This window comes from Camelus dromedarius, chromosome 12 (assembly GCF_036321535.1).
Source record: "Camelus dromedarius isolate mCamDro1 chromosome 12, mCamDro1.pat, whole genome shotgun sequence".
NCBI classification, from domain to species: Eukaryota; Metazoa; Chordata; class Mammalia; order Artiodactyla; family Camelidae; genus Camelus; species Camelus dromedarius.
This window is the reverse complement of record NC_087447.1, coordinates 48,877,241-48,936,792: the sequence shown is the minus strand read 5'-3', so window position 1 is coordinate 48,936,792 and position 59,552 is coordinate 48,877,241. Positions and strand designations below refer to the sequence as shown.

The following is a 59,552-nucleotide window of genomic DNA, read 5'->3' as shown; positions in this document are numbered from 1 at the left end:
TAAGCCTGAAGGGCACCCAGGGGCAGATCATGTTTGTCTCTGATTCTGAGAGCCCTGGGGATGCTCTGTTTCTGGAATCACTGGTTCCTCCCAGTGCTCTCTGCTCTGGAGGGGATGGACTGGAAGCACAGTGGAGGGGAAACCCAGCCTTAGCCCAGAAGTTATCTTTACACATAGCCAGTCAGAAGTGTTTGAATCTGGAAATGTGACTCCCTACCAGAGTGGGATGTAATTCAACATCCATCTTGTCTCTTACTCCTCCGAGTCTTCTCCTCTCCAACATTCACTGGAGTTTCCAGCAGCTCTACAAGAGAAGCTGGGCAGGAAGTTGAGGTCCAAAGTGGGGATGGATGAACCTAGCCAAGATGTCTAAACAAGCTAGGGAGAGAGCCAGGCCAAGGGCCCTATACTTTTAAGTTCAGTCTGAGTGTTTCTTGTCTGGATAGAGCTTTTGTTCTCTTCTTAGGTCCTACTGATTCACACACTCATTCAGTACAAGGTATGGAACACCAACCACAGGCTGGGGTGGGGAGCTTCAGGGCCCTGCCCTCGAGGAGCTCACCTTCTGGTAAGAAAGACAACACTGACAAAAAGCTCTTACTGAAGAGGACTGAATAGGACCAACAATCCCAGAGAGATGCAGGCCTCACCTGCAGCAGAGGCAAAGGAGAGATTGTGGTCTGCTTCAGGAGTGGGAGGGGGAAGCAGGGGAAGACCTCCAGAGGAAGGGCCAAGGATCCAGCTGGGCTGGATTTCAGCTTAGGCATGGTGCCTGTGGGTTCGGGGGGGTAACTGATAAGAGCATTCCAGGCGCCTGGAGTTATGAACCCTTCTTTTCGAGATCTGAGTGCTTTGACGTTCATTGTCTCATTTCATGTTCGAAACAATTGTGGGAAGACATTACAAATATTAGAAGATACTGAAAATAGTAAGATCCCAATTTTAGAGACGGGAAACAGACTCTAAAGTGGAGTGGCCAAGACTACAAACAGAATTAAGAAGAGCAAGTGTCCCGATTCCAACCAGAGGTGGGGCTTTGTGCACTCACCTCCTGGCTCCCTAACCTGAGCCCCTCTCGGTTCCGCAGCCCGCTTCTCCTCTCTCTCCCTGACATCTCATCCTTCCCCACCCGAAAGTTCCCCCTAAAGCCTAACTGGGTCCGTCCTCCTGCACTCTGGGCGCCGCGGGGAGTCAGGGGTTAAAACCCGTGGCCCGGGTGGCTCCTTCCCCCTCCCCAGCCCCCTCGCCTCCTCTCGGCGCCGCGCCTGGAGCGTCCGTCCCAGAGACCCGCACGAGAGAGGAGGGGGGAAAGTGGGCCTGTTTCTCGGGTGGCCAATCCACCGAGCCCGTGGTGCCCCAGAGGAGGCGCCAGCGCTAGGCCAGCGCCAGGCCGGGGCTGCCTGCTTCCCGCGGCAAAGTACAAATGCGCCCGAGCGCGGCGCCTGGCGCCCTTGGCGTGCACAGCCGGCCTGCGCGCAGCCTCCCCCCGCGGCCGCCGCGCCGCCGCCGCCGGTACCGCCGCCCCGCCGGGCCCCAGGACCCCACGGCCCGACCCAGAGCCCACCGAGCAGGGGGCGCCGGTGACTTCTAGCCCGCGCGCCCGGAACAGCTCGCCGGTCCCTCGCGCCTCGCCCAGCGCTGCGCGCTGGGCAGACTCCTGTGCTCTCCCGTCTTTCTTCTCCACCCTTCCCACTCACCTTCTCCCTTGCTTTAATCGCTTTTCCCTCCTGCATACCTTCCTCAATCTCTCCATCTCTTTCCCTCGTTCTCTTTCCACCTTTCTCTTATTCCCACCTTGGACCTCCTCTATCCTCACCATCTGCTTGACCCTTCTCAGACTCTCCACCGGAGCAGCCACCCTCCCTGGGTCTGTGGATTGCTTTGTGCCCCTGTGCCTCAGTGTCCCCCGCTCATTTCACTTTCTCCCGACTCCCTTCCCGGCTCAATGCCTGGCGGCCTGGCCCTGGGGGAAGGAAGGATGGTTCCCGAGGTAAGGGTTCTCTCCTCCTTGCTGGGACTCGCGCTGCTCTGGTTCCCCTTGGACTCCCAAGCTCGAGCCCGTAAGTAGCAGGGTGGGTGTGCTGGGTGGGCAGAAGAGGGATGCCATCCCTGGGATGTGCGGGAAGGTTCCAGGACCTGGTACCCCAGCCTGTTCTGACAGTCATCCAGGGAGCACCTGTGCTGGGAGGGTGGAGATTCCTCTGCAGACCAGTGTCGGCTGATGAGTCTGGGAGACTGAGGGGAACTTGGCAAGACTCAGAGCCAAGGAGGCTGCTGCCATGGACCTGAGGATGAGGGAACCCAGGGCAGTGGAAAAGGTGGAAGAGAATACAGGGCACTGTGCTTTTTTTTTTTTTTTTTTGGAGGGCACATGCTTATTCCTAGTAGAGAGCTGGGTATGTTTGGCTGCAAGGGTGTGATGCAGATGAAGAGGCTATTGCATTTAAAGAGAGCCAGTGGAAAGAAAGAAGAGCCAACTAGGATAACCTTCCCATTCCTTTTCTCTTTTGATCCTCACAGCACTCCCAGGAGGTGGGTTTTATCATTTGCATTTCACAGATGAGAAAACTTAGACTGAGAGAAGAAACTTGCTCAAGTTTAGAGAGCTAGCGAGCCGTCCAAAGCCAGAACTCTCCAATTCCAAATCCTATGCTTTCTTTCCCTCCCCACAGCACCTGGAGGGAACCCTGATTTGGAGTTGTGAGACTCTGGGAGGCAGCAGGGCACAGTGAAATAGATGAGGGTCTTCACTATCCCAGATCTGCTGAGTATCAGCCAGTAGGAGGCAGGCATGGAGGGCATTTCTCTGAGCCTAATCTATAAAATAGGAGTGAAAATCCCAAGACTGTTGGGAGGATTAGATTCAAGAAAACATGTAAAGCAGCTAGCACCAGCAACTGGCTGGTGCATGGTAGGTTCTTGAAAAATATCAATTCCCTAATTCATGCTTTTCCACTTGGACATAGTGTAACCTCAAACAGTTTATACAACCTCCCTGAACCTCAGTTTCCTCAGTGTTTCCACGATAGGCTGGTGAACCTCCGCTCTACCCTCTGCCAATCTCTTGGAACGCTTTGAGCATGGAAAACAAAACCAAAGAGTGTCTTAAAAAGAAGGAAGGAGCTTAGTTCAAACCTTGACTTATACTCAAAGAAGAAACTGAAGCCCAGGAGGGGCAGTGACTCACTCCAGGCTGCTGAGGGCAAAACCTGGGATGAAGACCCCAGTTTCCCAGCCTAGAGCTCTTCCCACCCCACAGCTCAGCTCCCCCATCTGCCTTCTTTTGCACGTGACTTTCTGGAGCCAGCAGTGCTGGATTTTGTTTTATTCTTGTCTCTGCTCATGAGGGCAGGCTGTATGTCTGGTCATCTCTGGGCTGCCAGCAGTGTGAGACTCACAGAAGTCCTTAGTAACAAGTCCTGAAGAGAGACCAGTGTTGGGTTCAAATCCTGGCTCTGCCCCTTAGTAGCTGTGTGACTCATAAGTGACAACTTCTCTGAGCCTCAGTTTCTGCATCTGTCTGCCACATATTCACCTGGAACCCAAAGGCTTCTTGGATTAAAGAAGGTGACTGCGTGAATGTGCCCAGCACAATGCCTCCTACTCAGTAAAAGTCTCCTTCCCCTCCTTGAGCCCGGGAGGTTTCCTCCTAACAGCTTCCTGTTGTTTCTTAAAAGAGACTTAGCACAGGATGCCCTCCATGCCAGCCTCCCTTCCACTTGGCACATCACTCTTAACCCCCAAGGCTTTTCTCCATATACCATTGCCCTGGATGCATCTTAGAAAGATGTCCTGGAATCAGATCTTTATGCAGATTGCTCATGACCCACTCATACCCCTCCTCCTTGCCTCCCATAGCCTGTCAGCCCTCTGCAGCTCTGCTCAGGTCATACCTTTGCAAGCAAACTCTCCCTGTCACCTGACCCACTCTGATCTCCCCTCCTCTGCCCTCCACTGGCCTTTGGACCCATATTTCTCAGAAGGTGCTGCCTGTATTCCATCTCCCCTTGTCTGGAGCCTAGCTCCTGACATGCAAGAAAAACCTCAGAGCAGAATTGTTGAGTTAAGGTGAGGTGGACTAGTAGTCAGAGGGGTGTGTTAAGATCCTGGAGTGTCAGAGCTGGAAGAACCTTTGAAAATCATCTGCTTCTACCCTTCAATGTACCAATCCTTATAGTTAAACTGAAGCCCAGAAAGGGGGAGTAACTTGCCCAAAGTCACACATCAAATTTATTAAAGAAAAGAACAGAGGCCTGGATCCTAATCTCTAATTTGTCGCTTGTTGGTTGTGTGAATTAGGACAAATCACTTCCCTTCTCTGAGCCTCACTTTGTATAATGCTAACAATCTATGAATCTAGAAACAATCCTATAGTCATTTTCCAAGGTCCTATTTGAAGATCTCTTATAAAGGTCCTCATCTTAGTTTAGTCAGTTTAGTTAGTAAGATGTCAGGCCTGTTGTAGGTAAGGAGTCTCCTGGTGACATCTTAGGTGCTTTCAGAAATGTAGCCAACAGATGGAAATTCTCAAGCCCTCCTGGTGTCTGACTCTTGAGGTGGCCCAGTCGTGCAAAATGCCAAGGGCCTGTGAACATGTGTGGCAGCCTGTTCCTCAGTTAAAGTACAAGGTTATTCAAACAAAGGTTGTTCTATCCTTGGCTCTATTTCCAGCCACAGATTGAGCCCTGATCTCAGCCCAGACTGAGTCTCAACTCCAGCCACAGGTCAAGCCCTAATCCTCAAATGCTACCATAGATCAAACCCAATTCCACTCTTGGCTAGAGCCCTTACCCAGGGCGGGTCCCTGACCAGTGCTGATCTCAGTCCCAGGCTGCGATGCATGCAAGCATGATGTCGACTGCTTTGGACACTCATCCCCCAATGCCTCTGTGGAATGAGAATCTGCCTAGAATCTCAGATCCCTCTCCAGTGATTGATTTGTCCAATGTCAGCTCCTCTTCCTTGTGCTCTTCCCTTACTGATTGCCCCTTGCCCCTTTTAAGGTGCCCAGCATGCTTCTGCTTTCTCTTCTTTCCCTACATCCAATTCTGATTGCAGGAGAGAGTCAGTTACTAGGTAAAAACATCGGCCCCTCTATTCTATCTCCAAGGGTTGTGTATACTATGGGAATCTAAGTTTTTTTTTTTTTCTCCAGGTGACAAAATCCCACACCCCAGAAGCAGAGATGGGGTGGGAAGGGAGCTCCTGTAATATGATGTGGTACAGAGGGTAAACTTGGAATCAGAAGTTCAGGGTTCTAGCCCTGGCTCTCCCACCAATTCCAACCATGACCCAGGCCAGTTGCCCTTCTTTGCCCCTGAGTTTTCTCAGCTGTAAGGCATGAGATGGTTGGGAGTCTAATAGATTATCATTGAGAACCATTTCAGCTTTAACATCCCGTGATTCTAAGACTCTAAAATCCAAAGATTCTGTTGCCTTGATTATGAGTCCACTCTGACTTTTGGAAAAGGGAGTTGGGGGAGTGTGGGTATGCAGCCTGGTACTCCTGCCCTGCCAGGGAGGAGTGAACAGACAGACCCTCAGACACCAACAGAAAATGCCTAGAGGGCCTGGGACAGTGGATATAGAGGAAGATATGCCAGTGGGGACCCTTCCCTGCTGTTCAGCTTAGTCATATACCCATCCACCTGTCCAGATGTACATGAAGGTGTAGGGGGGCACCTGAGGGAAAGCTGGACATCTGGCTCCAGTCAGGCCCCTCTTCAGGTCTATCTGGAAGGTTCTGCACTTCCTCTCTCCCACCAGTAGAGGTCTCTGTCTCACTCACTCGCTTGCAGGCTGCTGAGCTGGAGCCGGGCAGCAGCTGTGCAGTTGCTCCAGCTGTTGCACCTGTTCCAGGACTGGCCTCTCAAGTTCCCCCAGCCGCCGGCCACGGCGCCAGGCTCTGGGAGAGAGACCTTGAATCCCTTGGACTCCCAAAGAAAAGGACTGGCATGTAAGCAGTGCCCCTGGGAGCTGCACTGCAAAGATCACTGCAGGCATTCCCCTGCCTCTGGGCAGGATCCCACCCCAGAGAAGCCTGTTCCATACTCTTCTTCTGTTACCCATTTTTGTAGTCAAGATTTTTTGTGTGTGTCTCACCTGAATCCTTTTGTTTGCAATCTAAAGTCATTTCTTCTGGTCCTGTCCCTTTGGGGATGGGTGTTTCTATAAGCAGCCCTCACCTACCCAGATCCGAAGACTGGCATTGGAGTTTGTGCTGGCAAAAATCAATGACCTTAGACAAGTTCCAGTCCTCTCTGGGACTCAGTGTCCACTTCTGTAAAATAGAGGATTGGATATCATCTCTCGGTCCCTAACTTCTAAGATTCTGTGAATCTAAGTGCGTATGTCTAATCGACATCAAGGCAGAATAGAACGTAAACAGTCTCTTCTCTGCCCTCTGACCCTTGCCAGGCAACAGAGCAACTTTTCCTGGTTTGATGACTCTCTCCTTTGAGGTCCTTCTAGGCTCCCAAACATCTGTCATGTGCCAGATAAGAATTCAGGTTCAGAGAAGTGAGGGCCTTTTCCCTAGATTGCACAGCTCCGCCACTGAAGAGCCGAGGTTTGCTTCTGATTCCCTTAGGAGGCCTCTGCCTTCGGGTGCCAGTGCCCAGAGCACAGCTTATGTCTTAGAGGGGAGCAAGTTTGTTTGTGTGAAAAGGGGACTATAAATGAATAAAGTATGGCTGTGTGGGCATGAGGGAAAAAATGTAAACATTCTCACATTCCCACGCAGCCTGGCTCGCTCAGGTTTCCTGAGTTCCTGCAGGCTGGGGACAGGCCAGCCACAGTTCCAGTCCCAGCTCCACCTGGGGCCATTTCCAGAGGTATCCAGCCTCTCCTGCAGCCCAGAAGCTTTTTTCTGGTTGTCTTTTCTGCTTCCTATTGGAAGAATTCCCAGTCCTGACTGGCCCCCTAAGAGTCCTTTATCATAACACGGGAGTTTTAAGGCAGACTGTGGGATGACCTTGGATGAGACAGTTCAGGAATTTTGACTTACATGTGAAGATCATGGAATCGCTCATCCTCATACCTGCCCAGGCTCCTGACCTTTCTGTACACAGTGTTTGGTTTGGTGGGTAGTTTGGGAGTTCAGATGACAGGAGCTAGAAAAGGGAGCTCAAACTAATTCCTGTTAGGTGGCAAGGTCAAAGTGCTGAGAGGGATTTCATTTTCCTATTGCAGAATGAAGTTCTCTTTTTGTTAAAGCAGGAGGTTTCCAGGATTAAGGACCATCAATCACTTCCTCTTCTGGATCCTCCCCTCTCTGTTAACTCCATTCTTTCACCGTACATTCATTCATCAAGCACTAACTCTGCGTAGGCTCTTCGTAGACCACTGGAGATACAAAAATGAATGAGATCTGGTCCTTGCTCTCAAGAAGCTCACAGTTTAGTAAGGAAGAAGAACCCATTCAATAAGTACTTCTAATCCAGCCTGATGAGAGTTGTGATGGAGGGCTGAACTCACTTCTGTGGGAGCCTCGAGGAAGGACTGACCAATGGCCTAGAAGGTTGGGGCAGCTTCACAGGGTGGCACCTAAACAGGCTTTGGAAGAACATGGAGTTGGTCAAACATTGGAGATGGGGAATCACATTTCCAGGCAGAGGAAACAGCATGTGCAAAGGCACAGAAGCATGAAGGAGCATGGGTGGGGGTGGGGGAGAGAGAGAAATTTAGCAAGAAGAGGTAAGACTGAAAAGAGGGCTACTGCAGAGAGTTATGCTGGGAAAGCTGGTGGGAGCCTGCTCATGACAGGCTGGGGTGACTTGATAACACTGTAACAGACACCAGAGTCTGTCTAGTAAATATCGCTGCCCTGAATTCAGATTACATCAACTAAATCCAGTCACGTTAAGTCAGTGTCAAGCAAGGTAAAGAGCTTCAGCTGTGGTCTATCCAAGTGGATGCTTCCTGCGGAAAGAAGGGCTAGCACCTAGCAGGCCCAGCCAACTTCTGTGGCCTGTGTGAACCACGGTCAGCCCCATTCCTGTGCCTTTGCATGCAGCTTCTGCTCTGCACATCTCTACTTTGTTAACTCCTTCACAGGCATCTTTTCAGGGAAGCCGTCCCTGAGGACCTTTTGCTTCCACTATTACAGCATTTGTCAAACTGTTTGTATTATATCTGTCTTCTCCATTAGACTATGAGCTCCTTGTAGGTGAGGACTGGTGTCTTATTTAATCAGGTACCAGGCCCATGGACATGTATGACCTGATATACAAAATGCTCAATAAATGAATAGCAGGAACAAATGGTACCATTACTAATGATAATAAGATATCAAAACTAATAATAACATTTACTGCCTACTGTGCGAAAAGCCCCACATTCACCTGGTTATGCAGGCCTGAAACCTGAATCGCATCCTTGACTGCTCCTTCACCCTGTCCGCCCATATCTAGTCTGTCTGAAAGCCTACCCACTGTACCTACCAAAAGTTCCTCAGATCTGTACTCCTACCCATCAGCACTGCTTCCACCTTGGGCCAGGCCAGCATTATCTCAAAACAGATGACTGTCGCAGCCTCCCCTCTCCTCTCTCTGCCTCTAGTCTTGCCCTCCAATCCATTCTCCATTCCTGCAGCCACAGTGATGATTCTAAAATGCAAACCTGACCAGGGGCATACAGATGAATGCCTTTCTGTGGCTTTCCTTTGCCCTTGGGGCACTCAAGGCCCTTTGTGAACCTCTGCCTCTTTCTCTAGCCTGACCTCTGGCCTCTCACCCCTGCCCTCCCATTCTCTCCTTCAACCTTTCTGATCACTGTCATCTCTGTATGCCAGCCCGAGATCTGTGTAGACAGAGGTGGTGTTGAGGGAATCTAGCTTGTGAATGAGGCTCGAAAAGTGCAGGGAACCAGAGGAAACAGGGTTGGTGAGGCTGAAACCTGGGAGATTTGACCTTAGTGGCAGGTACCATGATATCTGTGCCCTAATAGGTACCTGGGGGCTTCCTATAGAATTCTGGGAGTAAAAGGAAGACTATGAGAAACAGAGTGTTAGGGAAGTTTGGGGTCAGCACCCAGATCTGCTTTTTGTCTGTTTGTTTTTAACTTACACTTAATTGAACATCTAATATGTGGAAGGCATTAGGCATATTACATATATTATTTGATTTAATTCTGCAATAACCCCCCAAAGGTAGACATTATTTCTAATCCCACTTAACAGATATGGAAACTGAGGCTTGGAATGTTTAAATAGCTTATCTGAAAGCAGGCTGCAGATAAAAGCCAAATCCAATTTGAACCCCAGCATATCTGATTCCAAAGCCAGGGATTTTGGACTATTTACACATGTGCACTGAGTGAGGGGTTTTGAGGGGCATGAAACCTGTCCCACTTTAATTCTTCTCTGTCTAAAACCTGGAACAGGGCCAACTGTCCTCCTCAAACAAAAACTTCCTGCACTAATGTCTTTTTCCTGGGTTAGACATCACTGCCAGGGGCCATTGACTCCTAAAGTCCCAAGAGAGGGTGAAGCTGGCCCCCGAGTTAGAGACAGAGAGAGACGATGGGTGGGGTGAGATATGGTGGGGCGAGGGGAGAGAGGAAGCAGGGCAGGCCTAGGGCCAGGGCTGGGGTGGGAATGACCCAGAGGACCAGAGGCAGTGGATGGGAAGGGAGGGGGTGTGAGAGACAAACCCTGTCTCCTTCTCCCTGTCACTCAGGATCGGCCCCGCTGGCTGCCTGAACCTCATCCTAGCCCACCTTGGAGACCCTGAGAACCTAGGCATATGGCACCATCAACATGCCCTGAATCATGGAAGCTTAAAATGAACAACTCTTAGAACTACAACATCATACAACTCTAGAAGCTTCATTTTATAATGCAGTATAGGCTCTTAGAAACCTGGAATTCTCAAATCTTGAATCTTAGAAACCTAGAGCCTTGGAGTCTTAGAATTTTGAGATCATGGCTTCATAAACTATCTGTGCAGAAAAGCTTTGAAGATCAAAGTTCATCCCCGGCCCTTATTTTTCAGATGGGAAACTGAGGCTCAGAGAAGGAAAGAAAGTGTCTTCCTCAACGTCACACAGTGAATTTGTGGCACAAGGAACCAGAGCTCCTTCCACCAGCCATGTGCAAGGATGGGGCGAGTGCCAGGACTATGGGGATGGGGCAGCCTGCGGTCCTGGCAGCTCCTCCTCCTGCCTGGTTTTGGCATGGCCTCAGGCACTCACCTCCCTAGAAGAGGGAGCTCCAGGCAATGCCACCCTCCCTTGTGACTCTGACCTTGGAACCTTGCGGGGTATAGTGGGGTGGGGATTGTGGTTCCTGGGGTTGAGGGACAGCTAGCCAGGCCCCCCACACTCTCAGCTTCTGCCAGGTCGGTCGGTAGGGGGCAGGGGCTCCTGGCCTGGGCAGGGGATGAGACATTCTGTCTGTTTTCATGATCTGAGCAGGCGGGGAGGGGTTGGTGGTGCCAGCTGGCACAGGGGCCAGGCTACAGGGCCGCCCCAAGGAAGCTGGGACAGGGTTTCTTCAGCAGTGAGGCTGAGACCTAAGGCCACGGTAGTGTTGCAATCGCCTCCTTCCCTGGTCCGGGGAGGAGACTGAGGAAGAAAGACATTATTCAGTCCTTGGAGAGTTGGGCTGGCTCTGACAAGCACCCCAGCTGGGCCTGTGTCCCGCCCTCTCTGCCAGCGGAGGCTGAGAGATAAACACAGCTCATTTGATACGGGCCAGGCCAGCCGGGCCAGGCCAGCCGGGGCCTTGCTGGGAACGGGATCTGCTGTCTGATCCCCCCTCTACTTTGGGGGGTTGGGATGGAGGTGGGGAGGGAACTAAGCTATGGTCCCCAGTGGCCGTTGAAGCACAGACTCTGAAGGCATCATGACCATGGCCTCAAATCTTTGCTCTGGGAGGCCCAAGAGGCAGAAGCAGTGCAGGGAGCCAGAGGGTGGCTGGTCTCAGCTTCTCACAAAGGAAACTTTCGAAGGTTAGGAACAGCCCTTAGCTCCTGTCCTCTGAGCTGTGTGCGGGGGGCTGCACTCCAGCCCACCCCAACACTGAGGGAATTCCTGCCTCGTGGGTGAACTGCCCCCGCTACTGTACCACTTTAAGTGCGTTGCGATTCTGCAAGTTAAAATGTCTAAGAATGATTCAGAAAGTGTGAAGGTCTAGACAGTGTGTAGGAGGAGGCATGAAAGGCAACCTCTAGATTCTAGGCCAACCGGGGACCAAGAGAAAAAAAATAAGGAATGGGGTATGGTGGTCAGTGTGGCCTAGAGAAGGAACCTCTAGGCCCTGATTTTGGGCAAAAAGCCATAGTGGGTGAGGTGTGCTGAAAAGAGTTCTGCTTGGGAACCTGGAGTCCTAGGTTCAAATTAATAGCTGGGTGGCCACAGGCAAGTCACTCAGTCTCTGTGATCCTTGGTTTTCTCATCTAGTTTTCTCACAATCATGGGAACAGTCCCAATGACTCTAAAACTGACCAGATCCTCTTGAATCATGAACAGATGGTGAGGTCCATCTTGCAGGGTCATTGTTACCATAATTATCATAATAATAGCATTCAACTAAGTGTCAGGAATTGGGCTAAGTAAGCACTATCCAAGCATTATCCAATTTAATCCCCAAAACATTGATGTTAATAAGATAATTAAGTAATTTACATAAAGGGAATATTATCAAAAAATGTTGGTTCCTTTCTCTAAATTTCCACCTCATTTAGTTTAACAACATCTTTATGGACATTTACCTTGTGCTGGGCCTCCCAGTTTCTCCCTCTAAAAGGGCTTAGATTATTCTTCAGATAATGGAGAGTTTTTTGTAGGAATGATGGCATCCCCTCTGGGTTGTAAAAATCACCAGGTACCTGTGTGGAGGAGGGTTGGCAGGGACATGGCCAGGTAGAAGGGTGGGGCAAGGGGACCTTAGTGCCTGACTCAGCCCTGACCTGGGGCTAAGTGGTGAACTGGTGACAGGTCAGGAGTGTTCTAGAGAGTTTGAAAGACTGAGCAATTGACTGGAGGTGAGAGAGAGGTGGAGGTTTCAGGAAAGCAGGATTGCAGGAGAGAGAGCTAACCCACATAATGAAACAAACTGTTTCAATCATTTTTAGAAGCATTCATCTACATATTGAAAACTGATATGCAGATTACAAAAATAATCCATTGATATGCAGTCATAGTACCAATGACTATATTTAGGGATATTTAAAAGTCAGCTTTCTAACAACCTTTCGCTAGGCAACACTTTGTTTTCCCAATTCAGACACTTTCCTCAGAGCTCACTGAGATATGAGGACACAGTGTAGTATGAGAGCAGGAAAGCTGCTGTCAGTGGCATTATTCAAAAGGTAGGTCACAGGGCCCAGAGAAGGTGTGTGTGTGTGTGTATGGAGGCAGGGGAGCAGCAGAGGGCAAGGGAGAAGAAGGTGCAGAAATGTAGTAAATAAATAAGCAAAATGGGACAAAGGAAAAGGAAGCAAGTTTAATTATGAGGGCAGAAAGAGCACTGCACTGTGAGTCAGGAGACTTCGGCTGCCATACCTGCTTGATAACTGACTTGCTGTGTGTCCTTAGAGGTATAGTTTACCGTCTCTGGGCCTCAGATTATACATCTAATCATAATAACTAACATTTATACCACAATCTAAATCTGTAAAGCACTTTCACTGCTTGACTCCTAATCACTCTGTGAGAGAAGTGTTAAGGTTCAGAGAGGGTCAGTGACATATCCAAAGTCACACAGTAAGTGTGTGGTCAAGCTGATTTTCAAACTCTGGCCCCCTGACTAGGAGAGCACATCCCATGGATTCTCTTTTGCCTGAGTCGTCCAGATGACATCCTTCCTAGAGCCAGAAAGAGGGAGGGATGAGGCAGGGACTTTGGGCTGGAGTCTCCTAGAACTGACAAAGCACTGGTTGGTTTGCCAGGCCCAGACATGTTCTGCCTTTTCCATGGAAAGAGATATTCCCCTGGCGAGAGCTGGCACCCCTACCTGGAGCCACAGGGCCTGATGTACTGCCTGCGCTGCACTTGCTCTGAGGTAGGTTCCTCTGGCCACCTGGCCACCTGTGACAAGTACATCTGAGAGACCTCTAGAGAAGGCACCCCAGAAGGAGGGAGGACAGCCTGATTCTGGGGGTGAGGAGCACTCTGGAACCAGGTCCCCTAGAATAGTGCTCTGTCAGCAGCAACTGAGGGACCAGGGGCCACATCACTTCACTACTGAGTACCTAATACGTAGGCATACCCGGGCCTCCCATCTCTCATCCAGCCTTCTTTCCTGCTGCTGCCAGCCTCCCTGTGCTCATGCAGCAGAAGACAGAGCCTTTCTGACCTGACCTCCTAATCCTTCCTTTCCTTGTGCTATCTCTTCCAGCCTCCTCTCTTGCCCCCCCTGCCTTAGGATGCATTCTCCCAAGGCTACTGGTCCAAATATTTATACTTTGAGGCTTCGCCCAAATGCCACCTCCACAAGGAACCTTATTTGATCCCTTACCTGGAAGTATTTTCTTCTGGGAGGCCATGTAAGTCTCTCTGTCCCTTTCTCCTGATCACTGTTGGCCAGGTAAAATGCTTATCTGTATCTATCAGTCACTGCCCCTCCCTGATGGAGCCCTGGAAGCAGGTCTTCCTGAGCACTCACTCATGCCCAGTTCAGGGTCTTGCAGAAGGATGTACAAACTGGGGCAGAGACCAGATCTTTTTATTTGCCTGTCTCCTCCCAGCCCACCCCAACCCAGCACCCTTCACAGGGCCTGGTACAGTCAACTAGGTGGAATAAATGAGACCCTCATGTGGTCCAGAACTCCCAAGACAAGTATGGAGTTAGAGGATGGGGAAGAAGGGAGACTTGAACCCCCTTGGCCCTGGATCAGCTGCCTCGGGTCCAGCCCCATTGGCATGAAGTCCATAGCTCTCTCTGTCCAGGTGCTGGTGCTTAGGGGAAGGGTACCTAACTCCTAGCTGGAGCCAGCCCCTTAGCCCCTCTCCCTGCACAAAGCCAAGGGAAGAATGCGGAAGACCTGTGAGAGCCTGTCTTGTTAAAACAATACTCAGGGTGGGAGCAGAGAAGAGCTTTTAATGAAACACTGGGAGCTGGAGGGGGCAGGGGCCAGCCCCTCTCCTGACTCTGACCACTAAGGTCTCACTCCTCTGGATGTCCTTTCCTCTGATTTCCCCACTGCTTCTACTGTGTTGGCCCCAGGAAGAACCTGATGCCAATGGGGGCATAACCCCCCATCCCTGCCTCCCCTTGGTTTTCCTTAGCACATCTGAGGTCAATCAGCCTTTTCAAAGAGAACTTTATGAAATATAGCCAAAAACAGGAAGGAAACCATAACAGAAAATTCCAGACATATCATGCGGTCCAGTTGACCAAGTCCAAGTTTTGTGATCCAGTGAAGCTAATTCATTTCTCCCTCCCCAGAGTTCACACATACAGTTTCCTCAGCTCGAGGAGCTATAGCCGACATCCTCCAAATACACCCCAAAACCCTCCACTTCTCCCCATCCCCGCTCCCCCTAATCTAAGCCACCTCCTTCTCTCACCCGGGCTGCTACACGAGCAACCCACAGGGTCTCCTCGTACCCCTTTCTAATGTGTCCACCAGAGAGCAGCTAGAAGGATCTTTTCTGAGCATGAAACTAATCATGTCATTCCAGCAGCATCTAAAACCCTCCAACAGCTTTTCGTTGAACCTAAAGTAAAATTCAAATCGCCTGCTGCGGGCTTTACACGATCTGATTTCTGCCTTATTCTACAACCTCATTTCCTCCCTGGGCCAACACTTCAAACTCATTTCTACTTGTTCTTCTACCCAGAATGTTCTTCCCCGAGATCTTCCCAGGAATGATTCCTTCTCATCTTGCAGTTCACAACATAATGTTACCTCCTTATGAGGCTTTCTCTACAGCTGTTTCTAAAATAGCCCAATCTTGTTAACACAATCACGTTACTCTGTTTTACTCCTATTATAAATGTAACATCTGACATGATCTTGTTCCTACTTGTTTATTTTTTATAGTCTGCCTCCCCCTGCTAGGAGGTAAGCTCCGTGAGAGCAGAACCCTTGTCTCTTACTCACTGCTATGGCCCGAGTGCTCAGAAGAAGACCTGGCACCCAGCTGTCCTGCAGTAAATATTGAGTGAATGACTGAGTCCCTGCCCCATCCACCAAACACAGCTCAGCATCACGGGAAGTACACAGACACTAGACAGTGTTTTCCTGCTGTGTGATCTTAGGCAACTTCACCCCTCAGTGGCTCTCTTCTCCTTTTGAAAGTGTGGATAATAATGCCCACCTCTAGGACTGTTTAGATGAAGTGAGATGATACATTTTCATATAACACAGAGCCCTTGCCTAGAGCAACCCAATAAATGGTAGTTATGACTTTCCTGAGAGGCACCCTTTGGCTGCAAGGCCTCTCGCCTTGCCCCCTGCCCTTTCGCCCCCTAGCCTGTCTTCACCTTACTTCCTGCTGCATGTCGCTGTTCTCCAGCCCTTGGTTCCTTCAAGGCCAGAATCCAGAGAGAGATTCTAACTCTTCTGACAACACTCCACCCTAGGGTCTAATCTAAGGGGTCAGTTCACTCTCTGGACATCTATTAAGGATCCCTGTGTGCCTCAAGAAGGCCCCTTTTGGGGCTCAGGTCAATTCTGTGGATTCTAGGATGTCCTGATTAGTCCTTGTGATCACTCCTGGCCATCTTGGGAAGCAGTGACCCCAGCGGGACTAAGGCCTGGTCCAGGGTTCTCCATGGGGCAGGAGGCTGTCTCTGAGGGAAGTGTGGCTGGGGCACTCAAGTGGGCAAGGGAGCTGGAAACACACCTGGCAACTTCTAAGTTTAATCAAAGCCAGCGCCATTTGTTTAAGAGGGAGACCACCTCTCCCTCCCCTCCTGGCTCTCATTCATTTGCTTGTTTGTTCATTCAAACTTCAGCAGGCACTTGCTTGGAGCAAGACCCTGTGCTGACAGTTCAGAGACAAATAGACTGAGGTTTGGTCCTTGTTCTTGGGAATTCACAGTTGAATAGAAGAGACAGATATAATGGCTCGTGATAGCAGAAGGGAGAGGAAGGTGTGGGATGCCTGGGACAGGCTGACAAACTTCCTGGAGAGCTGGAAAAACCTCCAGTGGTGGCCTCTCCTTCCAGCTCCTCTGTTTCTGCACATCTCTCTGTGAATGTTTCTCTTCCCCTTCTCTTTCATTTGCTGTACTTGAAAAAGCCTAAGAACTTCGGGCCCCTCCTTCTCTGGTGCCAATTCTAAGGCTTTGTGCAGGGTCACTCACATCTCCTAGAGGTTTAGGGGGCAGATCACCAAGCCCTGAGTCTTCTCCACATCCTGTTTCTAGCCATGTTCCCATCCCTATCCCCTGCCCTCCAGTGTCACACTCCTCTCTTAAGCCACGAGGCTCAGGTCCAGAAGTAAAGGAACAAAACCCCTGAGTTAAAATAGCATAATCAAGATCATGCTGAAATAACCCAAGTCTTTTACTTGTATTTCTCAAACACCACAAAGGGACAAATCCAGTGCAAATCCAGGCACACAGTGCCCCCCTCCATGGTAGGGGAGGGACACAATTGGAGAGCCACACAACTGAGCAGGGGAAGGGGAGAGACTGGACACATGGAGTTAATCACTTTTATCCCATTGCAGGCTTAAAACGAGGACAGTGCCCCACAGTTAGGGTGGAGGGTGGTTTCGGGAGGGGACAGTGGAAGGCAACAGCTCTTTGGAAGTAGGACTGACCCCTGTGTCCCCTTCAGAGTGCCCATGTGAGTTGTTACCGCCTCCACTGCCCGCCTGTCCACTGCCCTGAGCCCGTGACCGAGCCGCAGCAGTGCTGTCCCCGGTGTGTGGGTAAGTAGCCTCACTCCTCCCCTTGTGCCAGCCTCCCACCTGCTCACTGACCCTTATCCCACTCCTGACACAGCCTCCAGCTGAAGGAGACCCCTGGAACAAGAGCACAGTTTCTAGATCAGAGCTATTGTGACACCCAGGTGCTCAGGGGAAGACATCCTCCATGGATCCCCAAGGAAGGCAGGGGCAGCAAAAAACTTCTCATTCTTAAGTAGCTGTGCTTGCTAGGAGGGAATGTGGGAAATAGCTGAAGAAAACGGGTGCGCTTGGCCTGCTGACAGCCCACATGGGCTCCAATCTCCCAAGGGAATGGACATGCCCTGTGTAAGTGGAGGTGAGTCAGCAGGGAGGCTCTGCAGGGTGACCCTAGGATTACTGTCCTGGGATTGGGAATGACCGAAGGAGTGGGAGTACAGATACTCTTAGATTCCTCCCAGTCCTGCGGTTCAGGGAGCTGTGTGTCCTGATGCTAAATGTCCATGATTTTGAGATTCTACTAAGAGCCTCTGAGACTGGGATTCTAGCAAGCAGAGGTAAGGGAAAGGAGAGGTGAGGTGGTCTGAGAAGAACCTGGCATAAGCAATTGGCAAATGAGAGGTGGCCAGTGGGAAAGCCAACCTAGAAGGCAGGGAGCAGTTGAGAGGAGAATCCATGTTTGGGCACCAAGAAGGTGATGAAGGGAGGGAAGCTCCAGACTCTGGAACCATGGCTCTGGAGACCCGTGTGGAGTATGTATGCAGAGGCGCTCATTTTCCAAGTGGGACCCCAGTAGGAATCTCACCATGGCTCCAGCTTGGGTCCTAGAGATTCTGGCTCTGGGTTCCCCAGGGAAACAGAGGCTCTGTGCTTCATCCTGCCCAGTGACGGGCATCCTGCCTCCTCCCCAGCTGAGGCTGACTCCAGGAGTCCTGACCACTCCTTGCTGACTGTGCCTTGGCTCAGGCCCCTTCTTCCTCACATGTTCCTTACTTCCTCTCTCTTTCTGGGACCTGCCCCTCTGCGTGTTCCTCAAGACAGCTCAGCCATCAGCCCTTCAGGAAGCCTTCCCTGACCACCCTCCATGGCTGAGTTAGGGGCTCCTCCTAACTTCTGTTCTTCTATTTGCCCTACTACTGTACTGGTGTCACCGCTTGTGGCCTGTCTCTCTACCCAGTTAGACTGTCAGTTTCTTGATGGGAAGGGCTAAGCCTTATTCACACTCCACTCCCAACATGTAGCACGGTGCCTGGTGCAGAGAAGGTGCTTAGTAAAGGTGTCCTGAAAGAATGAATGGTTCCCCCTTGGACCCAAGGCTTACCTACCTACCCAAACTGGCTAATTGGCAGGGGATGGGGAGGGGGCTCTGGTGGCCAGGGAATGACAGGACTTATACCAAGGACAGTCCAGATCACACCAGCTAACTCTACTTTTGTTCAGTGCTGTATCCCCAGCACCTAGAGCAGTGCCTGGCACTAGGAGGTGCTCCATGGATGCTCACTGAATGTTGGATGAACTAATGCAGGTCCCCATTCATTACTCATAGGGCTCGGTGGAGCTGAGGCTTCTGACCTTAACTTCTCACTCCAAACAGGGCCAGCTCTGAAACCGACAGGCTAAAGGGCCATGGGAGGGAGGGACGTGGTCAGACGTAGGTGTTGGAGGACCTCTTGATTCACTGATATGAGGGCTGGCTGGGAAGGCTGAGGCCAGAGCTCAGTTTAAAGGACAACATGGGATAATATACAAAAAGTTCAGTAAAGTGGCCCAGTTAATTCTGGCAAAGCTCTTAGATCCACATGACCCCTCATTTTCTTCCTCCTCCCACCTTTCCCCACTTGCAGAACCTCACACCCCCTCTGGGCTCCGGGCTCCCCCAAGGTCCTGCCAGCACAACGGGACCATGTACCAACATGGAGAGATCTTCAGCGCCCATGAGCTGCTCCCTTCCCGCCTGCCCAACCAGTGTGTCCTCTGCAGCTGCACCGTAAGACCTTCTACTTCCCTTTTGCACGGGCCTTTTGTCTGGGCCTGCAGAGCACCGTGGTGTGGACTATGGGGAACTGTTACCTTGGTCAAAGGAGAATGAGAGTGAATGGGCTTAGGGAGAAGGGAACATCTGGGGTTTGATACATCCTGCCTTTCTCTGGGCTTCTGCAGCCTCCTGAGCTGCCTTGTCACCTGGCAGTGATATTTGCCATTACTGTGGCCCCCAGTAGACTCCTTGAGTGGAGGGGACATACTCAGTTCATTTCTGTATCCTCCACTGCTCCCAGCTCAGAGCCTGGCACACAGATGTCTACGATGATTGTTGAATGAATGAATGAGTGAATGGTCAATTATCAATCCTCAGGCAAAGAGACAGGACCAGATGGTTTGTAGCGAGTGGAATTTAATCTGAAGCTGCTTAAACTCCCCTGCTGTGGTCAGAGTTGTGCTGAGGGACACACAGGGCTGACTCAGTAGTGTTATCAGGGGACACAGACTGAAGCCAAACAGAGCCTGATCTGGAAATTCTCCCCCTCCTCCTTGCGGGTGTTCTAGGCATGGCCTTTGGCTTGTCATCCTCACCCATGGGCTTAGCAAATCTGTGCATTGGTGGAAGAAACTCCTGCCCTCCTAATTTCTCTAATACCTGACCATCAAACTTCTCTGGGCCTCAGTTCCTCTGAGTGAGTAAGGGAGTCTGACCAAGTGATCTCCAAGGTCCTCTCTGTTTAAAATAATAATCTGACTCAGCAGCGATGAGGGTAAGAGGCTTAGACTAGGTATCAGACACCCATGTTGTAGGTCCAGCTCTGCCATGGTCCCCTGTGTGACCTTGAAAGAGTCACCTCTCTCGGCCTGCCTCCCATCTTCTCAGTGAGAGGATCCCATCACTCTGAGAACCTGAATTTTAAGGTATCTGTGCTGCAAAGCCAACAACTTACAATAACAATGACCATTTAGAAATCAACCTGGAGAATAGTTATTTTTGCAGGGCCTGGGCCTCTTGCAGTGAAATAGTACCCTGTACCTACTAGGAAATGTCTTACATTTATATACAGCATCCCAATGGCCCCGAGAGAAGGATATCACTATTCATACAGTTTAGATAAGAAAACAGAGGCTCAGCACAATTAAGCAATTTGCCTAAGGTCACACAGCTAGTTAGGCAGCAGAGCCAGAATTCAGACCCAGGGCCACGTGATTCCAAAACCCACATTTCTTTACCTGCATTGTGTCACCTCCTATGAAGGGAGGAGGGACTGGATAACGAGGAGGCTGTGGGAAGAGACAGAACTGACAGTGGTGGAGTGGTGAGAGCATTCTTATGATTCCTTGTCCCGTCTCCCTGATACTTGGGTCTCCCCTTTTTTCTCATACCTGTTTACCTGGGACTGGTTTGACTTCTGGCCTCATCTGAAGGATCAGAATCCTTACTTCTGAGATTCCCTGGAAAAGGAGAAGGGAGAAGACTTAAGACAGTATCACTTCCTCCCCGGTACACATTGTGCCTTGCAGTTTAAAAAGGGTTTTCATAACCATTCCCGCATTTGATTTTACAACCCAGATGGGAGTGCCCCTGTTTCACAGAGGAGTAAACTGAGGCCTGGAGAAGAGAAGTGAGGCCAAAGGTCATCTGGCCTCCCAACTCCAAGAAGGCCCTTTCCCCTGTAGTCTTGCCTTTCCAAGCTGGGTCCTGAAGTTGGGAACCTAGGGTTTTTAGTAAGAGCAAGATGAGCCCAAGGTGTCACCCACCCATCCCCCTCCTTTATGCTGGGCTCCCTGTTCTAGGCCAGGGGACAGGGACATTGATTGCAGTATGAAAAGCCTGAAGGCAGGGTTCTAGTCTGTTCTTCTGGGCTGTGTCTCTGACTTCAGAGGGTCCAGGCCCCTCCCCAGTCCCTCCCTCATCTATAGGATGGCAGAATCCCACCTCATTGACTTGTGGTAAGAGCCTAGGGAGAGACTCGGTATGGAAACGCTTTAGAAGCTGAAGGATGACTGTTACCTCAAGGCCTGGAGTGGGAGTGGGGAGGGTACAGGGACCCCCACTCTGAGCTGGCTGGGCCTGGCCAAGGATGCTCTGCTGCTCCCTCCCTCCCTACCTCAGAGGAGACCTCAAGGCCATTGGCCCCAGGGCAGGGGCTCTCCCAGCCCCAAGGTGCAGGTCCTCATCAGAGCTCATCTCCCAGCTCCTGTTTGCTCTGACTGTCAGGAGGGCCAGATCTACTGCGGCCTCATGACCTGCCCGGAACCTGGCTGCCCTGCACCCCTCCCTCTGCCCGCCTCCTGCTGTCAGGCCTGCAAAGGTGAGTCTTTCACTAGAGGTGGCAGTGCCCACACCCCCACCCCAGGGACATAGTCATGGGCTATTGGGTGGGGGGTGCAGGGGGAGGACTCAGGGTTCACCTGCATGCAGCAGACCATTCCTTCCCCAGGGTGGCAGCTTAGCTGCACCCCCCAGAAAGCTGAGCCTGTGCCAGAGGCTGATGTGCATAATTTTTTAATTGTAATCCCAGGGAGCAGGAAGGAGGGGAAGGGAGAGTGAAGCAGGGAGGAGGGAAAAACAATGCAGGTATGTGGGGGAGCTGGCCTTGGCCTGATACTGATATCAAGTGTGACCTATTGCTCTAAGTCATCTTCCACATCTCAGAAATGTCTGAAGGTGACAGAGGAAAGGGAAGAGTTTGTCCACCAGCCACCAACTCCCATTGGCCAAAGGTTCACCCCACCAAGGGTAATTCCCTCAAGCTCCCTGTCCATGCTGGGCCGCCCTTGGGAGCGGGAGGCAGGAGTGGGGTGGGGTAAGAAGTGGGGGTGGAGACATGGAGGAGGCCTGACAAGAGGGCATAGGCTGGCAGGCTGAGTCTGAGGGAAGTCCGGCAATGGAGGGACTGCTGCTTAATGCCTGCCACAAGGCGACAACATCCCTGCAATCAGATGAGGTGGAGAGGATCAGAAGAGGCACAGGAGAGGGGTCTGTACAGGCAGGGATCACCTGTCCTTCTGTCCTCCTCATGGCAGAGCTGGGCACAGGCCTGGGCTAAGAGCACCTGTGTCAAGCAGAATCCAGGTAGAATCTCTGGACAGAACAGAGAAAGGCAACAAACACATCAGCTAATGCAGGGCAAGCAGCTTGGGCAGAATGAAGTGCACAGGTGGTAGGACTGTTCCCTGTGGGCTGGGGTAGTCCAGGAAAACTTCCTGGAGGAGGCAGGACTCAGGGAGGGGTGTTCTCCACTGTAGACCGCTTCCCCAATGCTGGCATTGTTGGAAGGGCACTGGACCAGGGGCCAAGTGACTGGACACAAGTGACTCATTTAGTCCTGGTTTTTCAAGCTAGTTCCTACAGATTCTTTCTTCTCTCTGGGCCTCAGCTGTGCTGTGTGTGCACTGAGAGTTTGGCCTCGGTGACTTCTAAAGAACAGTCTGATTCCAGCATCCTGGGTCTTTGAATCCAAATTGTATGTGAAGTAGGGGTGATAGGGAGGGACTACCATTCAGGGATTTAGGAAGCCACAGGACTCCAAAGGGTTTTGGGTACTGGAACCCCAGGGAGTAGGTGAAGGAGGAGTCCTAGGCTGTTGCAGCTGTATGATCAGAGGGACCAAAAAGGGTAACCACCATAAGTATATAGTATAGACCAAGTCTGGTGACTTCAGGTGTGGCTGGCAGAGGCTGCCCAGGGGACTGCAGCTCAGCAGGCCATGGGGGTGGCATTCGGGACCCTTGGGCCATCCATGATGGCCACTGAACAAGCTGCTTTGGCCCAGCCAAGCGGTTCAGTCTTAATGGTGACCAGAAGACCAATGTGGGAAAACTGAGGCAGCGACCCAGTTGTAGGGACTTCATCAACCCAAGGGTGAGGAGAGGCTGTAATGAGAAGTGGGAATGAGTCCCCACTGGGGCAAAGGGACCTACCAGGGCTTGGTGGCTGCAGAAGTTGCACCAGGCCTGGAAGGGGCAGAGCCTAAAGGTAGAGACCTCCATGGCTCTGCCAGCAAGGCTGAGGAGGAAGCGGCTGACCTGACTTCCCTTTGGGTTTCCAGATGGGTCCAGTGAGAAATCAGCTGAAGAGGATGCCACGCAATCACATCGTGGGGTGGTGAGTGCACAGCTTTATAGACAAGGCGGGGAGAGGTGGCAAGGGGGCTGGTGTCCAGGGCCTAAATCCCATGACTCCAGAGCAGGTAATACCAGTTATTGTCTTCATTTCTCATTTGTCCCTTGGGTCGGCTCCATTAGCGCCCACCACGTTCCAGACCTTCTCCTTAAACGTCTATCACAGCTCCCACTGTGGCTGGTAGGCCAGGAGGGGTCTGGGAAAAAATACCACCCAGGGCAGGGGCAGGCCCCTACTTCCCGATCTCTCTCCTGGGAAACTCTGACACCGTTCCATGCAGAGTCTGTGTCTGTCCTTATTCAGGCTGCCTCTGGGCAGTATATTCCCCAAGGGAGTTGCCTGACTTGAGCCAACCTTTCCCATCCAGCTTCTGAGGTACCAGTCTTTGGGGCCACCTCTCGGTTGCTGGCTCCATCTTGGCCCCTCTCGATCTTGGTCTAGAGTTAGGGGAGGCGAAACTACCCAGCTCTCCCTGTTTGGAAAGGAAAGAGGTGGAAGAAGGGGCTCATACGCTAACACACGAACCTGTCCAACATCTGTGCTGTGTCTACAATGTGAACAGCGCCACCTGCTCTTTCAACCTGGGTCACCTGGACCGTGGGGAACTGGAGGTCAGGATCCCCTTCCCAGAGGCTCCCCAGGGGTCTGAACTAATGAGCTCTCCCTTCTCCTCCACCAGCTCATCCTCCCTTCCCAGGCTGGGTCTTGGGCCATGGGACCTGACCTGCCATCCCCCTTCCTCCCTGTCCTCTCCATAGGAGGAAACTAAGTGAAACCCACCAGGTTTAGTTCAGGCTTAGCTACTTACGACTTGCTGGATGATGTGGGCAAGTCACCATTTGGGGGCTGGGCTCTTCAATTCTCATTTGCCTCTGTTCCACTTGACAAGCATTTCCTGGGAGCCTCCTATGGGCCTGGCTCTGTGCGGGGGTCTGGGACACAGCATCCACTCTGGGAGCTCTTGTGAGCTCAGTCCAGCCATCGAAGGACTGACTCAGAGACTGTACAGGCAGGAGAGGGCTGCAGAAGAAGGCATGTGAGTGACTCTGTGTCAGAGAGCAGTTGATAAGCTCTGCCCCTTGCCCCCAGCCCACTTTCTCCTCTCCCACGGCCTGGAGCTCCCAACTCCTAATCTCTGGGCTGGGAAGCTCCTGCCCACTTGTGCTGCCTTCACACACACCCTTTGCTCTATCAGCCCTCCCAAGACCTGATCTAGAGGGGTGGGGCTGTGGGATTTTGGATTCCAGGGGCTCAGGAAAGGGGGTCCCCAAGACCCATCATCTCTGGACAGGACCTGCTCTTAGTCTGGCCCTGTGGGATTCTGGGGCCCGATAGGATCTTCAGAAGGCATCCCCTTCCCCATCACCTAAATCTTCTCAAAGAAGAATTTCCTGACTCTCATCTTCACTACATTCTCATCTTCTATTTCTTAAATATTAAGTTCTCCAGGTCCCCGATCACTTCAGCACCCTCTGCCCAGCTTAGCTCCAAGGCTCTGACTCTGCCTGCCTGAGGAGGGCTTGGTGGAGGCCAGATTTCCAAACCACTATCCTCTGAGCGTTTTCAAAGATCTATTGTCTGGGAATGTCTTCAGCCCCATCCAGATCTTTCTATCCAGAGCTGGTGCCATCTCTTCCCTGGGCAGTTGTGCTCAGTCATGAGAGGCATCCTCGGGCCTCTCCCTGCAGCCTCTGTCTTGCTGCTCCTCCCCTGGCAATGGCCCATCAATGGTCGTCATCCTTCCTGCCCTTTGCAGAGGCATTCCCAGGATCTGTGTTCAGGGGACGACGGGAGAAGGAGAGGCCTGGGCACCCCAACCCCCACTGGCCCCAGCTCCCCTCTGGGCTTCATCCCTCGCCACTTCCGACCAAAGGAGGCTGGCAGCACAACAGTCAAGATTGTCCTGAAGGAGAAACACAAGAAAGGTGGGGACTGGAGCCTCTGCTCACCCCTGAGGTGGGAAAGGGGGGGCCCTGACTGCTCCCTCCTCCCATCCCTGTTTCCCCACCCAGTGGTTCCCTCATCTCAACTTGGCCATAAGCTTGCAGACTCATAGAATGTCAGGTCTAAACCCCTTTTTGACAGATGAGGACACTGAGGTTCAGAGTATTGAGCTAGAGACAGAACTAGTCATGGAACCAGGACTACAGGTCACACAACAGTATTTTTCTGAGCACCTGCCATGTCTTTGCTGGGAATTGAGGGGCACAGAACAGAGAGATGAAAATGGTCCCTGTCCTCAAGGGGCTCAAAGACCAGGAGGGGAGACAGATAAATACATCCAATTATTATAATATAAGGAAGTGGTGGGGGAAAGTTTTTGATGAAGGAAGGAGGGAGCAGAGCTGGCCTGCAGGAGGACCATCGGGATGGGGTGGGGAAGGAGACCAAGTCGACAACTGAGGCAGCAGAGGGGGAGGAAAGGGGCCTCAGAGCAGGACACCCTGACTGGTGAAGCGGGAGGAGATGCAGAGGCATCTGTTCAGGCCCTCTTTGGTACCCTGACGCTGAGAAAGGGGAAGGGACCTGCCAAAGCTCGCCTGGCCAGGTAGTGACAGCACTTGATCTCAGGTCTCCTACTGTCAGGTTATCCCTCTCTGCGCTCCACCCATGAAGCACAGGGGAGGACTCTCCATCTTTAGAAAGAACTTACTGGGCCCGTCTCAGTCCTGAGTGCTGAGATAGGGTGTGTGGGGGGTGGTGTCAGGGACAGGGGGCTAGTTTATTCCCTGGCCTCCACTTTGCAGGCTGTGTGGCTGGGCCAGACTGGCGGAGCAGGGGCACCCCAAGGCCCTACCCCTACCCATTATTGGACCCTGGTCCTGAGTCTGAGGCACTGACCCTCCTGCCTTCCTGCCCTCCTTGGCCCAGCCTGTGTGCATGGCGGGAAGACGTACTCCCATGGGGAGGTGTGGCACCCAGCCTTCCGCTCCTTCGGACCCCTGCCCTGCATCCTGTGTACCTGTCAGGACGGCCGCCAGGACTGCCAGCGGGTGATCTGCCCCACTGAGTACCCCTGCCGTCACCCTGAGAAAGTAGCTGGGAAGTGCTGCAAGATTTGCCCAGGTACAAAGAGAGGCTGGGGGCAGGGAGGGCCAGTGTGAGCCCTGGGTCTCTCCCCGGGGCACAGACACTTGTAACATCTCCAACATGGATGGGGCATGGACTTAGAGCCACAGGATGCAGGGTTTTAGAGGCACAGATTGTTAGAAGCAGAGCAATGGAAAATGCCCAACTTGTAAAATGTTAGACTTATGGAACCATCTAATGTTACAGATTCCGAGGCGCTCAGACATATACATAGAATCAAATAATGTCCTGGATTCTGTGAAGTCATGAAATCTTAGGCTATTAGGACTTTAAGAGGAATGGCCAATGTTTATCAAGCATTTACCATGTGCCAGGTAGGTATTTTGCATGCATGAAGTCATGCAATCCTCACCACAGTGGGCAGGGCAGGCATCTTTATCTCCCTTTTACAGAACAAGAAGGTAAACACCTTGGCCCAGGTCCTGCAGCTGTAAGTGACAGAGCTGGGACTTGAACCCTGGTCTGTCTTACTCCAAAGACAATGCTCTTGACCACTGTTGTCTTCCTTCCGTACTCATCAATATACAGGATAACTGAGGCCCAGAGAAGGGAAGGGACTTTCCTAAGTCACACAGCAAAGCAGTATTGGAGCTGGAGCTAGAACTCGGGCTTCCAGAACCTCCCCCACTCTCACACCCGTCATTGTCATTACCATCATCATCACCTCAACCCCTCCCAAATACTCCCTTCTCTGTGTGTTAAGAGCCTGTGCTTGCTGGTGTGAGTGACTCAAAAGACTTGGAGGACCTGATTCCTGTCCTTTGCCTCATGGGTGTATTTCAGAAAGAAAACATACCCAAGTGGAACAGTTATAAGGCAACACAGGGCAGTGTGAGATTAAGGGCGTGAGTGGGAGGCGTAAACAAGCTTTTAAAAGCTATAGGTGGGGGGAAACAGGGTGGGCTAAGCTTCTAGAAGTCAGGTTTCCAGACTTGCCAGCTGAGTTCTTTCAACAATGTCACGTGACCCTGGGATTAGTAAGCGGTAGGAGAGAACGTCAGAGTATCTCACTGAGAAGAGCAGCCTGTGACTGTCAACAGTAGCTGTTGTGAGGGGCTGGCTCCTTCCTTCAAGCCTGGGAGGAAGGCAGATGGAGGAGAAGGTGCAAGTTGAGGCTGTGCCCTGACCACAGCTGGTTACAGGGCTGGATTAGCAAAACCAAAAGGAGAGGAACAGGGAAGAAAAAGAGGAAGGAACATGTATCGAGAACCTACTGTGTACCCAGTCTTGTACTATGATTTCACAGAATTCATTTAATTCTTACATCTCAGTTATTTCACAAATGAGATAGCTGAGTGGCTATGATTATCCTATCTCCACCTACCCTAGGACTGCACGTCAGGAGATGTGAGTTTGCATTAGCTGGCTTCCCAAATGACTTACCTAACTTACTGTTATAGGCTAAGATAGATTACTTTACCTTTCTGAGCCTCAGACACAGAGTTGACAAAAATACTTTATAAATTGCAAATCAAAACCCAGACATAAAGGCTAACAATTATTTCTAGAGTAATGTAAAACAGAGATGGGGTTAAGAAGGGAGCATGATGGGATGAAGGACAGGGGTTCAACCTGACGTCTCTGTGAGAGTGGCTTGAATTCTTGACTTCACTCATGGGCTCCTTCACAAACACACCTGGAGCTCTTGGGCTCCACCACCAGACAACAGTCCATTTCCCCTTAAAGATGTTGAGACAGTAGCATGATAGCTCTTAGCTGGATGTCTTGAAGGGCTTCACACCTAGTAAGAGTCTCGAAGGTGGGGGTATGTGTAGGGACTTAGCCCTTCAAGATAGTCAGGGAATTTTGATTCATGGGAAGTTCTGAGGAATGTCCTCAGAACATTAAAACGTTGAGGCTTTAGGACTGGATCTAATTTGGTACCAAAAACATTACCACCATCCCCACCATCATCACCACTGCCATCTCCACCCCCACCACCCACCACCACCACTACAGCCGCCATCATCATGATCACCATCTCGCCCACTCTCACACCCATCATCATCATTACTGCCATCGTCACCTCAACTCCTCCCAAACCTTTCCTTCTGTGTGTGTTCCTTGTGCTTGATGGTGTGAGTGACTCAAAAGGCTTGGAGAATACGATTCCTGCCCTTCACCCTGTGGGGTTTTTTAGAGAGAAAATATACCCAAGTGAAATAATTAAAAGGCCACGCAAGGCCGTGTGGGATTAAGGGCATGAGTGAGAGCCACAAGCAAGAAGAGTTTTACAAGCTATGGGTGGGAGGAAACAGGGTGGGCTGAGCTGCTCCAGTGGACTGCCTGGAGGAGGTGGAAAGTGAGCTGGGCCCTGAAGGGTGAGAAGTTTTCTGACATGCCAATCAATGGGAGGTGAATGGGGGTGAGTCCCCCTCTCTCTTCCCCAGAGATCCCCTTCTCTTCCCAGGGGCACCCAAACTTTCCCAATAACAGCAGAGACACTGAGGGGGATGTCAGACCTGTGGCCCCTCTTCCTGGGCTACCAGGGGTGGGGAGGCAGAGCATTCATGAGCTCTTTGTCTCTCCCAGAGGACAAGGCCGACCCTGGCCACAGTGAGATCAGTGCCACCAGGTGTCCGAAGGCGCCAGGCCGCGTCCTCGTCCACACATCAGTATCCCCAAGCCCAGACAACCTGCATCGCTTTGCCCTTGAGCGTGAGGCCTCTGAGCAGGTGGAGATCTACCTCTGGAAGCTGGTAAAAGGTGAGCAATGGCGCACTCCCAGCTCAGCACACCTCTGGCCTGTCCCCCTTCCTGTGCTCCAGACCCCCCAAGGGCTTTAGGGGAGTTTTATTGATCAAGTGCCTCTGGCCCAGGAAGACCTGCCTGAGGCCACCTTCCAGGTTTAAGAGTTCCAGATTCCAAGGCAGAGGGAGACAGTGATTCTATCTGACAGTTCCAATAAGCTCACCCATTCTGAGATGCCAGGGCCTCGAAGTGCTCCCTCTCCTGGGGGAAAGGGGTGGTTACACTTTGTGAGGAGCCAGGACAGTCGTGCCTACCCCAAAAGAATAAAGAGCTGTCCACTGGTTGAACAGCAGCAGTCTGGGAGGAGAGATCTTTTCAGGCAGGAGGGCCCTCACAGCATCCTCAAATCCTTAAGGCTGGTCTCAGTCAGCCTTTTCTGTATCTATATGGTAGATTCTATCCCTCCAAGGTAAGTCACATCAGAATATATTTCTCGTTCTGTGAGAAACACCCTATTCAATAGGCTGCTCCTATCACCAACTGAAAGTCAAGAGGAGGAGTTTTCATTGATAAGGGGATTGCTGAGAGTTCAGTTTTTTGGCTCTTCCTGTAAAACATAAATCCCCTGGATAAAGTAAAACAAATTAAATCCTTTAAGTGGGAATTAGCTCTAAGGTCATTTTTCTCTACTGATGTGTTTGGCTGGCAGCAGGGGGTGGGGGTGGGGTAGGAGGTGGGGGGTGGAAGAGGGGTTGATAATAAGCATGATGACAATGATAACAGCTAATGTATGAAGCACTTTGGAGTTTACAAAGTGCTTTCACATTCATTATCTCTTTTGCTCCTCAACGATCCTGAGAGTTAGGTATTATTATCCCCATTTTACAGATGAGGAAACTGAGGCTCAGAGAGGTGAAGTACCTGGCCCAAGGCCACACAGCCAGTAAGTGGAGGACGGGAGCTAGAGCCCAGGTCTTGTGACGTCAAGATGCGGCTCTTTCCCTGCTCTACTCTGCCTCCTGTCGTAGGAGGAATGGACGAAGAAAGCGGAGCTGTTCAGCCTGGAAAAGAGAAGACTCAGGGGAACAGGACCGCTGGCTTCATGGGTCTGAAGGACTGCCCCCAGGCAGAGGGAGCAGTTGTGTTCTGAGTGACCGCAAGGGTCAGAAAACATGCAGGGGCTTTGGTATCAGACCTGGGTTTGAATCCCAGCTCTGCCATTTCTTAGCTATGTGGCCTTGGGCAATCACTTGACCTCTCTGGGCCTCAGATTTCTCTTCTGTTAATGAGGGAGAAAGGGTTTTGGAGGATTAAATGAAATAACATAGGTACTGCCCCTGAGCAACAGTAGGCACTAAAAATGTCAGCTTCCTTCTCACCCCACATCATCCATCAGTTAGAATTACAGAGAAGCAGATTTCAGTCAGTGAGAGGTAGCACCTTCTTAATCTTAGAGCCTTCCTGCAGTGAAGAGAGGGGCATGCTCCATCCAGGGAAGTGTGCAGGCAAGGGCTAGGTGGGGCTTCTGCCAGTGGCTGAGTAGATTCAGTAACCCCCATAATTGTTTTGAATCTTAAGGTTCCATCAGTGTCTGGCCAGGTGGGGCTGCATGTTTACACTCAGCCTCCCTCCAGCCCCTGTCAGGTGCTGGGACCACAGAGTAACAAGTCTAGCCTCTGTCCTCAGGAGCTCAGGGCTCCGGGCCCTGGGTACAACGGCACTCCCTGGGAGCTGAGCTGGTCAGGGAAGGCTTCATGGAAGATGGGCCTGGGCTGGACAGGATTTAGAAAGGCAAGAGGGGCACACTGCAGGCAGGCTGGCAGAGACAGCCTCAAATTCAGGCTCCAGAGCCCACGCTTATATGCCTGGGGCTCTGATTGGTGCGTAGCAGGTGCTATGTAACGTGCTTCACTTCATCCACATAAGAGACCTGAGGGTTATGTATTAATGCCCCATTTTGCAGATAAGAAAACTGAGTCTGAGAGGTAAAATGACTTGCTCAAAATCACACAGTTTAAGCAGGCAAGCAAAGATTCAAATCCGGGTCTGGCTGTCCCCAGTGCCATCTCCACAAAGGTGACCTTATGCTTTTAGTGAGGGGCCTGAGGAAGGCCCAGGTTGGCAGAGAGGGAGGTCATAACTCAAGGCCAAATCTCATTACCACTGGCCTCGCAAAAAGGAACAAGGTTGGATGGGGGGGCTCTTCCACTTCACAGTGCCAGGCCCTGCCCTCCTGTCACTAGCAAACCTCCCTGCCACCTCCTGAGCCTTCGGGTGGCTGAAATGCCCCTCAGCCTCCCCATTACCTCCCTGTCCCAGGCCATGGGAGTCAAAGCAAACCCTCCCAAGATCCAGTTGTCAGTGGGAAACCTTTACTATGTCCTCACCCAGACACGTGGAAACAGCAGATCTTGGGGGCCAGGAGAGGAAGAGGAGAATTGGCCTGGAGACGAAGTGAGCATGTGGACGCTGAAAGCTGTGCTGAGAGAGGCCGCACCACAGTGGGGCCAGTCGCAGGCCCCAGAGTCTGAGCAGAGAATTGGGGATTAGGGTTAAGGGCGTTTTAGATTCTGGAATTTCAGAGCAGAAGGGACCTCAGGGGTCTTGATTCCTAATCTTGCCTGGGAAAGAAGTCCCCCTGCAGCATCCCTGATGGTCTCTAGCCCCTGACTGCACACACCCCCACCCCACCTCCAGACAGCTGATTCACTTACCATTCTGGGAATGGCTCCACCCTGAGGGGGCCCTTCACACTAAGCTGAGCCTGTCTTATCTATTGGCACTCACCCACCACTGCCACCTTTGCCATGGGGACACACAGGGACCAGCCGCTCTCAGGCCTAGCATGCCCTTCAAAGAGCAAGAGGGACAACCTTGACCCTTAGGCAAGCTCTTGATTCCAGGCCCAAGGGCTCGGACCTTTCAATCAGGCATTTAGGCTACAGTGAGGGGACCTGCCCTCACCCTATCACCTTCTCTCCAATTTGTGTGCTGGGACTGGTGCAGTGGCAGACCTGGGGCAGAAGGACCTATCCCCATCTCATGCTTGTGATGTAGCCTGGGCCTTTCGAGTGAGTCTGTCCCATATTCTGGTCCTTGGCAACTGGGTTGGGGGCCTGAGGCTTCCTGGACCTCAGTCCTAGGACCAGTGCCATCTGTTCCCCTCAGTGGGATCCCACTCAGATTCCCATAAGCAAGGCCAGCTCTTGGTTTTCCTGAGGGCGGTGCTGGCCTAGCAGAGGCCTTGCTGTTGCATCTGTTCTTTCTGGCCACAGCCCCTGCTGGTAACAGCTGGCACGACCTCATAGCCCATGTACTCAGGGCCTCTGTGCCATGTGTGGTGCCTGTGGCCAGCTCCCCAGGGGATGCAAACATCAGGAGATCCAGCTAATACCTCATTCCCCCTCAGGGCCTGGCCTAGACTGAGTACACATGTATTTGCTTATCCATCCATCCATCCAACCAGCTATCCATCCATCCATCTATCCATCTAAGGATTCATTCATCATTCATTCAGCATAACTAATGTCGGCCAGGCTCAGGGGACCTAGAAAGGAAAGACCTCCAGGAATTCTGAGTCTCATAGGAGAGGCAAAAGTAGACCCAAATGATAGCACATTAGAAATAGGAACAATCACAAACAGAAACCAAGAGCTGTGGGTGCTTCCAAAGAAGAAATGATATTATAACTATTTATGGGGAGAGAGAGGATCAAGGAAGACTTCCCAGCTAAGGCTGGGAGGAGGAATAGTTCACCTGGTGGCAACAGGAAAGGTGTTCTGGCAGAGAGGGCGGCCTGTGTAAAAGCCTGGCCCCTCAGGAACATCAAGCAGCAGGTCAGGGCTTGAGCCCAGGCAAGGGCGCTAGGGGGGAACTGAGCCTTGAGCTGCAAGAGGACCTACAACCCTGGCACCTGGAGTACTTTGGTGTCTGCGGCAAATCACTTATTGATTTTTACCATATGTTCTATGCCCCACAAAAAGCTTGACCAGTCCCTATAGGCCTGACAGTTTTTCTTCTTTCCTTCCTCCCTCCTTCCTCCCCCGACCCCCTTGGCCTCGCGTTGTGGACAGGTGAGCAGTGTGCAAGCAGGATAGTGATGGTGGCAGGGGCAGGGAAGGGGAATGACAGGGTAACAGGTATATTTTCAAATGACCACAGTCAGGGTCACAGATTCAAGGCAGGGTTAAAGAGGTCAGAAGTCTAGTGTAGTAACCCAGGCAAGACATGATGGAGCCCGAATGGGGAGGGTGACAGTGGGGACAGGAGAACAGATTCAAAATATTTAGGGAATTTAGTTCACAGGATTTGGTGTCTGGTAGGAATGGGGGAAGGGAGGGAGGTGACTCAGTCTGTCCCAGGTCTAAGTCACCCCATTTCACTGCCTTTCCTGCTCACGCCCTTGTCTCTGCCCTCAGGAATCTTCCACTTGATTCAGATCAAGAAAGTCAGGAAGCAAGACTTTCAGAAAGAGGCACAGAACTTCCGGCTGCTCACTGGCACCCACGAAGGTGGGATCCGGGGCTGAGGACTGGGGCCTGGGAAGAGAGCAAGGCTGGGAGCTGGGGCCTCTCGGGGAGTTCCAGGCTGCTGGTGCCGGGAGGGGGGCTGTCAGCCACAGACGTCAGTTCCCGGCACAGGAATCCAGTGGGCGTCTGGGCCAGAGATTTCCCAACTCAGGCGCTCGGGAGCTTGGGAGCAGGAAGGTAACGCAGAGCCAGCTGGATTCGGTCTTGGGGGTAAGGGAGACAGGGCTGTGGAGGAGGGGGTCTGAGCACCTAAACCCTGGTGCTACTTTGCCTCTCTCTCCTGGACCATTTCCCACTGAAGCTCTCCTGATCCCCTTCATTTGCTCTACACTGCACTGAGGAAGATGGACCCACATGGGTCTTCAGGTGGGGGAGAGGAAGTCACAGATGGGAGGGTCACCAACAGGTGCTGGGAAACTAGCCCAGCCCCTAAATGTTGGTTGGTTGAAGGTGGGGTCATGTGCCAGAACCCACTGGGATATGGGATACAATGGGGCACTCACCTCCGTCCTCCCTGTGGGCTCCAAACCCAGGCGGCACAGTCCTCCTTGCCCTAAGTTTTCTCCATCCCAGTCACTATGCCTCTGTTGCGCACAAGTGTGCACACACACACACCAAACACACACACCTACACACACGACTCTTCCTCTTTTCTCCATGCAGGTCACTGGAACGTCTTCCTAGCCCAGACCCCGGAGCTGAAGGTCACAGCCAGTCCAGACAAAGTGACCAAGACCTTATAACAAAGACCTAAACAGCTGCAGATATGAGCTTTATCATTTTTGTTGTTATATATTAATAAATATGAAGTTGCATTACCCCTCAACCCTGCCTACTAAGTCCATATCCAGTCTCCACATGTTCTCACAGGGACTGCAAGACAGGCCTGGTTATTCCCATTTTATAGGGCTGGAAACAGAGATGCAGGAGGGGCAGAGATTAGCTCCTGTCCTCAAGGTGAGCTGTTACCAGAGCCTGGGCTAGTTCCCCAGCCTTCTGTCCCCAGCCCCCAGCTACAGCACCTCCCGCTTTTGTGGGCAGCCCCGCCTAGAGCTCTTTGGCACTGTACCTAGGAAAGGGGACTGACTCTAGTTAGCCAGTGGAGGTGGGACATGGAGCCTCAAAGCACTTTCCCAGCAGATATTCCAGGGATCCTGACAATTGTCAGCTCCCCTTTACAATGAGTATGCTGAGTTTAGAGAGGAGCAGTAATTTGCCTGAAGCAACAGAACAGGGTGGTAGCAGATTTGGAACTGGATGCCAGGTCTCTTGCTCCAAGCTAGCACTCCTCCCGTTCCACCGTGACCAATGTTATAAACCCAAATATTCTCACCTCAGAGGATTTCCAAGACTCGGCAGTTGGACTGCCAACCCTGGCACCACGGTCTGGGAAGAAGGCCTAACAGTTACAATTAAAGACAACATCAGCCATTTCTCCTGCCCACATGTACAATTCCGTACCATTTCAAAGATGTTTTAATGCTCAGGATTCTACTTAAGGTGAACGGTGTAGGAATTACCCCCATTTTAGAGAGGAGAAAACAGACATTCAGGATTGGCCAATGTCTTCCTCAAAGCCCCACAGTCATGAGTGGTGATTAGATGAGAACTTAGACCTACTGACGCCCAGACCTGTGCTCTCTGACCAGCATAGTCAGTCTTGGTCATCCTCTGGCCACGCCCCTCACCCTCAAGCTTGACTGAAAGCTGTGGAGAGATGGGTCAGGTGGTTTGTTGGCTGGATTCTGCCACCCGCAGCCACTTAGGGGGTTCTGACCCAAGCCCTGGTCTTGAAAGTGGAGTATCTGAGCTCAGAAGTCTGCTCAGTAGCTTCCTGAGGCCACCCTCACTGTGCAGGGATGGCTGTCACCCTCCCCAAACTCCCTCTGCCAGCTCCTGGGGGCCTGGTTTGAGAGTCTGGGGTTTGAGGAACATGGCTGGAATCTTCCCCATCTGCCTCTGAGTCAGAAGCTGTCCAGCTCCTCACAGCCTCTGCCTGTCCCTCTTGGAGAAGACTCTTCATTCTGGCCTTGCTTGCTCACCACGTGGGGTTAACCTGGACATCCAGGCTGGCTTCAGAGCCTCCCAAATTTAAAGCATAGGAATCAGACTTTCACATGGTTAACTGGTCATCCTTCAAACTAGCTCAGATGTCTCCTTCTCAGTGGAGCTTTCCCTGCCACCCCAACCCCACTCTTGCCCTTGCACAGGGGGCCCCCTCCACTGAAGAATGGGATTGAAGGTGGGGCTCTGTAATCGGGGGCATCTCTGGGGCCTAAGGACAGGAATGACCTCCCTGTACACTTCTCCTGGTGTTGCAGGCCAACTGCCTTCGGGTTTCTCTGATGGGCTAATCCAAAGCTTGTGATGTTCACCCCAAATCTTTCCCACCACGGGAGGCATGTTCAGCATATCAGCACTTCCTGACTTTGGTCCAGACCTTTTTGAGTGTGTCAACACAAAGCTTGCCTCGGCAATCTCAAAGCAGCTCTCCCAGGGTTTTACATCTCTCTCAGTTGTCTTCTCCTTCCCTGTACTCATTCATAAAACACTTTCTGAGCTACACTGGGCTAGGCCTTACGCTAGACCACTGACACAGTGGTGGAGCTAAAGTCTTGAGCAGGAGATGAGGCCTCACAACACCATGAGTGCAAGGGCTGTGACAGCAGGGCTGAGGGGAACACAGTCCCACCCCAGATGAGGGATGCTCCAGCTGGCTCTGAAGGATGAGCAGGGATGAGAAGAAAACATGGAGGAAGTGAGCGGAGGGTGGGCAATGGCGCAGGAAGAGATAGCTGCGTGGAAGATGAAAAATAGCATCTTACAGGGAGAACCACAAACAGCTCACTGTTGCTGGACAATAAAATGTGAGGCAAAGAGCAGAGGGAAGTCAGGCTGAATACCCAGCTGAGAAGCTTTACCATCACCCTGAGGGCAGCAGATGGCCTTGAAAGGGTTTCAGTGCTTCTGTCAGATCTGTTGTTTAGATCTGCCTGCTGGGTGAAGGACGGTGTGGAGGAGCGAGGCGGACACCAGGTTGGAGGTTGTTGTGGGGTCCACAGAAGGGATGACAGCACCCGGGCAGGAGAGAGGTGACAGAGATAGGAGGGAAGGCAGAGCTAAGGACGTCGGGCTGAGGGAGAGGGGGGTCCTGGGTATAGCTGGTGCCTTGTGTGGTGACAAGGAGAGAACCAGGAGTTTTAGCTGAGCTGAGTTTCAGAAGACTCAGCCCTTTGGTGTATTACGGTCTGGAGAGAAGGTTGGGCCAGAGAAGGGGATTTGGGAGCTGATGGCCTGCAGGAGGCACTGGCTTGGGAGAAAGTGTAGAATGAAAAGAAAAGGGGCATTAGGACAGAACCCTGGAGCCTCAGCAAGGAACCACGTGGAGGTGAGAGAGAAGCCAGGAGGGCGCGTGGCTGAGATTACAACAGATGAAGCCCAGAGGGTCCTCCGCAGAAGGGGGCTTCTGGTGAGCATGGCAATGGGCAATGTCAGGGGGGCTGGGAGGCAGAAGCAGGCTGGGGGTGGGGGCTGAGGTGGTGTCTGGGAGGTGAGGAAACAGACAAGCCTTTGAAGAACTTTGGTGGCAAAGGAGGGGAGAGAGGCAGGGCAGTGGCTGGCAGTGGATATGAGATGGAAGAAGGGGGTTTTTCAAACAGGAGAGATTTAAGCAAGTCTTGGTGATGAGAAGACCTCACAGGAGAGGGAAAAGTAGAATAAACAGAAATGAAGATGGAGGAATGGAAGATTTAGGGACACGTTAAAATCCATTCTTCCTTGGCCACTAACTCACTGCATAACCCTGGCTGGTCTCCCCATGAGTGTGATGGGGGAGAGGGACAGGGTGGTCCCCTGGAGCTGCCCAGCTCTGTCCCTGATGCGGCTCAGGGAGACTCCAGCAAGGAGTCCTGTGGGGTCCACCATCCTGCTTGGTGACTAGGCTGGGCACATTCCAGGCTCTGGAAGAAGTAGGGACATCCGCTCCTACATGCACGGTCAAGTCCATTGTCTCATCTGACCCCCAGGACAACCCAGTGAAGCAGGGATGTCAATCACATTATGGAGCCAAGGAAACTAAGGCTCAGGGAGAGGAAGTGACCTAATCAAGATCACACACTAGTAAATGGAGGGCTTGGACTCCAGCTGAGGTCTGGGATTCTGTGCCCCAATGGCTCCAAGAGCACTAGAGGGCCCAGGTCCTGGGCTGGGCCAGGCGCAGCCTCTGCTCCACCCAACCTTCCCAGATAGCTTCCTGGCCCCCAAACTTGACCATCCTATTATTAGGCCAAGCCTGGCCTCCAGGTTTCCTCCTCCTCCTCCAGCAGCTGTGAAGCTACCTCTTCCCGCCTCTCCATGAACCCTGGGCTCTGGGAAATAGCTATATTTCTGAGAAACAGGACGTGGCCTGTGGTTTGGGGCTGGCCTGGGGGTGAGGGAAGGCCTGGGGCCCCACCAGGCACAATGGCATCTCTCTCCAGGGCAGGCCCGGCCACTCTCCTTCCCTGGGAGACACCCACTGCCTGCCTTCTCCTCCTGCAGGGTCAGCTCATGGAAGATGAACAGTAAGTACCTTAGGAGGTTGGCTGAGGGTGGCGGGGGGCGGGGGGGATGGCATGGGTTTCTATGAATTGGGGCTATCTCAGACTTTCTATAATGGAAATTAGGACCTGGATCTCTGGTCCCGGCCCAAGGCTGTTTAAATGATCACATGACATCTAATGTCTCTCCCCACCTTTATCTACCCTCAAAACAGAACAGAGCTCATATAACTTGCCCAAAGTCAAACAGCAATGAAGACTTGGGGCTGTGACTGGAACCCACAGAGTCTGACTCCAAAGTCTGTCCCCTCCCTCTGTCCTATGACTTCTGGGATGAGGAAATCTGTCTTCTCACCAGCTCCCCTGCCGCCAGCCTTTCCTCTCCACCCCTATCCCCTCCTAGCAAATCTTGCCTATCAACCCAGAATGATCTTTGAAAAACATGAATCTTCCCCTGTCTCCTCTCCACTAAGCCCCTCCTTCAGTGGTTTCCCTCTGCCCTCAGAACAGCATTGAAACTCCCTCTTCTGGCCCTTCAGCATCTGAATCCTGCTGCCTCTTCAGCACAGTTCCCCCACCTTTTCTCCCAGCAGCAACTCAGGGTCCAGTGTGCTGCCCCACTTGATCAAGCTGGGATGGATGTGGGCTCCAGCACCACCAGGATGTTCTCTCTCTGTTATCCTCTGCATATCATCACTTTCTTTCCGACCAACTCTTTCAAGAAGCAGACAAAACACTGTGGCACTGCTCAGCATCCTGCCAGCTCTCAATCAGATAGGATGCAAAGGCTCTTCCCTTCCAATTCCAGTAGAAAGATTCTAGGGAAGGACTTGGATTGGTCCACCTTGGGTGGACAGGGATGAGGTACAAGAATCATATGACTGGACTGAGAGGCAGTGCCCCCAAATAAGGGGGTGGACAGCACACACATGGTCAGAAAAGGGATCCCTGCTCCCAGGCTGCCACTGCTAGACCTTCAGATCATTTCTTAAACCAGTGTCCTCTCTTCCACACCTTAAACATGCTGTTCCCACTTTCTGGAGTGCTTTTTCCTATTCTCTGTTTATAGTGGCCCAGCTTAGATTTCAGGAGGCTAGACCTCAGGAGACTTCCTCAGAATAGCTTCCCCTGGTCCTCTCTGCTGCCCCAGCATTGTATGCTCTTCTGTAATTGAACTCAACCTTCTGCAATGATCTGTTCCTGAGCCTTTCTCTCACTGGACAGGAAGCTTCTTGAGCCACAGACCATTTGGTGGTCATCTCAGCATTCCCAGCCCCTAGTGTGGCCCCAGTAATACATGCTTATTGGAGAAAGAAATGAGGGAAGGAAGGGAGCTGATGATGGTGAAGATAATAGTGGTAAGATGTGGTTGACTGCAGACACACAGTAGGTGCACAATAAATGCTGAGCCCTTGAGCGATCACCACTACTGTTTTCCCCACCATTACTACCACTGCCACCACTATTACTGTCACCTCCATCACCAGGACCACCCCTCACATTTACAGGGTCCAGCTAGGAATATAAGTGGAGGCTGCTTATCATACCTGAAATATTTAAAAGTTAAAAATTAAATTAACTATAAAACACATATGTTCTATCTTCCCACCTTGACAAATACACTTTCTTAATGACCTGGAAGGCCAAGTTCAAATTTTAATATGTCTGACTTCTCTGAATTCTTTGCAGAACATGGAAGCTCAGGGAGACCAACCCCTGGCTTCCAGCTCATGGCCCACCTCTCTCCTCATTCCAGCTCTGTCCTGAACTCCCAGGGGCCTCATATACACACAGACTAGGTGTGGACACTCTAGTCTGTATGTCTTTAGTGGTTTTAAAACAGTCCACAAATGCTTTTATACTCCTCTCATGGAGAGGTGTGGCCCATGTCCCCTCCCCTTAAGTCTAGGTGGACTGTTATTCACCTGTAACCAACAGATTTTGCTGGGTGACTTCCAAGGCCAGGACAGAAAAGGCAATGCAGCCACTGCTCTGCTTACTGAGATACTTGCTCTAAGAAGTCCAACTGCTCTGAGGCCACCACACTGTGAGGAAGCCCAGAGCACATGGAGAGGCCACAGACAGATGCTCCAGTCAACAGCCCCCACTGACCTCCCAGCCAACCATCAACATCAGCCATCAGATGCACAGATAAAGACCCCTCCAGATGCTTCCACACCCCAGTTACTGAGTCTTCCCTGCCAGTCTTCCCCCCACATATCATGAAGCAGAGACGCACCATTCCCATTGTGCCCTGTCCAAATTCCTAACCCACAGAATTCATGAGCATTAAAAAAAATAGTTGCTTTACAAGTAATTCTAAAGTTTGTATGGGAACTCAAAAGACCCTGAATAACCAAAACAGTTTTGAGAAAGAAGTACAAAACTAGAGGTGTCACGGGCTCTGATTTCAAACTATACTACAGAGCTACAGTAATCAAAATAGCATGGTCCTGATACAAAAATAGACACATAGATCAATGGAACAGAACAGAGAGTTCAGAAATGAACCCACATTTATATGGGGAATTGATCGAGACAAAGGAGGCAAGACTATACAATGGGGGAAAGACAGCCTCTTCAATAAATAGTGTTGAGGAATCTGAACAGTCACATGCAAAAGAATCAACTGGACTACTTTTTCACACCATACACAAAAGTTAACTCAAAATGTATTAAAGACTTAAATGTAAGACCTGGAATTATAAAGCTCCTTGAAAACATAGGCAGTATGCTCTTTGACATCAGTCTTAGCAATATTTTTTCAGATATGTCTCCTCAGGCAAGGGAAACAAAAGCAAAAGTAAACAAATGTGACTACATCAATCTAAAAAGTGTTTGCACAGCAAGGGAAACTACCAACAAAATGAAAAGGCAGCCTACTGAATGGGAGAAGATATTTGCAAATGATATATCTGATAGGGAGTTAATATCCAAAATATAAAAGTAACTCATAAAACTCAACATCAAAAAAAACAAACAACCCAATTTAAAAATGGGCAGATGACCTAAATAGACACTTTTTCCAAAGAAGATATACAGATGGCCAAGAGACAAACGAAAAGATGCTCAACATCAGTAACCATCAGGGAAAGAAATGCAAATCAAAACCACAATAAGATATCACCTCACACCTGTCAGAATGGCTATTATCAAAAAGACAACAAATAGCAAGTGTTGGTGAGGATGTGGAGAAAAGGGAACTCCTTACACTGCTGGTGGGGACTGTAAATTCATGCAGCCACTGTGCAAAACATTATGGACATTCCTGAAAAAATTAAAAATAGAACTACCATAGGAACTGCCAATTCCACTTCTGGGTATTTATCCAAAGAAAACAAAAAGACTAATTTGAAAAGATACATGCACACCAATGTTCATCATGGCATTATTTTTTTAAACAACTTTATTGTGGTATAATTTCTGTACAATAAACTACACATGTATCACTCCCCAAAAGGGGCAAATTCCGAACTCTCAGTTTATCCCTTCCTACCCCCTTTTCCCCCTAGTAACCATAAGTCTGTTCTCTGTGTCTCACCACAGCATTATTTTCAATAGCCAAGATATGGAAGCAACTTAAGTGTCCATTGACAGATTAATGGATAAAGAAGATGTGATAGAGATGTATATATAAATATATATATGATACATATATACACACATACAATGGGATATTAGCCATGAAAAAGAATGAAATTTTGCCATTTGCCACAACACGAATGGACCTAGAGGGTATTATGCTAAGTGAAATAAGTCAGACAGAGAGACACAAATACTGCCTGATCTCACTTATATGTGGATTCTAAAGAAATAAACAAATGAAAGAAAAATAGACTCACAGATACAGGGAACAAATGAGTGGTTGCCAGAAGGGAGGGAAGTGGGGTGAAGGTTGGGCGAAGTAGTTGTAAGGGATTAAGAGGTAAAAAATCTCCAGTTATATAATAAATAAGCCAGGGGATGTAATATACAGCATAAGGAATACAGTCAACAACATTGTAATAACTGTATACGGGGACAGATGGTTACTAGACTTACCGTGGTATGCAAAAGTCAAATCATTATGTAGTATATTAGAAACTAACATAATATTGTACATCAACTATATTTCAATTAAAAATATTTAAAATCCCCTCCAGAAATAGTCATTGTAAGCTAAGTTCTGGAGTAATCTGTTATGCAGCAATAGTAACCAGAGAAATATCCAAGCTTCATACAAATGCCCCTCTTCCCTCCCCACTCCCTGGGCAAACTACCCCTGAAGCTTAGAAAACAGACCTGGGGGAGAGGACTGCACAGTCCTGGAAGCAGACTCAGGCTGTCTGGACAGAGAATTCCAGAATCCTGGGTTCTCTGGCCTAGGAGCGAAGTGGGGGGCATGCAACCCCTTGGTCCCACAGACTCCTTGTGCTATATGGTTAGGGGTGCAGCTGGAAGCAGGTCAGAGTGGGGCTCTCTAGAGGGTATGGGCCAGAAGGAGGGTCCCCCTTGCCTGGATCTAAGAGTAGTGGCCCTGCCCTCCACCATCACCACCACTATCACTACCCATTACTACCAGCACCGGTCATATAACTGTCCTCTGTGTCCCACTGTACCCTCAAAAAGATGCCAGTCTGGTGACGGAGAAAGAGACATAAACATGACAGTTGAGAGTGACAAGCACTCCAACAGAAGAAAGCATTGGGGGAGCTGTGAGCAACCATGTTGGGGGGAGAGGGGTTTCAGAAAAAGCACACTGAGGAGGGGACACCCAAATAGAGACTTAAGGAAGTAGCCAAAGAGAGTGGAGAAATCATGTTCCAGTCCTAGGAAACGGCATACTCGGAGGCCTGGAGACCAGTAAGATGGTACATCTGGGGAAGCACAAGCAGATCAGCCTGGCAAGAGAGTCGGGCTGGGCAGTGGAGGTGGCTGGACAGCAGCAGGGAGTGGGGAGGACAGTCTCTAGAGAAAAGCCCAGAGAGGTAGGCAGAGGCCAGCTCTTCCAGGGCCCTGAGAACAGGGATAGTGCTCAGGGAGGATGTCCTGGCGTGGCTGTCAATGCTGGTGCTTATTCTGATTGGCCAGGGCCTACTCCAAACCAGTCATTATTCTAAACATCACCACCATTTTTTCAGCAAAGAGATGACTCAATCAGATTTGGGTTTTACAAAGATCCCTCAGGCTTCTGTGGGAGAAAAAGCCTTAGAAGGAGCCAAGAATGGAAGCAAAGCCATCGGTGAGTAATTTATCTCAGCTATCATGAGAGAGATGATGGCAGTCTGGACTAAGGAGTGGCAACAGAGATGGAGAGAAGTAGATGGGGTTAAACATCATTTCCACGGTAGAATCAAGGGAAGCAAAGGCGAGTCAGTCATGATGGCTTCTACCTTCAAGGAGCTCACAGTGCAACAAAGTAGAAACAATGTGGATATGCACAGCCATTGAAGTCCTCTCATTTCATCCTCACCAGGAATCTCAGAGGCAGGTTCCTCTTTCACAAATGAGGAAAAGTGATGTTCTATGGCAGATACTTTTGGCTGCCCACCCAGCAGCCATTCCCCAACCTCCTCTTTGCCAACAGAACCCTATTTGGATGGGTGCTCAGCATCTAGAGCAAACCATGACTGATCTAAGTCAACTTTGGCAACCCAACTCTTTCTGCTGGAGACTGTCTAGAACTGGGCACATGACCCCATTTCTGGTGGGGTGTTACAGAGGGCAGGGAGATTTTCTTCCACATAGTAGAGAGTCACATGAGGAGAAAAACTTTTCACTGCTTCCTGCTTCAAATGCTACGGACATGAGACATGGAGCTGTAGCAGCCATCTTGTAACCATGAGGCCAAGGATTATGAAAGTCAGCAATGTTGAGGAAGGCTGTACAGAGTTGAGTCCTTGATGACACCAATGACCCCACACTGAGCCCATCTGGGGACCACCTACATTTTTTGTTAAGAAAACAACAGATGTCCTTATAACTTAGGCCACTGTAGCAGTACTGCCAATGACCCTCTCATCCCTTTAGCATTTTCATACTTGCCGGCTCCCAGAGTGCTTTCACTCCCAACAGCCAGCACCTGCTTCTCCTTGTCAGAAGATGGCCCTCAGGCTGCCGGAGCCCACTTTGCCTGTGAGCATGGAAAGCCTGAAAAGCCTGGGAATTTACACCCCCATCCACCCACAGGTGCCCCTTAACCAATGACGGATGAGTATGGAGATGTCAGTCCTCCAGCTGCCTTGTACTGACCTGTACAGCTCTGAGGAATGATCTGTGCTATCCCCAGAGCTCCTCTGCAGGAAGAAGCCAAAGATTCCCTTTGTGGGACTTGCTTGATATCATACTTGCCCTCCCAGTCCCACTTCTACACTTCCCTACTACTGGCTTGTCTCAAAAATCCTTCTTAATACATCACTTTCACAAGATTCCTTGTCTCAAGTTCTGCTTCTAGGAATTCCAACCTAAGACAGCCACTATTGGTCAGGTTTCTGTACTTGCAGCCTAAAGTATCCTAACAGACATAACCCAACAAAGTGAAGGTCTCATAGCAAGTTTGCTCAAATGTAGGTTTCCTGATTGCAAATTCTACTTTAAAAAAAAATTAATAAGGTAATTAAAAATTTGAAAAGTGCTATATTCTAAACATAATAACAATGGCAGCTAATTGCAACCAATTACTGAGCATCTCCCATGAGCCTAGCACCAGACTAAGGCTTTACCTTAGTGACCTAATTTAATCATTACCAGAACCCTATAAAGTAGATACTATTTGTATTTGTTTTCTAGGCTGAGTAACAAACTACCATAAATTTAGCAGTTTAAAGCACATTTATTATGGGTAGGGTATTGGGCAAAATAGGTGAAATGGGTGAAAGAGATTGAGAGATTCAAACTTCCTGTTATAAGTAAATTGCAGGGACATAATCTACAGCATAAGGAATATATAGTCATAGTACTGTACTAATTTTGTGTGGTGACAGATGGTTACTGGATTTGTCATGGTGATTATTTTGTAATATATCTTTTTAAATTCTGTTTTTATTGCATTGTAGTCGATTTACAATGTTAGTTTCAGGTGTACAGCAAAGCAATTCAGTTATACATATACATACATTTTGTAATGTATTTGACTGTCAGATTACTATGTCGTACATCCGAAACTAAAATATTGTACATCAATTTACTCAAAAAAACACATTCATTATCTCAAAGTTTATATAGGTCAGAAGTCTGAACACAGCTTAACTGGGTTCTCTGCTTTATGGTCTCACCAGTCTCCAAACCTGGTGTCAGTAGGGGCTGCAGTCTCATCAAAGAGTCAACTGGGGGAAAGACCCACTACAAAGCACCCTCAAGGTGCTGGCAAAATTCACCTCCTTGTGGTCGCAGAACTGAAGTCCCTGTTTTCTTGAGTCAACCAGGGGCCACTCTCAGTTCCTAGAGACCACCACATGCCCTTTTCACGAGCCCTCTCACAACATAATGGCTTATTTCTCAAAAGTCAGGAACAGAGTCTATGACTCCAAGGAGGGTCTGGTTCCTCTTTTAGGAACTTTCACTTGATTAAATCAGGCCTAGCAGGATAATCTTCCTTTTAAGTAACTCAAATATCAATTGATTTGGAATCTGAATTAATCTGCAAAAATCCCTTCACCTCTGCCGTACTCCACTGGCCAGAAAAAAATCACAGGTTCCACTCACACTCAAATAGAACGATTACATGGGTGTGAACATCATGGGGGCCACCCTAGGGTCTGTCTGTCACATTAATATTATCCAAATTTTATAGTTGGGGAAACTGCAGCAAAGAGGGGATTTAGTAATCTTACCCAAAGCCATACTGCCAATGAGTGGAGGAGAATGTGGTTTCAAACAAATGTACTCTAGTTCAGAGTCCACAGTCTTAATTATGACACTGCATTGACTGCCCCAAGTACCTTCCCTTTTCCTAATGTCCTTGAATCCCCTCAATAATCACAAGGAAATAGAGGTTAAGGGACTTGCCCAAGGTCACACAATGGTAGAGTCGTGGCAACAAACAAGGTTTATCAAACTGCAAACCCAAGATCTTAATCAGTGTAGAAGGTTGTTAGTGCTCTAACAGAGGACTAGGGCATGCTGGAATAGTTCACAGGAGACTGGGGCAGGGGGTAGGGTGGGGCAGGAATGGAAGAGGCAGCCCTTCAACAGGGTTATAAAGAAATCAATAGAAAATGGGGGAGGTGGAAGGAGTGGGGAGGAAGGGCATGTCCAGCTGGGACAAAGGCAAGGAAGCAAGAAAGCACAGGTGTTCGGGATAGAGGGTTGTTTCAGACCAAGCTGGGGGACTGTGAGAAAGGAGGCTGCAGGTGTGGCCAGGACCCAATCTGGAACACCAGGCTGAGGAGTCAAGAGTTTTATTTTGAAGGCAATTGGGAGCCACAGAAAGATGTTGAGCAACAGCAGTCATGCACAAATATGGCTTTAGACGAGTTAATGGCAGCATGTAGAAGAGGGGACTGTTTAGAGTTTTCTTGCCTCTAATGGCCTTTCCCAAGCAAGGGCACCTTTGGTCCTCCTAAAGCCCAAAAAGAGATGAGAGAGGCTGTGCCTATTTTATGGGCAAGGACATGGAGGTCCATTGAAAGACACGCTGCTCTACGAGGAAACTGGGGCTCAATAGTGGAGCCAAGTATCCCACCTCAGTCATGGTGCTGGGGTAATGGAGACCAAAGATTCATTTGTTTCCTACAGACCATGGCTCATTCAGCCTCCGCACATCCCACATTCACATACCGGAATCAACATGGGGATTGTTCGAAATGTGGATTCTGGGACCCAAGCCCGTTCTGATTCAGCAGGTGTGGAGTAGGTCCAGGTTTGGGCATTTTAAACAAGCACCCCAGGTAGACGCGAAAGTCCAGGCTACCCTTTAAGAAACCCTCAAGAGCGTAAGGGTCAAAACCTCGTAGCAGAACACTGCCCGCGATGCAGCCTTCCCCCTCAAGGGCCCCTCTCCCCCTCCCCCCCCCCCCCATTCCTCTGGCGGCTGCCTCAGCCCGTATCAGACTTCGTCCCGTGTGAAACCTCATCCCAAGCCACTGCCTCCAGCCCCAACCCTTCAACCCCTCCTTTACAGGGCAGTCCGAGTGAACTCTCCGCAGAGCCAATATGACCTTCTCACTCCCCACCTCAAACACCTTCCACACAGATGAAAAGTCCGAACTCCGCGGCCCACCTCTGGAGGATGCGACAAGCCCGCCTTTTACGAGCCTGTTCCCTCTGCCAGGGCTGCGTTTTCTGTCCCCGCCGTGAACACCTCAACTTACCTAAGACGCAGCCTCCTATCCCCTAAGAAGGGTTTTCGGTGCCTTGCCCCAGGGCTAGTCCTCCTATTTTCTTACGTAACCCCTTCCACTAACGTGTTAAGGGCTGGCTGACCAGATGAGTATTATTATTGGGGGAAACTGAGGCTCGGAGCACGAATAACGTGCCTCACGTCCCTCTGTCGTAAAAGGCGAGACTCGAACTCGAGGCGGTTGCCCGGGAAGGCTCCACTTCCTGCGGCCGCCAGCAGGGGTACGCGGAGCCCGGGGGATCCAGGAGGCAGGAGGCGGGGGTCGGGGCGGGGACGCTGGAAGAACGGGGGCTTTGATTCCCATCTCTCGGCGCAGACCCAGACACTAATTAAAATCGCCTGGGCCGCGGGGGCGGCGGCGCGGGCACAAAGCCGGCTTTGACCGGGCGGCGGCGGCGCTGGCGGGCTCGGGGCCGCGCCGCACAGGGGCCGCTTGTGGGACGTGTTTGTTTTTGCTCGTAAAGCGCGGCAGCCGAGTGGTGCCCGGGCGGCGAGGGGGGCCGAGCCACGAGAGGGCCCCTGAGGCCACGACCGCTCGCCCCCGCCCGGCCTGCTCCTCGGTCTGCGGCCCTCACCCCCAACGCTCCTCTGGGGGCTACCTTGGGCCGGTCCCTTACCCCTCGGGGCCTCAGTGTCCCCTTGTATTACATGATAATGATGGTAACCTAGTCGTAATCACTAAGAATATTTATTGAGCGCTTATTGTATTCCCGGCCCTGGGCGAAAGCTTTTCCCACTTCATTTTATTTCTCTTAAGTCTGTTAATAGCCCCATTTTACAGATGAAGCCCGGAGAGTTTGAGCATCTTGCCCAATTTCACACAGGTCTAAAAGAGCCAGGCCTGGAATCCAAGAGTGTGACTCCAGAAGTTACAGGAGGCTGCCTCCCAGCATAGGGAGAGCAGGGCTAGGGACAACTGGGAGTAACAGAAAGGTGGGTTTCAGTAGGAAGAACTTTCCTGGTCCGAACCTGCTAACTCCCTGTTAAGCTGCTGATCAGAGTGCACTGCCCAGCGCTGGGGTATTCAAGCAGAGCCCTAACCAGGAGTCGTGTGGCTCCCTGAGGTCCCTTCCAGGCCCGGGTCTCTAGGATCCCCTGGTTGTGCACCCGTGGCACTGCCCTGCAGGGACGGCACCTTCCAGACTGGGCTGTACATGGGGGTGGGGTGAGGTAGTGCATGTGCCTGCAAGGGTGCAGGTCTGTGTAGGTGGGTGGGGATCAGAGAAATATTGGAGCCTCTTCCATGGGAGTCTCTGTGCTTGGAAGGATCCCCTGGCCACTCAGGTCCCAGAATCACTGAACCTTAGGCTCAAGCTCTGGGCCTTTACACTTAGGCCTCCTGTGATGAGAACTTGTTCCTGCTATGTGGATGTTCCTTCCACCCACTTTTCACCTGACTTCTCATCCTTCAGCTGTCAGCTCACAGCAGGTTGAACTCTCCCAGTACCCATCACTTCTCTTTCAGTAATGTCCCACCCACCCCCTACCCCTACCACGATTTGGGGAGCTCCCTGTGGGCAGCACTGTCTCTTCCAACCACAGTGGTAATGATCTGCTCAAGGCCGTAGCCTTTTCTGCCAGACTGGGGCCCCTGAGGTTGGGACCGTATGGGCCTTGCTCACCTCTCTGCCGCCAGTCCCCTCCCTTCATGAGCTGACCCTTAGAAGATACATACTTTGAGTAGTATTTCCTTCCATGCCTCCAGATCAGAACTCAGCCTAGGCCAGCACAGGCTCAGTGAAGAACTGGCAGGAGACTTTGGGTGAGGGTGGCTGCCATCAGAGAGATACAGAGCCTGGTGGGGGCCTGAGATCACCACCTCGGTGGGTGACAGACCAGGAAACAATTTCTGTCCAGTGACATGAGCACTGACAGAGGGGTCCTGTGGCCAGGGGCCTCTCCCTTGGAGACTGGGCCTCTAGCAACCTGAGCTGTAAGCCTCTCTACCTCCCTCTCCCTGACTCCCACCCCCACCCCCATTTGCCTTGTGTCTGCAGACGGCTGGCTGGGGAGGGCTCCAACCTGGATGAAAGTTCCCCACTGATCCCAGGCACCTGTGAAGAGAAAAGCACTAATGAGGAGGGGAACAAGGAGGGAGGGCAGGTTTCTCAAAGACTCCCTCCCTCCCTCAGCCCTGGGAGCCAAAGCTTGGACAGAGCCACTATTAACACAAAATTTGCAAACACGGCTTCTAAAAATAGCTCCAGCTGGCAAGGCCCACCTGGCACAGGCTGCACCTTTGCGGCTGCTGGCCCGTTCCCCTCAGAGCGCCGCCTTGGTCTGTCAGCAAGTGTGTCACTCTGCCCTCCCCCCACCCATCGTGAGGGCGGCCACAGCCCTGGGTCCTATCCAAGGGAGAAGATGAGGCTTGTCCCTATCTGATGGGGGCGGGGAGGGGGATGTGCGGGCTGAGGAGGTGAGACAGTCCTGCCTATAAAGTGCTTGGAGGAGGCAGCGCTGCCCACAGGGAGCTCCCCAAATCGGGGTGGAGGTCATGGAAAGGGGGTAGGACACATATGTACAGAAAGACCAGAGCAGTGTTTAAACTCCTGAAAAAGAAAATAACCCATCAGAGTAAAAAAAAAATATTAAGAAGATGAAGAAAGAAAACAGGAGGGGAGGAGGACATGGCCAGGAGAGTGGCTCCAGGGTCATCAAGGATCCAGGTGAGGGTGAGCCTGTGTTCACCTCCCAGCAAATCCCTGGGACCTCAGAGCCTAGAAGCAGCCTGAGGGCTTCTCTTGTCCAACCCCTTCATTGAGCAAATGAGGAAACCGAGGCCTTGACTGGTGGTGTGACTTGTCCCAGGTTCCTCAGCAAGCCAGTGGCAGGACTGGGCTAGAACTCAGATCTGCCAGCCCGATGCCCTTTACAACAGGCCCCTCGGCCTCCCCTTCTGCTGGCTGTTGGAATGACCCAAATAGAGTCTCAAAAATGCTCCTTTTCCATTGTTGGTTTATTTAGAAAAGATTTACTGACCACCTGTTGCATGCCAGGCACTGAGTTCACAAAGATGAACTGGACAATCAGGCTCCTGCTTTCTGGTAAGTTCCATTACAGTCTAATGGCAAGATCTGCACAGAGCTCTGCTGTATTCAGGGTGTTTTCATATAAACTCACAGAACAGAATACATATTGTTTTTCCCAGATGACAGTTGAAGAAACCAAGTCTTGGGAGAGATAATAACTTATCTGAGGTCACCCAGTAAAGTTGGGACCAGAGCCTCCCCATGTTGCCTCAGGGTACCTTGGGTTCCTTCTAAATCAGTGGGGACAGCCTGTAAGAAGCCAGTCACTTGCTTCTAGAAGCCTCTTGTTCTAGATATTCCCATGGATCAGAGCTAAGAAGGCCCTGGGGAGTACCATGACCAGAAACACCACATTGCCCTGCAGTGCCTCGCTTTCAGTTGGGTTTAGGGGCATCCCCTGGAGATGTTCAGCAGGTGGATCCCAGTCCTCTTAGCGTCATAGCAAAGCCTGGACGCAGCCTACTAGGTAGCTTCTCTCGTCTCTCCCTAATCCTCCCATGAATCGACTGAACCAGACTTAAATGCCCTTTCCTAGAAGGGGAAAGTAAAGCCAGAGCTAAAATCTTCTTCCTGGTCCTCACACACGCCCCATTCGGGGCTATAGCAGGAAGGGCTAGTGGTGGTCAGCAGTGCGAAGACTCGAGACCTCCCTTCGGGGGGCCTGACTGTGCTGGGTCCCTCACAACAGCCCCTGGGTATGGCCCTCCTGTGGTCTCTAGCTCCCCAGGCCCACCCAGTATGGGGACCTGTGTACCATTTCTTCCTCTTTTGACATCACCGTGAATTCTACACTGCAACAGGCTCATTCCAGGTAGGCCTATAGGAGGCCTGCACATTCACTCCAGCCATCCCTCCACACCCACAGGGCACTTCACCCCATCTGCACCTCCCCACTTGCTGCGTAGAATTTTCCAGAACAGCATGAGGCAACACTTGCCCTGAGTCCCAATCTGTCACACACCTTGTAGGCTGACAGGGCTCTGACTGTGGACCCAGGGAGTCACTGGCTGTTTCACTTGGCTCCCACTCAGAGGTCCCTCTGCAAGAGAGGGTCATTGCCTGCCTCAGAGAGCGTGCTACGTGCATAGCCCTTTCTGAGGAAAATGGCTACTCTGGACATGTACATTGCCAGGTTTGACTTATATGCCCCTTCTACCCTAGCCACATCTCAGGGGAAAACAGCCATCTCTAGGCTGGACCTCAGAGAGATTAGTTCTCTATGAGGTGCCCCGGCCTGGGAATCCTGCCCCCTAGTGGCACCCCAGGGTAAGACGAGGAAAAGCCAGTCTGAGGATAGTAAGGATGTTTGCAGTCCTGCCATGCCTGCCCAGCATTTTCTTCTGGTGACACAGCTACCCTGTGACCTTTTGAGGAAGCATTGCTGGGCAGGTGTTTGCCCAGGGAAGACCGCTGATCCAAGCAGAGGCAGGAAGAGTACGAGCTCATAGGTTCCCTGGGCCCCAAGGTGGCCTCTGAGAAGGGTCACCTGGTGAGGTGCTTAGCTCACCAACAGTGAATAGCTCGGGCTGTCTGCATGTTCCCTCCAGGATTCTGGATAGGGCTGGTCAGAGCACTGGGCAAGTGAGAGTGGAGGAGGATGGAGCTTGTAGAAGACTGCCTTAGTGTCCGAGCTTTTCCCAGATCCAGACCATGCATCCCCTGACCTAAGAAAATCTTCCTAAGATGGCCTGAGAGAGCCTGTGCTCCTTGCAAACTAAATGCTTGCCTCGGTAACAGATTCTGCCTTTTAGGGGGTTTAAATAGGAGGCCCAGAAAGCAGGCAGGAAAGAGTAGGCAGCAGAGAGCACGGGAGGCTGAGTCACAGGACTAGAAGAGGCTAAGGGGGAGCTGAGGCTGCACCTCTGGAGGGCACTGGAGGAGCTGCTGGGCCAGTAGAGGCACCATTTAGACACTGATTTCAAAAAGGCCATTCCACCTGAGAAGTCCTGTGCTCCCTCACCACGCCTGCATGTACCCACAATGATCAGTGGGTCTCGGCCCCATACAACCTGAGCAACCAAGACTTACCTCTGGACTCCTGCAGAAACCCTCGGGCTGGAAGGAAGAAGCCCCAGCCATGGCAGTAACTGCCAGGTGGCCCAGATAAGTCGCTCAGCCTCTCCTAAGCTCAGTTTTCTCATCTGGAAATTGGGGCGACCCATCCCTGTGTCTCCATATCTTCCCACAAAACATGATGTTGGCAGGGGGCAGGGGTTGTGTGAATAAAATGAGATCACAAATTGGAAACCACGCAGAGACTCAGCATCCAATTACACGTGATTCATCATTTATGATCTCACCCGCGTGAAAACACCAAATGGCAAATCCTCGCCTTCTTCCCTCCCTCAGGTTAGCAGATTCTTCCGTCATTTGGTCAATGGGTACAGGGTTAAAAAAAAAAAAACAAAACCCTTGGGTGCCTGGCACCATTTGGGTCTGAGGGGGCACAAGGAAAAAGACCCCAGCACAGCCCTCCAAGGGCTCACAGTCTGTCTGGGAAGAGGGGATTTACACAAAACATAGCCACAACTGTTTTTGGAGCATTTACTCCATGCCAGCCATGTGCAGTGTGCACTGTGTGTGATGTTTCATGGAATAGGTCAACTCCATCAGGTGAGTAGTAGTATCCTGTTGACAGATGAGAAACTGAGATTCGGAGAGGCTGCAGGGGAGGCTTGTTCCATTTCCAGTTAGTGGTGGTGAAGCTGGGGTGAGCTCAGGAGGGGCTGCCCCTGAGTCTGTGGTCTTTGCAGCATCCCTGGTGGCCTGTGGATGTTGTTGAGAGGGGTCTGGATGCAGCGGGACAGGCAGCCCACTGTCACTCCCTGATGTCTGCCCTGTGCTGGGCACTGGCATTCAGAGCAGAATCTTGGCCCTTTATCCCCGAGGAACATGTGGTTTGGCCAGAGCTGCCTCACAGCCCTGCACCTCCAGGTCCTCCCTCCCAGGACACCTGCCTCCATCATGTCACACCTGTCCCCTCACCAGTAAGAATCACAGCTCCTGTGCGTGCACACAGCTAGCTGTTCAGAAAGACCATGAGCTCTGTGTTTGACAGGTTAGAGAGAACACATCTCTCTCACCTTTGACCCTCTTTGGGGTCAGGCCTTTGATAGTGAGGTACTAAGCAAGGTCTAAGAAATTGGGTGCAGCTAAACTAGGTGTAGGTCTAAGGTTCTTGGCAGCAGCACCCAGTGCAAGCCCAGGATATCTGCAGGAGTGACACAGGTGCCACTCACCGTGGGTAAATGTGTGTGCCAGGCTCTGCACTGTGTGCTCCCCCTGCACCATCTTATTTAATCTGCACATTAAATGTTACCGTTATGCAGTCTTACAGATGAGGATCTGGAGGCTCAGAGTTTATTTAGTTACTTGCCCAAGGTCACACAACTACTAAATGATAGAGCAGGCCTCCATCCTATGTCCTAACTCCTTACGTCCCACAGGATCAAGATCAAATTCATCTGGCACTTAAGACTTTTTGCAGAATGATCTCACAACCAACCACTAGCTCCTCACTGCTCCCAAGCAGTCCTGCTTTTTCTCACTAACACACGTGTGTGTCTCAGAAAATGAGAAAGAGGGGACACGTGAACACGGGAAGAGAGGCTGTGTCTCCTCAGGGCCCATGGGTTTCTTTCTCCCAGACCACAAGCCAGTTTGGGCAGCCAGTCAGCATGAATCAGGTGGCAACACCACAGACTGTGCATTTCTCCTGGGCAAAGCACAGTCCCTCTGAGCTCCAGCTTCCTTCCGCCTGGAAGGAGTGGGCTCTGGATGATCGGAGACCTCGCCAGCTCTGACCCTCTTCCCTCGAATGGATGTCTCAGATGCCAGGTCGTGGCCCACCCTACTCCTGCCCTGCTGCAGGTACTTCCTTGCTCCAGAGATGACAGTGGCAGGGGACAGCACCCCACACCCAGGCACACAACACACCGTTTCTCTGGAAGCAGGCTTGTGGGTATGACCCAGTGGGAGGGGTCTCAAGAGTACTGGAACAAGAGGCAGGAGCCCCCGGTTCTGGTTCTGCTCTGTCGTCCACCCTGCCGGGTGATGCCGGGCAGATCAATTCTCCCCTCAGCCTATTTCTTCAGCTATAAAATGGGGCCAGGAAGAGGGGGTGCTAGATAGTCTCTAAGTGCGCTTCCAGTCCTGATAATCAAGGACTTAGCTGAAATGGAGGAATTCCAGGTGTCGGCGGGGAAGATGTGGGGGACTTTATAACCCTTGGGCAGCAAGACCTTTGGCAGGAAGCAGAGCTGCTCTGTCCACCTGGCTGAGCATCACAGTAGAGGAGGGGCAGCAGCTTAGATGAGGAGAGGGGCCTGAGACAGGAGATGGGACGACAAGGGAAGGGACTGACAGGAGAAGGCAGTGAGGCTGAGAGGGGAGAAAAGGGAAAGGTGGAGACCAAGAGGGAGGATGGAGAGCACATGGGTCAGACAGGTGGGGAGAGGGCAGGAGGAGGGACTGTGCTGAACCAGATTCACACCCACACACCTGGGGTAGGAAACACCAAGGGTGCTGTGACATCGCTAGGCCACCAAGAACCACATGTGTGAATGTGGAGCCATTCCAAAGCTTCTTTCTCTTTTCCGTAAGAAAAAAAAAAATTGGAACTGCTGACTGAGGGAGGTTGAGATCCTCTGATGTTTCTCCTGAACTCTTCTGGTAAAATTGTAAAATCACAGTGATATCAACTAAGTAAAAGTTATATGCATAGAGAAAAGTCTGGAAGGATCTCTTGTCAGGGAAGCAGGGAATTCAATGGGAAACAGGTGCACCAGAGTTCATGAATGTAACAGCTTATTTCTCAAGCTGAACGGTGGGTACATGGGTGTCGATAACATTGTTCTTATACTTTTTCATATGTTAAAATATTTCATTAAAAAAAATCCCTGTAAGGAAATGTGTCAAAATCTTAACAGTGGTTTGTTGGGAGTATGGAATTATCATGATAGTTATTATCTTCTTTTTGCTTTTGGCATTTTCCAAATGTGCTACTTTGAGCAGATATGGAAAAAATAAACCTTTTAAAACAGATAGATAAACTCCTCCTGCTGTGACCATAATTTACTCCTCAGTGGAAATTAAACACAACTGATAGAGCCACCTCAGCTTCGTGTTCTTTCCCGCATAGATTCCCAGGCTTGATAAATCACCAGCCCCTCCTTCACCCTCCACCTCTACCCCAAAGCTGATTCTTCTCCAGAGTAAAGCTTCTAGTCCTTTTAGTTCCCCAAGGTCAGTAACCCTCTAAGCAGAGAGGAAAGACATTAGGTTTATAATAAGAAGGATAGGGGTTTGAAACTGAGCTTCAGTACCTACTGGTTGGTCACTTGACTACTCTAAATCTTAGTTCCCTATTTGTAAAATGATCCAGGATTTTCATGAGGACCAAAGGAGATGATACATATAAAATATTCAGCATTACTTAGCACTGCCTGGAATATGGGAAGTATTTAATAAGTTGTCATCATCATCTTCATTACCATCATCACCGATGACTGCCTACCACTTCCTCTAGGAAGCCTTCTTGCTTTTATTTATTTTTGAGGGGGTAATTAAGTTTACTTATTTAATTAGTTTTTTTAAACGGAGGTACTGGGAATTGAACCCAGAACCTTGTGCGTGCTAAGCATGTGCTTTACCACTTGAGCTATACCCTACCCCATAGGAAGCTTTCTTGACTTGATGAAAGAAAAATTTCAGTCTGAACTGGGCACCACCCTGGCTTTCTCCTCCTGACAGAAGATCTGAATTTTATTCTCATCTCTGTCACTGTGTGACCAGGAGGGCAAGTTTCTTCCCTTCCTTAATTTCTTTATCTACAAAGTGGTAGGCTTGGACCACCTGCTCTGATAGTCTGTGACTAGGGTAACCATACGATTTATCCTTCAAATAATTCTGAGAGTGGAAGGGGGTGCTATCAGTAATTACCTCAGGATGACAGGTTTAAGCCAGGACATTTCTGGGCACACTGCTGAGGGTGTCACTTCACCCTTGACAGATCCGTTACTTTCTTGCCCACCAGTGTGGTAGGCAGAATAACAACCCCTCACCTCTGAAAGATAGCCACTTCCTATTTCCTGGAACCTGAGGATATGTTAGATCACAGGGCAAAGAGAATTAAGATTGCAGATCAGCTGCTTGAGATGGGCGATTAACCTCATTTATCTGGGCGAGCTCAGTGCGATCGTGAGATCCTAATACATTGAAGAGGGAAGCACAAGGGGGAGTGTCAGAGTGCTGCAGTGTAAGAAAGACTTGACCAGCCATTGCTGGCTTTGAAGCAAGAAGATGGCCATGAGCCAAGGAATAGGAGCAGCCTCGAGAAGCTGGGAGAATTAAGAAAATGGATTCTCCCCTAGAGTGTTCAGAAACGAATACAGAGCTACCAATGTCTTGATTTTAGCCCAGTGAGACCCATTTTGAACTTCTGAACTCCAGGACTATAAGAGAAAAAAGTTATGTTGTTTTAAGCCACTAAGTTTGTGGCAATTCATTATAGCAGCAATGGGAAACTAATACACCGAGGATGGCTCAGTGGGCCCTTTTGGCTGGCTGCTCCAATAATGTTGTCCTTGCAGTGTAAGAGAACTAGTCTAAGCTCCAGGAGGGCTGGATTCTAGTCCCTGCTCTGATACTATCTCACCCTGGGACCTTGAACAGCTCAGGTAATTCCTCTTGGGCCTCAGTTTTCTGTAAAATGGCAGGGGAGGGTAACACTCCTGCCTCATCTCTCTTTGTTAGGGTGGGGAAGCAGGTTGTCAAACATTCAGTGACTCATGCTATGCTCCGCTCTGTGCTGGGGGCTGGGGCATCAGGATGGATCAGACCTAGTTCCAACCCCATCCCTGCTCTTGGGAAGCTTCCATTCTGGATGAGGGAACAGACAGACACATAAGCAAGTAATTAAAATACAATGTGAAGAACACAAAGATAGATTGTTATGAGTGTGCAGAGGGGACACATATAGACCCACCTGCTGAGAGGATGGTCAGGGAAGGCTTCCTGGAAAAGATGACACCAGAGCTAGGCCTTAAAGAATGAGTAGGAGTTAGCCAAGAAAAGGAGATAAGTAGGATTGGGAAGAAGGAAAAAAGAACAATCCAGACAGGGAGAACGGCAGCAGCAAGACCCCAGAGACATGAATCAGCCTAGCATGGGGGACAGAGGTACCAGCAGCTGGTGGTGTTGACTTGGAAAGCCTCAGTGTAAACGGGATGCCACGAGGATTAAGTGGGATGACGGGTGAAGGCATGACGTGAGCAGAAGGTTGCATTGTGGGTCTGTGTGTCCCCCAGACCAGCGCTTGGTCAGGAGATGGTCTGTAATGTACAGTTCCTCTTGACCTGGTTTGAAGTGATCCCTTCTGATCGTCTCATCCTCACATTTCCCCCAGACATGTGCCAAAGGCCTGGAAGCTTCCCCAGCTTGCTGGGGCAGGGGGAGGGGGGGAATGGGGCAGTGCAAAATTACAGCCACTGCAGAGAGGCCGGCGTGACCTTAGGAGCTGGGTTTCATCATTCTGAAATCATGCTCCTGGCCTTAGCCAGAGCCAGAGAGGTGGGGAAGAGAGGGTGGGAAAGCAGAGTGGGTGGCAGCAGGTTTGGGCAAGGTGCCGGGGCTGGAGGAGTGAAGCAGCTGGGACCAGCAGGGGGTGAGACTGGTTGGCTGTCATCTGTCATGCTGTGTGACTTCAGGCCAGGTCCTTGCCCATTCTGGGTCTCTCTGGGCAGCATGGGTCCCTGGTGATGTTCCCGAGGCCCATTCCCACTGAAGCCTCCTTGCAGAGGGCAAGAACCTTGGACTCTTAGGGTCATTCCTGTAGTTGTGGCTCTTTGCGGGTGAGCAGGAGCCCAAGCCAGGCCTGCCAGGGTGTAGGGCAGGGCTGCAACACTAGGCTGTTCTGAGCGAACAGAGAATCATGCCTCTGTGAACCTATGTGAAGTTAACTGTCTTCTGTCAGGGCCAGATCTCTGGAGATATCACTAAGATTTGGGTTACCCAGCTCACACTGCTCAGATGTCCTTCCCATCTGCATCCTGCGTCCTTGGCCAGTTCCTTTAAGTTCCTGGGTCAGGCTAGGGGTATTAATGTGCTAGGGCTGCCTTTACTGAGTACCACAGACTGGGTGGCTTAAACTACAGACATCAATTTTCTCACAATTCTGGAGGCTAGCAGTCCAAGGCCAAGGTGTCAGCAGGGCTGGTTTCTTCTGAGGCATCTCTCCTTGGCTTTTAGATGGCCGTCTTCTCCCTGTGTCTAGACATGGTCTCTCCTCTGTCTGTCTGTGTCCTAATCTCCTCCTCTTATAAGGACACCAGTCATACTAGATGAGACCCCCCCCCCCCAATTATCTCATTTATCTTAATTACTTCTTTAACAGCCCTGTCTCCAATGCAGTCACATTCTGAGGTGCTGGGGGTTAGGACTTCAACATATGAATTTGAGGGGGACACGTTTTAGCCCATAACACCTGGCTTTTCCAATCTTTTCTGATCACCATTGGAGCTTTTCTAAATATAGATGTCCAGTCCCCTCCCCAGAGAGTCTAAGCTCCATGAGGGCTGGGTCTTTGCCCATTGCCATGTCTCTACTGCCTAGAACTTGTCCAGGACGTGGACTGTGCTCAATAAATATTTGGGGAATGAAGGGGTGATTAGTAAGCTTGGGACGACGTCCATATGTTTGTCATGTAGAAAGTTCCATGGTTGATTCTGATTTATCTGGGAGTGAAATCCCCTGAGATATGATTGAGTTTCATCCTTCCTATTGCTGGGTGGGAAGCCTAAGGCTCAGTAAGGAAAAGGAATACCAGGCCTGGCATTCTACAAAGAATGTGGGCTTGTTGGAACTGCCTGGAACCTCTCCAGAAGGCCCCAGCTTCTGAGGGAAAAGGGAGGGTTGGACTTGACACCCCCAGACTCCTCAATCCCAGTCCTCCTGGCCTTTGCCCTGTAAGCCAGAAGGGTGTTTCTAGAATGCATATTTGATCGTATCTCTCCCCTGCTCAAAACTTCAGGGGCTTCCCCATCATTAACAGGATCAACTCCAAACATTATGCTTCTGTGGTATTGTGATTTATCATAAGAAATATATATTTGGTCTTCATCCCGGTTTCTGGCACATAGCTCCTAAAATTCATGGAATTTTGTAAGTGACGAGAGCCATAAAAGTGTCTTTTGTTGTTTAGAACAAGCCCCTTTCAACCACACCTGAATTGTTGCCAGGTGAACCAACCCTGGATTAGAGGGTTGGAATGTTCAGCCCCACTACACCCCACATCTGACCTCTGACCTTCAGGGAGGGGGAAGGGTCTGGAGGAGGTTGAATCAATGACTTTGGTTGAATCACAAGGATTCAATCAATTGTGCCTACATAATAAAGCTCGTTTATAAATCCCTAAACTACGGGGTTTAGAGAGCCCCTGGGTTAGTG

The 59,552-nt window shown here is 50.8% G+C and overlaps 1 protein-coding gene across 2 annotated transcripts; it reads left to right on the top strand.

Annotated features, from left to right (window-relative positions):
* The first annotated feature begins 1,694 nt into the window (after positions 1 to 1,694).
* On the top strand, positions 1,695 to 33,976 carry CHRDL2 (chordin like 2). 2 transcript variants are annotated; one of them, XM_031460327.2, is made up of 12 exons: positions 1,695 to 2,060; positions 12,891 to 13,003; positions 16,734 to 16,827; positions 18,648 to 18,790; positions 21,005 to 21,098; positions 22,839 to 22,894; positions 24,669 to 24,837; positions 25,784 to 25,978; positions 28,535 to 28,708; positions 29,582 to 29,636; positions 33,112 to 33,204; positions 33,886 to 33,976. In XM_031460327.2, the coding sequence occupies exons 1-12, from the start codon at positions 1,946 to 1,948 to the stop codon at positions 33,974 to 33,976; spliced, it is 1,392 nt and encodes a 463-aa protein (XP_031316187.2). In that variant the 5' UTR covers positions 1,695 to 1,945. The 2 variants fall into 2 exon arrangements, with proteins under 2 accessions (XP_031316187.2, XP_010987862.2); XM_010989560.3 differs by lacking the exon at positions 29,582 to 29,636 and having other exon boundaries at positions 33,886 to 33,972.
* Positions 33,977 to 59,552: the final 25,576 nt, after the last annotated feature.

Bases quoted from the DNA above. Each gene is read 5' to 3' on its own strand.
- CHRDL2 (XM_031460327.2), top strand. From the start codon at position 1,946: ATGCCTGGCGGCCTGGCCCTGGGGGAAGGAAGGATGGTTCCCGAGGTA. The intron at 13,004-16,733 runs GTAGGTTCCTCT...TGTCCCCTTCAG, and splicing joins TGCGCTGCACTTGCTCTGAG to AGTGCCCATGTGAGTTGTTA. The intron at 33,205-33,885 runs GTGGGATCCGGG...TTCTCCATGCAG, and splicing joins GCTCACTGGCACCCACGAAG to GTCACTGGAACGTCTTCCTA.